At 33.8% G+C, this 72,089-nt stretch overlaps 5 protein-coding genes and 1 long non-coding RNA gene across 10 annotated transcripts in view; 3 read left to right on the forward strand and 3 right to left on the reverse strand.

The window, feature by feature from the left end:
- Window positions 1–2,853: 2,853 nt before the first annotated feature.
- On the reverse strand, window positions 2,854–5,368 carry LOC122308119 (profilin-1-like). Its single transcript, XM_043121288.1, has 3 exons — window positions 5,098–5,368; window positions 4,016–4,153; window positions 2,854–3,290 (listed from the first exon to the last, which is right to left on the reverse strand). Exons 1-3 carry the CDS (start codon window positions 5,218–5,220, stop codon window positions 3,156–3,158), a joined length of 396 nt encoding a protein of 131 aa, XP_042977222.1. The 5' UTR covers window positions 5,221–5,368; the 3' UTR covers window positions 2,854–3,155.
- A 31,114-nt stretch (window positions 5,369–36,482) lies between these two features.
- Window positions 36,483–41,568, forward strand: LOC122306706 (mitogen-activated protein kinase kinase 6-like). Its single transcript, XM_043119183.1, has 8 exons — window positions 36,483–36,687; window positions 37,389–37,473; window positions 38,411–38,545; window positions 39,331–39,555; window positions 39,654–39,836; window positions 39,971–40,194; window positions 41,146–41,191; window positions 41,284–41,568. The coding sequence occupies exons 1-8, from the start codon at window positions 36,614–36,616 to the stop codon at window positions 41,374–41,376; spliced, it is 1,065 nt and encodes a 354-aa protein (XP_042975117.1). The 5' UTR covers window positions 36,483–36,613; the 3' UTR covers window positions 41,377–41,568.
- Window positions 41,569–44,397: 2,829 nt separating this feature from the next.
- Window positions 44,398–45,347, forward strand: LOC122308121. Its single transcript, XM_043121293.1, has 2 exons — window positions 44,398–44,817; window positions 44,953–45,347. The coding sequence occupies exons 1-2, from the start codon at window positions 44,534–44,536 to the stop codon at window positions 45,212–45,214; spliced, it is 546 nt and encodes a 181-aa protein (XP_042977227.1). The 5' UTR covers window positions 44,398–44,533; the 3' UTR covers window positions 45,215–45,347.
- Window positions 45,348–46,040: 693 nt separating this feature from the next.
- On the reverse strand, window positions 46,041–56,741 carry LOC122308120 (arginine--tRNA ligase, chloroplastic/mitochondrial-like). Of its 4 annotated transcripts, none has more exons than XM_043121289.1 (18): window positions 56,505–56,741; window positions 56,099–56,169; window positions 55,665–55,801; window positions 55,438–55,513; window positions 55,221–55,322; window positions 54,803–55,018; window positions 52,289–52,369; window positions 52,040–52,123; window positions 51,695–51,799; window positions 50,666–50,844; window positions 49,826–49,910; window positions 49,423–49,609; window positions 48,898–48,967; window positions 47,941–48,010; window positions 47,426–47,515; window positions 46,813–46,881; window positions 46,591–46,689; window positions 46,041–46,493 (listed from the first exon to the last, which is right to left on the reverse strand). In XM_043121289.1, exons 1-18 carry the CDS (start codon window positions 56,617–56,619, stop codon window positions 46,383–46,385), a joined length of 1,947 nt encoding a protein of 648 aa, XP_042977223.1. In that variant the 5' UTR covers window positions 56,620–56,741; the 3' UTR covers window positions 46,041–46,382. The 4 variants fall into 4 exon arrangements, with proteins under 4 accessions (XP_042977223.1, XP_042977224.1, XP_042977225.1 ...); XM_043121290.1 differs by having other exon boundaries at window positions 56,099–56,173; window positions 56,505–56,662; XM_043121291.1 differs by having other exon boundaries at window positions 56,099–56,276; window positions 56,505–56,656.
- Window positions 56,742–66,755: 10,014 nt separating this feature from the next.
- Window positions 66,756–71,457, forward strand: LOC122308124. The gene is made up of 3 exons (XR_006241923.1): window positions 66,756–67,080; window positions 70,548–70,601; window positions 70,694–71,457. It is a non-coding gene; the product is annotated as an uncharacterized LOC122308124 (long non-coding RNA).
- Window positions 67,497–72,089, reverse strand: part of LOC122308122 (probable glutamate carboxypeptidase LAMP1) — a 5,286-nt gene continuing 693 nt past the window's right edge. Inside the window, exons 1-12 of one of the 2 annotated variants that reach the window (XM_043121294.1) lie at window positions 71,663–72,089; window positions 71,448–71,515; window positions 71,179–71,260; window positions 70,993–71,085; window positions 70,714–70,866; window positions 70,063–70,131; window positions 69,662–69,749; window positions 68,781–68,864; window positions 68,365–68,453; window positions 68,149–68,265; window positions 67,926–68,069; window positions 67,497–67,772 (exon numbers count right to left, since the gene is read on the reverse strand). The exon at window positions 71,663–72,089 is cut by the window's right edge and continues 692 nt beyond it. In XM_043121294.1, the coding sequence (XP_042977228.1) occupies window positions 67,590–67,772; window positions 67,926–68,069; window positions 68,149–68,265; window positions 68,365–68,453; window positions 68,781–68,864; window positions 69,662–69,749; window positions 70,063–70,131; window positions 70,714–70,866; window positions 70,993–71,085; window positions 71,179–71,260; window positions 71,448–71,515; window positions 71,663–72,089 (1,597 nt within the window). In that variant the 3' untranslated portion in view covers window positions 67,497–67,589. The remainder of the gene's footprint in view (window positions 67,773–67,925; window positions 68,070–68,148; window positions 68,266–68,364; window positions 68,454–68,780; window positions 68,865–69,661; window positions 69,750–70,062; window positions 70,132–70,713; window positions 70,867–70,992; window positions 71,086–71,178; window positions 71,261–71,447; window positions 71,516–71,662) is intronic. The other variant, XM_043121295.1, reaches the window with a different exon arrangement.

The following is a 72,089-nucleotide window of genomic DNA, read 5'->3' on the forward strand; positions in this document are numbered from 1 at the left end:
TTCAAGTTAGATTAATTTTTATTGTTAGAAACATTATGTGTAGCTAATTTTAGAAACTTGGGTTGTGGAATGAGATTTAATTTATTTTAGGTTCTAGTTTAATGCAATATTTTGTTGATAACTGTTGATTTCACTATGTTACTAGTTGGATTTATATTGAAAATAGATTGCGACTCTTGCTCTTGATTTGTTGTTGACGTAAGGCACAACAAAATCTTGAAAATTATTAAGGCTTCTCTCGATTGTTTGTTAATGTGTGTTCAGCTAGTAAAGTAGAAAATTCCTTAGGAAAATATTGTAAAAACTTGAGCTTAACCTTTTTATCTTCCGTTTATCAATACCTTGATTGGATTGTTAATCAAGGAAATTTTCTAGGACCCGAAACAAAGAGAGTCTCATACTCAACCCAAGTATTTGTTAATTTGCCTTTTTTATTAGAAACTTTAATTTTAGCTTTGATTAATTTTTTTTGCGGGAATTGAATTCACTATTTTCTTTCTTACCTCATCTTCGATATTTTTCACAAATGTTTTGATAATCCTTTGTCCCTATGGAATACGATCTTGGACTTACCCTTGTATTACTTTGACAACTTCTACGCTTGGAAGACAAAATTATAAGCTGATCAGCATGCTAGGAAAAGATATTCTTGCTTCATTAGAATAAGTCCATAGTTGTCAATAATCTTGACTTGTTCTGTTATAACTCCTCACTTCATTGGGAGAACATCTTAATTCTGAGATGCATTGCTGTCAAGTCAATACGAGAACAGGTTTTTTTTTTTTTTAACCAATTATATAGAACCCTGAAAAAAAAAGAAAAAAAAAAGAAAACTATACAACACCTGCAATCTCCAAAATAATCTGAGCAACATATGAATTCAAACATGAGATATTGGTATGGAGTGAAAATCATTCGAAGTACTCTTCAAAGGAAAAATCGTTCTAAAAGAGTGAACTAAAAAAAAAAAAAACCAATCTATCAAATGAAATTAGTTGTACAAATATTTCCACTTACAACCCCTTGTAAGGAATTCTCCTTGTGCAAGACAAACGACTTCATTACCTTTTGTCGCAATAGCTTTGGAACTTTTGAGCAATTTTGTAATCTTGAATTCTACTCCCTAAACTTCAGTGGATTTTCTTGGATATTGAAGGATAAAACTTGAGTTTATTTAACAAAACAAAATAAGAGCATTCTAAAAAATCTTTAGAAAAAAACGTTTTTCACAGCTTTTGATTTCATCTTACATCCTAAATAAGATACTCTTAAGTTCTTAGAATCAAATTGATCATACCTAAATATAAAATTTAGAGCTTTTTTCTTGATTCTAGGATAAATTTGAAAGTTAGCCCATTAAACTTGAAAGATTTATCTCTCAAATTCACTTCCCATAGTTTGAAAAACTTTGACAAGACGTCTTTTCATTTTCACTAATGAGGTAAGGCCCTCATCCCTAAAACCTTCCTCTTTTGAGAAGTTATTTCTGTCTTATATACTCAAAACAAGAAGAATCATTCTTTTTGTTTGTCAAATAAAGCTCATATATTTTATCTAAAGACAACCAGGAAGCTTTCATGAAATGGTTTTCCAACTAAACCAGATTACTGCAGCACATAAAATCAAGCTAAAAAATCCAAAATATGAGAACTCCTCTGTTTATCCATCTCCAAGGAAGAACCTATGTGTAAGAACCTAAACGTAGTTATGATTCTCTAACAATGGTGGTAATAGTGAAAGCAATATTAAACGTTAGCTATCATACAATCAAACCCTAGATTTTCATATAACATAACCCTAGAATTTCATACGTAGAAAGCATTTTATAAGAATTGATACCTTAGCCCGTGGTCGCAAATCTCTTTAATGGAAATAATTCAGAATGGAGGGGGTGCTGGGTAGATGGAGGGTTGACAGCAACGGAGGTGCTGGGTAAAGGGAGTCCGAAGGTTGGGGAAGAGAATGGGCGACGTGAGGGGGGGTTGGGGAGAGGATGCGCGACACGGGGGTGGAGGAGAGGATAGGCGAGACGAGGGGGAGGGGGTGGGGGAGAGTTTAGTCAAAACAACGAGGACACGGGGTGGGGGAGAGGAGCTCGAGCTCTGTTTCAAAATCAAATAGGTGAAATCTAAGGGAGGAAACATGCAGTTGGGGAGGGGGAGAAATTGGTCATTTTGCCAACGCTATGTATGGTGTGTGTTAGGCTGATGCCAAACAGTGTCTGATGCCAATATTTTCCCATGTGAAAATGATAGATAGAATTTTTCGCAATCTAATGCATCATCGCCTAATATATATAAGCTTTTAAAAGCTATAAGAAAATTAAAATAAATCCTTAAAGATTTCTGCATAATTCAGATGTTTCCATGATACTTTTATTATTTTTAAATTATTTTTTAAATAAAAATTAAAAAATTGATATCAAAATCACATTTTATGACATTACTCAATTTTGAACTAATTCTCGGCGGTTGAAAATAGAAAAATAAAAAAGCAATGTGGAAGGAAGCATGGGGGATTACGTGGGCCCCAAACAGAGCAAATTCTTCAAATATATTAAATAAAGGCGCGGCCACTATACCAATGAAATATACCGGTATGCCCATACCGCCTAGTTAGTTTTCTTTTTCTTTTCACATTTTTTTAATAAAAAAAATACACCAATACATTTAAAATCACTTCTTTAATTACTAAGTTATAAAAAAAAAAAAAACTAATAGTACACTATAACGGTACAACAGGGGCTGTAGAGCAGCATTTTCCAAACCACATTAGCATTGGGGTTCTTGTAAACCACATTGACATTCAAACACGGGCTGTGATAGAAATTCAAAATAAAAATAGTACATGAGATTTATGCCAAAGCGATATACCATATCCATTAAATGGAATACCACAGTAATGTGGAGAAATGTCTCACGAGATAATCATCATTATACTTCCATCAAAATAGTTACAAAGACTAAAGACCAAAGTCATCACTCCCCAAGCATAAATCAAACCTTTGGTTCTAAGCATACTTCCCATAACGCTTAATATTTTGAAATATCATTTCACTGCAACCAGTCGTTATTCAAACAGCAGGTCAGTAAATGCAGCCCTGTTTGCATAGATGCGATGAAGATTTGTTCAAATTACATGGCATATCAAGGCAATTAGAGACCCTGATCAATGAGATAATCACCAAGCCTTTCGACGATCATGTTGCACTGGCCAGGAGCCATTGGTTCATCATAGATACCAATTATTAAGGCCTGATTTGTCTTCTTCACAGTAACACCACCAGGGCCCTGAAAATGCAATGGGGAAGGCTGAGAATACAACAATAATATATATTTCTTTTATATATATATTTGTGAAAAAAAGAGTCAAATGGATGACACTCCTCTTATCTTATGACAAATAAATGGCAGCAGCTAAAGAGTTTGATATTAACTGTATCGACTCCCCTTATCTTTCTTGATAAAATATGATTTTTACCCTTAAACTAATAGGTGTTTTTTACTTTTCATCGTAAACAACAAAAACTGACACATTGTCCCAACTACATTCGTCCAAATCAGACCGTTATAACAAAAAATAAATGACATAACACAATCTTAATAGTTAAATCTAAACGGAAGGCGTTAGTCGACAGTAGTGGGTGGGTGCAATGTTTCAAATTTTGATAGTTAAGGATGCAAAGTGTATACCTTGCAGTTTAGGGTGAAAATGCGTCTAATACCTCAAGAAAAACATTCTAAGCTAAAACCGGGTACACAAATCGGCAGCTAAGGGGTATGCTTCACTGTACAACAACTCGTTTGGGGAAGCTGCTTCAGTACGATAGTGATCTAGCCTTTTGGATTTTTTCCAAAACAAGAGAGAAGGATTTTGATGTTCATACTTCAAGTTGGACATGAAATAAAGAGGATCCACATTTCTCAGCATAAGTACCTTAAACATACTTTCAAAATTACACAATGTGGCAGTGCCGATACAATTGTCAAATTAAGATTGGATGTGAGATCATCACCTTTTTCCCTCGAATGACAGCTCCTGCCTCCCCTTGGATCACCATATACTTTGTGCCACCAAGGTACAACCCAGTCGGAGCAAGTGATCCAGGTTCAGCAAAGTCATTCATAATGCCAGCTATTTCTTCAGGCTTCAACTAATGCAACATCAACATAGAAAAAACTGGCAGTTAATTCAGGAAAAAAGAAGCACTAATATATGTAATGAATTCAAAGGATGTCATCATGATCAAGAATGCATGAGCAATCGGCGTAATATTTTTTTGATAAGTAAATTCAGTGTAATATTGCATACTTTAATATCGAATAAATAGAAAAAATGAAATTATTACTACCCCTGATAATTATTGTGAACCGCAGATACACGATTTTGGCAATTTACACTTTTTCAATCAAGAAAAAATGTCCACCAGGACAAAGGAGAAAATGCTAGAGATAAAGCCCTTCTTTTCTAAAGCATTCAACTCCATTCCCTTCCACTTTGTTATCAGATTCAACCCATATCACAAAACTCTCCAGCTCATTCAGTTTTACCAAAACCACTATATTAAAATAGATTAGGAATAATATAGTAAGCAAAAATCAAGCAAAAGTAAAAAAAAAAAAAAAAAAAAAAAAAAAAAAAAAAAAAAAAAAGATCATAATAAATGGTACAAGTGTGACTTTTACAACAGCGAAGGCTTTTTTTTTTTTCTTTCTTTTTTTCCTGTTAATTTATCCTTAGGAAATTCGAACATCAAGCTCAGAAAACCAAATGCATACAAACATACATGCAAATATACATATGTGAAATCGCAGATTGATCCAAACACAATAAATAAAAGAACTCAAATTGCAAAGACCGTTGGATCAGATAGGAAACCAGCAAAACAAATCTCTCTTTTTATTTTTCAAAATTGCATCAGTCCAAAGATTCGACTTTCACTGAAAAAGAAGAAGAAGAAGAAGAGATCAGATCGGATATCCGGTATCAAGCCCAACAAGTAAATTACGCAGTCGTTCTGCTTCCTACAAACATCAATAGATGATATACAAACCGAAGGAAGCGAAAAAGGAAAGGAAGAAAAGAAGTAAAACGAACCTGAGGGAAAGTGGAGCTCTGGGCCCAAACACTACCGTCATGGCCAATGATAGCGGCGGCAGAGAGGTGATTGCCTTCGATTTCGCACATGAGGTGCTCATCTACGTAAGTTTGCCACGACATGTTCTCCTGCTTGTTTGAGTTATCTCTGATGGTCGGTGTCCGGTTTCTGAGGCTTCCGCAGGGTAAAGAGTCTTGCTTGATCTCTCTCTTTCTCTGTCTATCGGGTCTACCACTGGTGAGCGTTCGGTAGCATTGAGACCACGGAGATAATTGTTCCTAAAAAATAATGGAATGCCATATATTTACCAAACTACCCACCCTTTTCTTTCCTTTCCTGAAACATATTATTTAATGCATAATGCTAGTGTCCCGCCTAGGCGGTACCTTTCAAATCTACCGTCCGTTAAATTTTATTTTTATTTAACGATTAAGAAGAAATTTTAGATGTATTAATATATCTAAAATGTTTATTATGATTAAAAAATGCATATAAAAGAAAATAAAATAAAATGTACCGATCGGTACACTTATTCGAGTGATTTCTTCTGTAAGTGTAGAAGAACTCTTACGTTACATACACAGGGTTGACAACACCATATGTGGGGATTGTTATCATCCGTGATATCAACAGTGAGCATATCAAACAAAGCCAGATATGTAGGCTATTCTGTCATAGACGACCTTTGTTGACTTGCTTTTGATAAAGCTTGGTTTGTGGGATGTGATTGAGGATGACACAGCTGGTTGTTCGAGTGATTGGATTAAAATGATAATCTGAAAGCTGTCGCCACAAGTGTAAACTTCGACATTGTAACCTTCCCCGATGCCATGCCGCCTTCTGATCTGTAAAGGATGGCACCTCGAGGATGGGTAAGGCCCCCTGCGTACCATCTGTCTTCATCTGCCGACAATCAATATAATTTTAATATTTTTAAAAATAAATAAAATATATATCAATACTTTAAAACTTATTTTCTTAATTATTAAATAAAAATATATATTTATTTTATATGTGCGGTCATTTAGAAAGATAATATTGGAGCGATTTATTTTTAATTAATATTACATATTTTACTTTTTTATCTATTATATTTAAAATATATTTTCATATTAGATTAATTATTTATTTTTATATAATAATAATATATTATTAAGTTAATTTTTTTTTTATCTAATTTATTCTAAAGCTTATCAAATTGAAACTTGATTAGTTTTAGAATGAACAATATCACTCAGTGACAACTTCAAAATAAAAAAGATGACCCAGGGCATTCCCTTTCACACAAACGGGGAGCATACCCCTGTGATCCTATCTACGCCGAATGTGCCTGGTGGAGGAGATTAACGTAGTCCAAAGAGAATAACTTTTAATCGGCATAGCCCATCCATTAAACCTAGCATGGATCCTCACTGCATCTAAACTAGATCTCTCTCCCACGTGATAACATTCATCATTCAATCAACAATATTCCTGAAATGGAAACTGTTGATATGAATGGCAACATGACAAATATGGATGCTGAGAGTGTAGCAGACTGATTACAATGCAGATTTTACTCCTTGTATTTTGCAGTTATAATTTGTTAAGTCTTTCCATGTTTAGAATACACAACTGTCTATTACCATGTATAGTTATAGCTTATACAGTCTCTGTACACAATCCTTGAATATAAATACAATACTACTTTCACAGAAAATGTGTGGTGAGATTTCTTTATCATCGACTTGTGTTGATTTTCTTCTTGGTATCAGAGAAATCATATTGTGAGGAGGGCTATTTTTTTTTTCCCGCAAACATGTCTTCAGTATCTTTGAACGTTGGCAATTTTGTCACACTCAGACTCAAGTCTGAAAATTATCCTTTTTGGTGTGAGCAAGTACTTGCTCTAGCAGAAAGTCAGGAACTAGTGGTCTATCTTACGGGAGAAGTCTCTATCCCTGAGAGTGTACTTCCACCTTCAGAGGGCTCAAACTATCAAAATGTTCCTAACCCAGATTTTGTAAGATGGAAGACTGCTGATCGACTACTTAGAGGATGGATCATTAGCACCTTATCTGAAGAGGCTCTTGGGATTGTCATTGGACTAGATACCTCGGCACAGGTATGGAGAGCTCTTAAAGAAGCCTATGCTCAATCTTCTCAAGAGCGACAGTTTCAACTTACACAGCAACTCAATCACATGAAGAAAGATTCTGATATGCCCCTGAATGACTACCTACGTAAATTCAAAGGTGTGTGTGTGTGATAGTCTATCTGCTATTGGCTTCCCTGTTGATGACAAAACTAAAGTATTCTCTCTGTTGAATGGTTTGGGAGCAAGGTATGAACCTTTTACCACTTCTATGCTTAAACCTCCTATGCCCAGTTATGCAGAAGTAGTGCCTTTATTGCAAAGCTATGAAACCAGAATTAGTTTGTACTCCCCTGACTCAGTAGCCTACACTGCCTTTTATGGTCAGAAAAATAACTCAAAGTTCATTAACAAGGGATAGAGACAATCAAGTAGTTTCTCATCAAAAGGAAAAGGTTTTTCTCCTGCTAATTAAGCCACTATGAAGCCAATGAATCAAGGTTCTCCAAATGTATCAACTAATTCTACCTGTGAGTCTCGTCGTGATCTTCTATGTCAAATTTGTGACAAACGAGGTCATACTGCAATTCGTTGTTGGCATAGATTTAACCACTCAATTCAGCCTGACAACTTGCCAAAAGCATTTGCAGCTCTCAACATTGAATCAGAAACTAGCACTGAAGAATGGATTTCTGATACAGGAGCTTCTGCTCACATGACCTCTCATAAAGGTATTTTACACAACTTAAAACCTTATGTTGGTTCAGATAATGTGTTAATTGGCAATGGAGATTTTCTCAAAATTACACACATTGGAGATGCTACCATTGGGACAGGATCTTCAAAGCTCACTTTAAATAATGTTCTGTTGGTTCCTGATTTAGAAAAAAATTTGTTATCTATTGGACAATTGACCACTGATTACCCAGTAAACTATGAGTTTTCTAATCAGATTTTTGTGGTCAAGGATCGAGTGACACAAAGGGTGCTAATGAAGGGCCTCAAGCAGGATAATCTATACACCATTCGGGCTTCACCAGCTGCTTTCTTTTCAACAAGGTTTCGAGCAGTAACAAGGGACTTATGGCATCAAAGGCTCGGGTATCCTCAAGCAGCTGTTGTTTCCAATCTGCAGAGCAATGGTTTTATTAAAGTATTATCCAATAAGCTAGAAAATAAAGTTTGTAAGAGTTGTCAGCTAGGGAAGATGTCTAAGCTTCCTTTTACTGCTTCAATGTCTAGTACATTTGCTCCTTTTGATAAACTTCACATTGACTTGTGGGGACCTGCTCCTATTCCTTCCATGAATAAATTTCATTATTATGCTGTCATTGTGGATGACTTTACCAAGTTCATTTGGCTTATTCCCTTAAAAAAGAAATCAGATTTCTTTACTCAGTTCTTACTATTTGAAAAATATGTTTTGAGGCAATTTGGGTAACACATAAAAGTAGTACAAACAGATGGAGGGGGAGAATTTTTGAACCATGCATTTGTTAGTCATATGCAAAATTCCGGTATTTTACATCACATCTCATGTCCATACACGCCTGAGCAGAATGGCTTTGTTGAGAGGAGACATCGAAATATTAGAGAATTAGGTCTTACAATGATGCTGCATGCAAATGTTCCTAAGTGTTTTTGGGTTGAAGCATTTACTACAGCTGTTTTCCTCATCAACAGACTTCCTACTGTCACTTTAAAATGGGAGTCCCCTTACTCTACGCTTTATCATAAAACACCAGATTATGGATCTCTTCGTGTCTTTGGTTCAATATGTTATCCTTATGTTTGGGACCAAAAGACAAGTAAATTTGATCCAAAGTCTCTTCCTTGTGTGTTCTTGGGCTATAGTGATCGACATAAAGGCTATCGGTGTTATTATGCACCTACAAGAAGGACTTTTATTTCCAGACATGTAGCATTTGATGAGGACTCTCTTCACTTCAAAAATCAAGTCTCCAAGAATATGTCTCCTTCAGATTTTTTAGTGACTACTTTCAATGAATGGGATTCCTCAACAGCTCCTATATGTTCTCATTCTCTTCCATTAGAAAATACAGAAAATCCAACTCCTGATGCACCATAGAATAAACAACTAATTCTCTCTGATTTAGTTTTTGGTGTAGAACAACAGCCCAATATTGTCCCAGCTATCCTGGATCACTTTGAAGAACATGGATTAACTGATCAGTCCGTGACAGTTCATGAAGAGTCTTCAAATTCTATACTGCACATAAAAGGTGTGGTGAGATTTCTTTATCATCGACTTGTGTTGATTTTCTTCTCCACCCTCGTCTCTCTCTCACCACCAAATGTGCCTGCGTGGTGGCTGCATTAAAATGGCTGTAGGTTTTTTGTCATGTTTTGATGTAGTCATGTATACTGTATTATAATGTACCTTATCGACTTGTCAATACCTTATTGGCGGCTGATCTACATGCCAAAATGATCATGACTGCTCCAAAGCAGGACTGTAGTTCAAAACCATAAAATTATTCTTTGGCTTACCTGATTATGTATGTTTGAAATAAATGAGGCAAATATTTGTAATCCAATATTCGTGATATTACACAGCCGCATGTCCTGGACTTTGGACTCCTTAGTTCTAACAATTTTCTTTATTTCTCCGTACCACGTAGTACCTTCCAGCCTATTATTAAAGGAAAATGTTAAGTTGTCTTCAATTGCCCTTTAATGCATTTTGATTTTTTTTAATATTTAAAAAAATTACCATTAATATATTTGTATATTAGTAAAGATCCTATCAACCAATCATAACTTTAATGTTTCATTTCCTTGTTATCACACTTGTCTTTCTACTTCTTTCTAAGTGCAGGATTATACAAGGGGTTGCCGGTTATTTTCTACCAATTGTGACCCTTCCTTCTCACTTTTACAAAACAAACGAGACCTTAGATCCGGTCCGAAAGATCTCATTTTCCATCCACAAACTCGTGCCATTTTCTACAACGCCCTCGCTAAAAACTTGAAATTGATAAAAAGTTAAAACAAATAATAACAAGGGAAACCAGAGTCCTTTTCTTCTTTCTTGTTTTTTATTTATTTTGATTATTAGTATTTATTATTGCTTATAATTAGGTAATTAGGATAGCAATTTTTATTCGTGAGTCTGTTTATATCGTGCCAAGTCATGAATATTCAATTATATAAGTCAATTCAAACACTACTCATTAAACTAAACGAATCAGACATTTAAACTCTAACATGACTCATTTAAATAATAGATCGTATTGTGTCACCCGTTTTGATCTATTTAATAATTAATTAGAAATAAATCAGCACGACACAACTCTTTTTAACTCATTTTATGTAAATAAGTTGAATCCCGCATATCCTCGTTGACTTGATTAACATAATTTATATAAAAATTAAAATTTATATTTATTAGTAGTCTCAATATCTCAAAAAATGAAACAATAAGACTTCCTAATAACAAAAAATCTCAATATTTTTTATATTTTAACTTATAATAAAACCAATATTACAAACTCATCAATAATAAATATAAGCATAGGTCCAAAACTACAATCTCAATAGTAAAAACATAAACATATTAAGAAATAACCAATATTACAACTCAACAATTATAAAATTATAATTTGGAAATAAAATTTAAACGGGTAATTTCCGATTAACCAAGTTGACCTATTATTAACCCATTTATTAATCGTGTTTAAATGGATCAACCGGTTTTGACTTAAACTTTTTTATATCAAACTCAAACCAGATAATTTTGTGTTGTATTTATATTAAGTTTATGAATCATGTCACATATTGCTACTTTCTACTTATACCTTGGGCTCTTCATCTCGCTCTCCCTACCAAAAGTTTGCAAAGATTCATTCCAGTTCCTTGCAAAAAGATTTAGGTAATTAAAAACAACTAATTGTCTAGTTAGGAATTGTTTGACAACTGCTTTGATTAGAGGGTTAGCCTTTGACAATAACATTTCTTTTCAACCTTGCGATTTATTCCAAATCCTTTCTTTCGTATCTTGAAAAGTATGAGTTCTAGATCTACCAATAAAAGAATGAAGTCCCAAATCTCTATCATGATGTCACAAAGATTGCACATTCCAAATTGCCTTGATATCATCAACCCCTCTTGCGCCACATTTTTGCCGGTCAACAATTCTGTTTTTTCCAAAGTTACGCTACTGCATAGAGGCTGATTTGTAAACAATTTGTTTCTAATAAGAATTTTATTGAAGAAAAATTTCACTTATTGCAGTACAAAACAACATATACTTTTGATAAGGACAAGGTGTGAAAGTATGACTATATTCTATCTATGGACTTCCTCTACACAAGTGACCTCATTTGAGCCAAAGGATCGACAAACTCAATTTGTCTATTCTCAACACGCCAATTAAAACTTGTGGTAAATCAAAACTCCTCAAGAACTCACTCTCGCATTTGCCCCTTATTTTGCCAAGAAATTCATCACTTGGTTGATCTCTCTAAAAATATGTTAAAGGAGAATAACTCTTCCTTCCTTAGCCAAATTCTTGATAGCTCCCATTGTTCCCAAATGAGCCAAAATACCTCTCCTCTCTTCTTCCACCATGTTAAGATTAGCATGGACTTAGTAGCTGCTTAAGACATTCATTTTTAGATTGATTTTAGCTTCACATAGACTATCATCAATGAAATTCTCAATATACCTCTATAAAATTATGAAATTGTCTACCAATTTCTTTGAACAAATTCGTTAGATCTCAATATTATGATTATTAAATAAATCAAATACTTAATGTAAATAAATAAACTTGCATAACACAATAATTAGTTACAAAGAGAAACCCTTTAAATAACTCTTTAAAGGTAAAATCCTACGGGACAACCAAATTCAGGAAAGTTAATCTTATTATTTGAAAATTAATTACAAATAATTCTCAATTACAAACCTTTGTAACTTGACTCTCTTATTTTTCCAGACAAATAATCCATTTGTCTTCTATCACAGTAGCAGACAAAACTTCTGGTAATTTTCAAACTATTACATTCTCTTCTGGAACTCTAGTGGCTGAAATCCAATTAACGATCTTTCACACTTGAAGCACGATCACACTCAAAGAAAGATCACAAATATAAAAATTCACTAAGGAATTTTCTCACCAAAATATACACTAGAAAGTGTTCTAGAAAATATATAGATTTGAATCTCTACAAAGCCTAACCATTAAGATCTCTTAAATAAACAATCTAGAAAAAGTTCAAGCTACAGTAAGATTCTGCTGACGGATAGAATTTGACGAGAGAACATCTCTTGACAAATTGCTAACATTTCACGATAACTCTCTTCTGCAGTGACTAATTTCTGTTCAACTTCTGTTCTGGATAAATGCAGATTTTCATAGACTCGATTTTTACCTAAATAACTTATCTAAATAACTTCTAAAATTTCTAAATAAACTCAATGTTGTTTAAAGATAAAGTCAAAAATTATTTTACATTCATACAAAAATTATAAATATAATGATAAGATAAATCTTATCATTTAGTTATCTAATCTTAGTCAATATTTACCTTTACAATCAATGAAAAATAAATGGCTTATCGTTGGAGTTGATCCATTACATATCCTCACACCTTTTATCAACCTCATGCTCTAGCATTTTGAATAAGAGATGATAAGTCCTCAACACACAATACATACAAGCAAATAAGGAGATAAAGAATCAACTTGTCGCAAACCTCTTGATGCATTAAAGGAACAAGTAGGTCACCCGTTTTCTTCTTTCTTGTCATTTTATTTTTATTATTATTAGTATTTATTATTTTCTTATAATTTATTTTTGGTGTTTGTTGTTAGTGTTTCTGGTCTTGGCCCATTAGGCAGTCTCTTGATACTTTAAATTGTCATTTTGGGGTGACTCTCCCCCGGGGGGTGGTTCGTTGCTTTGTTAACGTGTTGAGTCACGTTTTCATCCATTTCTTCTAAACATTTAGTGTGAATATACGAATATAGTAGAAAGAAAACAATCCCTAAACAAACCTTCCAAGTCATGTTAAATTTTGCTTTAGGATGAAGAATTTGTTCTAGACTTGATTGCTATGAACCCTACTTTTAAGATTTAATGACAATATATGGTTGCTTAGGCACGCCTCCATAATTTCAAATTGCAATATATAAAATAAAATAAAATAAAATCCCTAAAGTGTCTAGTGATGTTGGGTGTGAATGTTGTCTTCCTCTTTTTAGATCTCGGTGGATGGCCGTTAGATAGAGGATATCTCTATTTGATTTTTCTTGTCTTTGTTTATATTTTGAGCGTAGACTATAAATATCTAGCACAAAACTATAATGACTTTGTGTAATATCTTCCATAATTTATTGGGTCACTCTCTCGAATTGGAATAATGTAGCCTTTGTGATTCAAGATCATCTACATACAAAAAGGAGATTGTGACTATTGGATTAATGATTGGCGCTTTCATCAACATGATCGTATCCATCGTACCACCACCTTTGCCTCTAATTCTATGGTCAAGGCAAAGGAGGATTATGGTGACATCAAGACGATTCACATATCTAGACATATCAAGACGATTAATTAACCTTCTTAATTACCAGCTTCTACGATGTAAGACTGGCACCTCCTCTAAATTGGAGTGATCATTATATACCAAAAATGGCTGGCGCTGTCTTGCTTGCCTTCTTAACAACTTTCACTATCATACAAACTACAGAGTGGGTCATACTCTTATTAACAAATGCATTTTTGGAATACTCTCCTCAAATTAATACCTGTACTTACTTCTCAAGAATCACGTACATTATTCTCGTTTATGGTGGCATATATATTATTTATTACACTCATGTATATAAAATGGAACTTATCAGGCAAGGCCGGCCAATGTTCAAAAGTATTAACTTGTAAAATTACTTCACGTGTTTTACACGTCCTACTCATTGTATTTTTCCATTTGTTTATTTTTTATTTTTCAGGCTGAGTTGTTTTAAGCCTTAGTATAAACAATGAACCCACTTCAGAACACTTGGGTATTTTTGTGATTTCCCAATACAAGAAACTTCTAGGTTTCTTTCACTTTGATATGCACGGTATCATATGTTTCTTCTACCTCGAATCCAATGGCACCGTCTTCTCAGACTTCTCAAGATGATACAAATCCCTTATTCCTTCATCATAGTGACAATCTTGACGTTATTTTCATGACGCAGCCTCTACCTGGAGACAACTATCATACTTGGTCTCGCTTGATGACGATGGCTCTCTCGGTGAAGAACAAATGAGGGTTTGTGGATGGTTCGATACTCAGGCCTGATTCCACCGATCCTCTTTTCTCTTCTTGGTTCCATTGTAACAATATGGTAATTTCTTGAATCCTTAACTCAGTTTCTTCCGAAATTTCTACTAGTGTATTGTATGTTTCTACTGCCTTTAAGATCTAGATCGATTTGAAGGAGAGATTCTCCCAAAAGAATGGTCCTTGAATCTTTTAGATTCAAAAATCAATTTTGTTCCTCTCTCAAGGTCAACTTTCAATGAGTGCATATTTCACTCGCTTGAAAGCCCTTTGGGATGAAATGGTTAATTACAAACCAGTTCCTATAGGCTTGTGTGGTGCTATGAATACTTTGAACTCATATGTTCAACAGGAACCTATTTTGCAATTTCTTATAGGCCTAAATGAATCTTTTGCTTCAGCTAGAGCTCAGATTTTATTGATGGAGCATTTAGCTCCACTTAACAAGGTTTTTTCGCTCATTCTTCAAGAAGAGCAACATAGAGAAATCTTTGTTAATCCTCTTCCTGCTACTGATCCTCATACTCTTGTTGCTAACTCTAAGGTTCCAAGATTTGTGAAATTCTTTGCTAAGAAGGATAGACTGGTATGCAAGCACTATGAAATTACTGGTCATGTCATTGACAAGTATTAGAAATTGCATGGATTTCCACCGGGGTATAAGCATAAGCCACAACAATAGTCCATGGCCAATCAAGTTATCCTTAGTGATAATTTACCCTTAGCAAGGTCTCCATTTTCTTTGACTAGGGCTCAATATCAACAATTGTTATCTATGCTCAATGTTGGTTCTCAGAATACCACTGACGATTCCAATCATGTTGTTAATGCAACAACTTCATCATCTTATCCCTTATCTAGTTTACTATCTCTTCAACATTCTATTTTTCATTCTGCCAAACATAATCATTTGTTCCATATAAATCAGATTGGATTCTTGATACAGGGGCTACTAACCATATGATTCCCTCTATTGATTTTTTTACATATGTTTCTTTTGTTGCAAATACTTCTGTCAGATTACCTAATGGTCATAATTTCTCTGTTACACATATTGGCACTATTTCTATATTTGAACATCGTGTTTTTTATGATGTTCTTTGTGTACCCTCCTTTACCTTCAAACTAATTTCCATTAGTAAATGTACCAAATCTCTCACTTGTTGCTTTCTTTTTTCTTCTGACCTGTGTTTAATTCAAGACTTGACTACCTCGAAGCTGATCAGAGTGGGTAGACAACAAGAAGGCCTTTATACCCTCCAACAACCAAGCACTTTTCTCTTTTCTCAATTATCATTGTTATCTGACAATAAATATTGTGATTTGAATAATACATTGTTACCATCTGCTTACTTTACTTCTTCTAAATATTCCATATTTCATTTATGGCATAATCGATTAGGACATCCATATGCTTCAAGAATGTTTTTCTTGAATGATTGTATACTTAATTTGGTTATGTCTGATGGTCCATGTACTATTTGCCCATTAGCCAAACCAAAAAAAAAATTGCATTTTCCTATCAATAACAACTTTTCTGATTTACCTTTTGACCTTATACATTGTGATGTTTGTGGACCTTTTTCACCCCTTACTGTTGAAGGTTACAAGTTTTTTTTTTTTTTTAACAATTGTTGATGATTGTACTAGGGCAACTTGGGTTTATCTCTTTAAATATAAATTTGAAGTCCCTCATTTAATTATGAAATTCTTTAAGATGATCAAAACTCAATTCAATGCCAAATAAAAAAAAAAAATTGTACTGATTAAGGTACTAAATTTTTTATATCTCCATTTCTCACCTCTAAATGAGTTATTCATAAACATAGTTGTATTGAAACTTCACAAAAAAATTCTGTTGTGGAGAGAAAACATTAACATATTCTCAATATTGCTCAAGCTTTGTTATTTCAATCTCATTTACCTCTTCATTTTTGGGGTGATGCTGTCTTAACAGCTACTTACTTAATCAACAGAATGCCTACTCCTCTCTTATAAAATAAGTCTCCCTTTGAGTTGTTGTGTCATGTTACTCCTTCCTATGATCACTTAAGAACCTTTGGTTGCTTGTGTTTTGCTTCCACTCTACAAAGGTCTCGGATCAAATTTGATCATTGAGCAAGAATGTGTGTTTTCCTTGGATATCTTTTTGGTATCAAAAGTTACAAATTATATGACCTTAAAACAAATTAGTATTTTATACCAAGACATGTTGTTTTTCATGAACATGTCTTTCCTTTCTTTTCTTCCAAATCTAATTTATTTCATGATTCAACAGTTCCCCATCCATTTCCTTGTCAATAAACACTTGCTTTAATAAATGTGCCTTCAACAGCACCTTCTCATAATAATCTTTCATCTTACATACCTTCATCCACTTCTGAATCAAATGATCTTCCCATATTAAATCCAAAAAGATCCACAAGAACCTGAAGAGCTCCTTATTACTTGCAAAATTATTTTTGTAATTCCTCCGCTACACACTCTAAATCAGTTTCTTCAATAGGTTCTATCTTTTGTTCCCTTCCTTCAAATGCCAAGTATGATATATCCAATTTCATATTTTATGATCATTTGTCTTCTGATCATAAATCATTTGTTTTTGCTATTTCTTCTGATATTGAAACTTGAGTTTTACCATCAAGCAGTCAAGCATTCTCATTGGAGAGATGGTATGACTGATGAGATTACTACTTTGGAACTAAATAATACCTGGATTGTTGTTCCTTTACCTCCCGGTGAACAACTCATTAGATGTAAATGGGTTTATAAGATCAAGTATCGTGCTAATGGTTTTGTGGAACGTTATAAATCAAAGATTGTCAAGGGTTATACCCAAAAGGAATGTTTGGACTACTCTAAAACTATGACTATTGTTTGAACCTTATTAGCTATTGCCACTGTTCAGAATTGGTATCTCATTCAACTTGATGTTAATAATGTTTTTTTGCATTGGGATCTTTTAGAAGAGGTATACATGACGGCTAGCTCACTATGCTGGTACTATGCTAGCACTATGCACTGTGCATATGTCAGCCAACTCACTATGCTGGTACTATGCTAGCACTATGCACTATACATATGTCGGTCAACTCACTATGCTGTTACTATGCTAGCACTATGCACTATGCATATGTCGGCCAACTCACTATGCTGGTACTATGCTAGCACTGTGCACTATAAATATGTCGGCTAGCTCAAGGTGGTCATACAATTTATTTTACAACAATGTTATTTTACAACACTCCCCCTTTGGATGACCACATATAATGAATATGCCTCGTTAAAACCTTGTCAAGGAAAAACCCTGTGGGAAAAAAAACCAATGGCGAAGGAAAAAGAGTACAATATTCATGTGTACCGTAAAATGCTTTAAGATTGCCTCATTAAAACCTTGCAAAGGAAAACCCAGTAGGATAAAACCTTAGCGAAGGAAAAAGAGTACAATCAACATAAGTCTTCAAGACATTACTCCCCTTGAATAGTGCATGATAACAGGTCTTCAAACCTCCGCATTTCAATGTTCTGCATAATCTTCTTAAATGTTGCAGTTGGTAATGCTTTAGTGAATAAATCTGCCAGATTTTACTTGACCGTACCTCTTGATATCAATTTCAACTTTCTTCTTATGAATTGCAATGATCTTCTTGTGGATATCTGAAAGATAATTCGCATCTGTACATCCAACTAACTGTGGACTTGATCCATGTTGATAAAATAATCACAACTGGATCTTTCTGCTCATCATTACTCTTCTGGAGTTGTATTCTTCTAAGAGTTCTTGTAAATAACACAGTTAGTGGAGAATTCATTAACATTAAACCGCTAACCTCATTTTTTAATAAAAACGGTGGCCAGCCTTTTAAGATCAGACAAGCACCGCGGATTTTCAAATCTTCTGTAGGTGTCAGGCGTGCTGTCAGATGCCGCAGAGCTATGAAACTATATTTCGTCTCTTTTCTCTTGCTTCACGAGAGATGCTGTATCATAATTTTCTCTATAAAAGAGATATTCAGCTCATCTTCATTCGCATCTCATCTTCTTCACTTTTCTGTAATCATACTGCATTTTTACTCTGCAATCTCTTTCTGCATTCTTATCCTACAATGGCTCAACGATCTTCTCGTGGCCAATATATGAGGTACTCTGCATCTCGTTCATCAGCTGTTCCTACTTCTACCACAGGTGCTATCATACAATATAATGATCTGACTCATAGGTCAGATAATGAAGCTATCTATGAGCTTATGAGTCTCAGTACCCGATACTCATCATCCATTGTCGCATTTTCTCAGCGACTGCAATCCAGAACTTGTGGAGTTGACAATCTCCACGAGAATATTGCTATACTTCAGCGACTTCTTCTGGAATCCAACATGAAGATAGAATCAATAAAGCAAGAGAATAAGAATTTAAAATCCTTACTTAAATCTTCTTTTCGATTGTCCACCCCTTTAGATAGGGATGACATGCAGATTCTTGAAGAACAAGAGCGTTTGAAGAATGAGGCATAGTGTCTCAAATTTCTGTAATTCTTGCTTCAAGATAATAAAATAATATTTCACAAATATTCATATTTGTATTTTTATCTTTTGGTAGATATTCGTGTGCTACCTTTCATTTCTTCTTTAATAATGCACACTTCATATCAAACTCATAATATGAATCTGAAATACTAATTGTATTAAAAGATGGTATTTCATGACTAATAACATCATCCATCTTCCCTTGAAGCCGCAAGGGTTTCAGATTTATATTTCAAATATGTGCAGTTTTTATGAGCTCTTCTGGAGCCTCAATGACATTTAAATCATATATATATAAACTGCAATAATAGCTTATTTCTATTTGCGTTTGGATTGCTTTAGATCATATAAGGATCTTTGAAACTTGATAGAATACATATTTCCATATGTATTCATATTAGAAGCTTCAGACATTTTCTATCCTTCAGGGATTTTCATATATATATATATATATATATCATGATCCAATGATTCATATAAATATGCAGTTAATCATGCATATCCAAACTCTCGGTAACTTTCAAGCTAATAAAAATCTCAATATCATTTCAACCACTTTAAAATCATATTAATATTGTTTCTTCGAGAAATTAACTTGTGATTTCTATATCACATTTTCATATTAAAAGCTTCAGTCTTTTTATATCATGTATATAAATATCCACTGATATTTAACAAAAATTACTTCTTTAGGTGTTTGGACTTCAAGTCCATATTTATCACATTTTACTTAGTGATATCAAAATCATTCAACTTATCGTAATTGATTTTGGATAATCAAGATAACCATGAAAAGATACAAATATTTTGAATAATATCACCTTTTGATGCATCATAATATTTGATTAAATAATTTGTATAATATCATCTCAAAGAGAAAGCTTACAGTTTTTCCAATACGAACTTCTGGCCCGAAAAGATATTCATTATCACGTCCAATCTCTTAGTTTGTTTGAATGAAACACATCATTCTTTTCACTTCAAGGAATAGAATGATATAAATTCATTATCATTCATTTCAGGGAATGATATAGATCTAGTAAGACGTGACTAATGATTCTTATTAAAAGCTCATTATTTTGCTCAGTCACTGAAAGACCTGATACAAATTTAGAATATATTGTGAACATTTGCATTTCATATTGCTACTTCAGGAGCATACTCGATATTGCTACTTCAGGAGCATATTCGAGACGTTCATTCAAATATATATTCTTTCTACAATTTTAATTATGCAACTTTAGGTGCATAAATCATAATGAGCTTTTGGTACAAGTATCACTCATATGAGATACTCAATAAAATTATTGATTTAGGGCGATCCTTCAGGGATGCTCTATTTCCATTCTCAGATAAAATCATATCATTAATAATTTATAACAAGTATAAAAGAATAAATAAAACTTTCATTACTACAAAACATTGCAGAATAAAAATATTTTACAATAATATAAAGGAAATACATTAATTAAAAAGGAACACTTCCATGATCAACTCTACCACTAGAATCTTCAAAGAAATCAGAAATATCAAGGCTTGTAATATCTTCTCCATCTATAGAATCTAAAGCATATGATGGTTCAGCAAAATTTGCTTCAAATTTCTTTTTTTTTTTTTTTATAGAAGATTGGTATAAGTCAACCAAGTGCTTATCTGTACGACAGACACGAGCCCAATGTCTAGTCATACCACATCTATGGCATCCATCTTTATCTTTCTTTAAAAATTTATTTTGAGGACCTTTGCCTTTCTCTGAGTTGAACCACTTCTGGCGGTACGATGTATATCTATTATTGTCCCTTTTAGTGTGGTCACTTCTAGGACCTCCACTTCTATAGTTTTTCTTACCATGTCCACGCCCTCTTTTTCTTTGAAAAGATGCACCATTCGCTTCTGGGAATGATGTAAATCTAGTATCATTCACTTCAGGGAATGATATAGAACCAGTAGGATGTGACTGGTGATTTCTTAATAAAAGCTCATTATTTTGCTCAGCTAATAGAAGACAAGATATAAGTTCAGAATATTTCTTGAACTTTCGCTCTCGATACTGCTGCTGCAGGAGCACATTCGAGGCATGAAAAGTAGTATATGTCTTCTCTAATAAGTCATCATCAGTGACTTTTTCACCACATAATTTCAATAGCGAGCTAATTTTAAAGAGTGCAGAGTTATACTCACTAACACTCTTGAAGTCTTGCAACCTCAGGTGCATCCAATCATGACGAGCTTTTGGGAGGATTACAGTTTTCTGGTGTTCATATCTCTACCTTAAATCATTCCACAAAATAAGTGGATCTTTCACCGTTAAATACTCAGTTTTTAATTCTTTATGAAGATGGTGCCGAAGGAAAATCATTGACTTAGCACGGTCCTGCAGGGACCCTTGATTTCCTTCTTTAATTGTATCTCCCAGATTCATCGCATCCAGATGGATCTCAGCATCAAGGATTCAAGATAAATAATTTTTTCCAGAAATGTCAAGAGCAACGAATTCCAATTTTGTAAGATTTGACATTTTTTACATATATAAATCAGGAACATAAGTATGTTTAACATTTCATATTTATTTTGAAAACTACAAAAATATATTGAAAAACTTACTTGAAGTAGAGGACTATTAGTTTCAAGATCGTCAGAACTTTCATGCTGATAATGTGTTATGAAACTTTTAAAAGGAGGGAGAGAGAGAGAGAGAGAGAGAGAGAGATAGAACTCAAAGAAGTTATGAAACTTATGAATTTCTTAAAGGATTCAACGATATATATAGGCGTACAAAAGGGACTATGCATTTGACGGCTAGCTCACTATGCTGGTACTATGCTAGCACTATGCGCTGTGCTAGCACTATGCACTGTGCATATGTCGGCTAACTTACTATGCTGGTACTATGCTAGCACTATGCACTATGCATATGTCGGCCTACTCACTATACTGGTACTATGCTAGCACTATGCACTATGCATATGTCGACCAACTCACTATACTGGTACTATGCTAGTACTATGCATTATGCATATGTCGGCTAGTTCAAGGTGGTCATACAATTTATTTTATAACAATATTATTTTACAACACTTTTAACATTATCCGACCGAACAAATTTAAGATTTTGGTCAAATATTTATGTCGAGGAGCTGATTCCGTGTAGGATTCTGTGCATAAATGGAGGTTAATGGACTATTTATTGATACAACAAACACGAGTGATTTCTGTCTCAAAAGGGCAAAAACCGTATATATGAATATGATACATGTAAGAATGTCGACACTGTTTTTGTATTATATTCAACCACACTATTTACGTTACATACGCAGGATTTATGTACAGCATATGTCCCTAACGGTTACAACATCATATGAAGGGATTGTTATCATCCGTGATATCAACAGTGAGCATATCAAGCCAAGCCAGATATGCAGGCTATCCTGTCATGCACGACCTTTGTTGACTTGCTTTTGATAAAGCTTGATTTGTGGGATGTGATTGAGGATGACACAGCTTGTTGTTCGAGTGATTATTAAGTGATAATCTGAAAGCTGTCGCCACAATTAGTAAACTTTCACATTGTAACCTTCCCCGATGCCATGCAGCCTTCTGATCTGTAAAAGATGGCACCTCAAGGATGGGTAAAGCCCCTGCCTACCATCTGTCTTCATCTGCCGACAATCAATATTATTTAAATATTTTTAAAAATAAAATAAATATATATCAATACTTTAAAATTTATTTTCTTAATTATTAAATAAAAATACATATTTAATTTATATGTGCGATCAATTAGAAAGATAATATTGGAGCGGCCTAATAGATTTATTTTTAATTAATATTACATATTTTACTTTTTTATCTATTCTATTTAAAATATATTTTCATATTAGATTAATTATCTATTTTTATATAATAATAAAATATTATTAATTTAATATTTTTTATTTTTTATCTAATTTATTTTCATCATATTTAATATTTCTATTGATTATATATTAATTAATAATTATATAATTAATTAAATTATTATTTAAAAATTTAGATTTTAAATCGTTATTTAACATTAATAATTAAAATTTTTTTACTAAACACATCTAAGATTTTATATAAATATCTTAATAACCGAAACTTTTTAAATGGAAACTTGATTAGTTTTAGAATGAACAATATCACTCAGGGCCAACTTCAAAATAAAAAAAAATGACCGAGGGCCTTACCTTACACGCAAACGGGGGAGCATACCCGTGTGATCCTATCTACGACAAATGTGTCCGTTGGAGGAGATTACCAATGTCCAAAACCATAAAATTATTCTATGGCTTACCCAATTGTTGATGGCGTAAAAAACGCTCAATAGGTCGGATGTAAAGAAAAAGTCATGCTCGACCTACAAAAGCAATATGGGTCTCTGTCGGTGTTGTTTGGGGCCCTCGACAGTGTTTCGGTGGAGCCATAAGGTGTGAGTGCATACATCCGTAACGATGAATAGAAAGTGTAGAGAAAATAAAAAAAGATTGACACATGTATTTACTGTGATTCGACATAGAGAAATATTTTTTGCAGTCGGGAGATGCAGTCGGCGTACAGCCGGCTGTAAAAAAAAAATTAATACGGGACCTACATGAAAAAAAAAATTATTTTTATAACTTTTTATAATTCATGTAGATCCCCTTAAATATAAAAAAAAAAAATTATAATTTTTTCTTATTCATTCCGTATAATCGACTGCATGCCGACTGCATGTAACGACTGTACGTAGCAAAGCTGTTCGACATAATACCTACATTTATGGATATTTGAAGAGGAGAATTCACTAAAGTATTCTTGTTTATAACCTTTCATGACCTCTTATATCTTACTATACAAGAAAAATTATCTATGTGCAGAAAAGCTTTTGAAATTCCTTTTCCAGAAGTTGAAGAAGAAGAGATGAAGTAGAACTAGAAGTCAAGCCCCTCATTTTTCCCCCTGGTTGGATGCTTTTTATATTTTCTCTTATTACGTGCGCCGATTTACAGTGATGAAACACTATCCCTTTGCATGCGCTAGTCTTTTTTCTTTTTCCACTTTCCTCTATCTTGTTCTGAAGCCTCCTACTATTTGCTTGCCCTATGTCCTTCCTTGTCTTCCATTGTCGTCGAGCACCCAATCAGATGGGCTGGCCTGAACTCTGGGCCCCGAAATTTTATACCCTCACAATATATGTATGTTTGAAATAAGTGAGGCAAGTGTTTGTAAGCAGGCTACTCTAATTTCCGTGATATTACACAGCCACAGATGATGTCCTGGACGGGCATTTTGGACTTATTATTTCTCCTTACCGCATAATACTTTTCAGCCTATTATTAAAGGAAAAAGTTGTCTTCAATTGCCCCTTAGTGCATTTTAATCTTTTTTAATATTTAAAAAAATTACTACTAATATATTTGTATATTAGTGAGAGCTAAGTAACACCTAATATTAGGCTACATTTAGATATTGAAATGAGTTGAGTTGAGTTGTAAATAATAATATTTTTTAAGTCCCATTAAAATGTGTTTAACTAACTTCTTAAGTTGAGATGAGTTTAACTTTTTTATAAAAAAATTAAAAAAATAGTAAATCCCATCAATAATTGATTTAAGATGGATTGTGTTTGGTTCATCAACCAACACAACTTTAATGTTGCATTTCCTTGTTATCATCACCCTTGTCTTTCTACTTCTTCTTTCTAAGTGTAGGATTATACTAGGAGTTGCGGGTTATTTTCTACCAATTGGGACCCTTCCTTCTCAAATTGGTACTTAAGATGAGTTTTCTAGAAAGAAGGTTGAGTCACACATTGAACTTACCCAGTGCTCATATACAAGCCATTATCATAGCCTGCATGGAAATTATGACAGTTGTTTAGTAAGTTTTATAGAAAAATATTACATATAAAGTAGTAATTCATGAGCTAAATAACCACACAAATGAATCATATCAGTTTGTCAAATCCATTATCCTAAAGTTCATAAACTTAATGTAAAGGGTAACTGGCAACTTCATAACAAGAAAGCCAGCATCAAAACAGGTAAAAATCTCGAGTAAAGGTCCTTCTGTGTCTGCATCGACTTTCCCTTGTTAAGCGAGCCAGAAATTATAAGCAAATCAAATAAATCTTGCCTCTTGGTTTAACAATTAAATTTCCATTAGAACTATATTCGGTTGATCTCTTAGAAAGCCTTGATAGATTAAAAAATAGTCACTTGATTATGCTTACCTCGATCTCCCAAGCATCTGACTTTCATTTAAGTGCTAGCTAGGGACTGGTAAATTTCTTGACCCTCCACCAAAAAGGGGAAAAATGATTGTGATCACATCCTTATGAAAACATATATATCTACCAAACTTAAGATAATTAAAGATGTTTCCTAATAAAAGAGGTTTCGATCCTGATATATACTTACTTGGGTCTTTATCAACTTTAATGCCCGTCCTCGCAAGCAATAGAATTAAGTAGCCCCATTTTGCTGGTAGAAACTATTGAAAGCATAAGATGCATGTGGGACTAGAGTACTATCGGGCTCAGGCTGGCTAGGCTGAATAGCAGTGCATGCAGTCCACATTCCCAGGACCACAAGCCCAGTCCAAGGCATTCTGTAACTCCATTTCAGAAGACTCATTATTTGAAGCTATGCACCATGTTTTTCCACCTGAACTAGCCATGTATGCATTACTGCAGCACCTTTGCCAGTGAAATCTAGTTTATAATAACATTTAAAGAGGGGGTTAACATGAACTATATTATTGTTTTGGCTATTGCATATGTGATATAAGGAAAAACAAACAACAATATTATGTGCAATCCTTAGTCATGTAAGGATCGTAGACCAACAGTACTCTTGCGGCAAAAGCTTACCGTTAGAACCACTACAGCTCATGGTGGGGATGCTTAAGAACTAACGCCAGAACTGTGAGCTATGTCGATCTCAAAAGTTTTGCTCGAGTCATTGTCGATCAAATTGTGCCTGAGTATCGCTCGGCCACCGAGATGTCTCGTGTGTTTAGCGAAAGGGTTTTGCTACACAACCACCCAACACTCCACATTTTTTTTAATTTTTATTATTTTATTTTTTATTAAATATTTAATATATAAATAATGAATAAAATAATTAAATTAATTTAAAAAGAATAAATTCAAAAAAAAATATTAAAAAAATATTAAAAAATTAAAAAAAGGTGGGATATTGGGGTGTTGGGAGATTGTGTAGATTTTTTCTTAACAAAATTCATTTAATCCAGAGGTCTTGCGTTCAGTCTAGCTAGAAAAATTTATTATTGAGTTGTTTTAACCTAATAAACATTAGTGTTAGCAGCATGAACGACTACACCAACAAAATAGCTAAAATTGATCAGCAATGTTACATACAGTCGTGGAATTACAAACGCCGCGCAATCGTTTTGAAAAATAGTGAGGTCTATGATTAAAAAGTTAGTTTTTTTTTATATAGGTCCCATATTAATTTATTTTTTTCAAAATGACTATATGTCGCTTACACAATCACGATTACAAATATCATTTCTAAAAAATGATGTGCGTGAAGTGAAGGCACTCATGAGTCATGACATTTTCGTTGGTTGGTTTCATGATCGGAACTCAGTTTTCAAGGAGACATAATTGAAACCAATTCTATGCTAATATTTTAATAAAATAGGATAATAATGATATAATGGTTTAACTTATCGTTCCCACTCTACACCACACACTAGACATAACTTTTTTTATAGTGTATGGATAATGAGTAGAAGAATTTAGTTAATTTAGAAAGAATAAAATCTAAAAATATTTTTAAAAAATAAAAATAAATATAATATATGGCATGTGGGGATGATGAGTAGCAAAGCTTGTTGAACCTAAAGTTTCAAGTTTTATGTGATTATAAATCTACACATAGATTTTGATGATAACAAATGAATTCAAAGAATAAAAGAGTTTCAAGCTCAAGTTGTTCACACAATGGAATCAAGCACATCAAAGAACCAAGCATGAGCAAGAAGGAAACAAGTTCACATTAAAGTTATAGAGTAATGTTGTAAATCTCTTAAAATTCGAAATTAGGATTAATGCTCAAAATTAATATTTTATCATAAAACATTAAAATACATTTTCTACATATGCATGAATATTTTTGAAAATTAAATTTGAAAATTTTGAAAGATGATTGATTGTCATCTTTTGCATGTGCATGCCTTGATTAAAGGGTTGAACTTTGAAAATATTAAAGATGATTGATTGTCATCTTTCACATGTGCATATTTTATTTGAATATTTTCAAAAGTGATTGATGCTTTTTTTAGACTTATACAAAAGGTAGATGATTTTGTTTGAAAAATTTGAAAAGTAAAGTGTGCTCATTTTGTCATATACAAAAAGTAAAAGATTAGGTTTGAATTTTTTGAAAAGGAAAATGTGCTCCTTTTGTCATATGCAAAAAGTAAAAGATTAGGTTTGAATTTTTTGAAAAGGAAAGTGTGCTCCTTTTGTCATATACCAAAAGTAAAAGATCAGGTTTGAAGTTTTTGAAAAATGAATGATGTTGTCTTTGACAATTGAAAAAGAAGAACCTTTTATTTGAATTTTTTGAAAAACTGAATGATGTTGTCTTTGACATGTGAATCTTTTTAAATTTAAATATGAAGTCTCATATGCCTATAAATAGATCATTTGAGAGCTTCACATTTACAACACCAAGAGCATACAACATTCATTCAAAACTTTCATTCTCTCTTCTTTAAGCATTGAGCCTTAATCCTTGTTCATTTTGAGAGATATAGTTTGCACTGTATTGTTCTTATTTCACTCATTGAGGAGTGTTTTCTGATAACTTACCCACTATCAGCTTTTGTATCAGAAAAATGGTGTGTATAACCCTTGTGCGTGTAGAAAGTATTCTACACGGGGAATAGTTGAATCATCACGTGTAAGGTGATTGCAAGTGTAGAGGGTGTTCTACACGGATCCTTTGTAGCGGTGTTGTTCAAAGGTGTAATAGGTTTCTATCTCCACCTGAAGGAGGTTGAATAGTGAATTTAGGAATCCTCAAGGGGTAGCTTAAGGCGAGGACGTAAGCAGTGGGGCCGAACCTCTTTAACATACTGAGTTTGCTTCTCTCTTACCCTTACTCTTTATATTTATTGTTATTTCATATTTTGTTTATATTTTATATTATATATTTGATTTATAATTGTTATTTTTTTAATACAACTCAATTCACCCCCCCTCTTGTGTTAGTCATCTGGGCAACAATTAGTATCAGAGCTAAGAGCTCTATTATAAGATTAACTATCTTTTGAGTTAAGATCTTATGGCTAACATTGCAGCTTCATTTGGTGAAGGTCAATCTAGCAGTCGGCCTCCACTCTTTTGTGGAGATAATTACTCATTCTGGAAAGTTAGAATGAGAATATTTCTTCAGACTCAAGGTAGAGAAATCTGAAAATGTATTGTAAATAGACTTTATATTCCAACAAAAGTGGTTGATGGAGTAAAGGTTAAAAAGGAAGAAGAAGAGTTTGATCGTGAAGACGATAGACTTTATACTTTAAATTTAACTGCTATGAATTTATTATATAATGCTCTTAATGGAAATGAGTTTAATAGAATAATAAATTGCGCTACGGCAAAGGAAATTTGGCATAACTTGGAAGTAACTTATGAAGGAACTTCGCAAGTCAAGGAATAAAAAATTTATATTCTTACTCATGAATATGAAATGTTTAAGATGAATGATGATGAATCTATTTTTAATATGCACACTCGTTTTACTAACATCATAAACAGCTTGACAGCTCTTGGCAAAAATTATTCTAAGGTGGAGATAGTAAGAAAAATTCTCAACACTTTACCAAAACGCTGTGAATCAAAAGTTACAGTGATTCTTGAAGTTAGAGACCTCAAGAAGCTCGAAGTCAATGAACTCATCGGGTCACTTATCACCCATGAGTACACATTGAAAAGAGGAGAAGAAGAAGGAAAGCCAAAGAAAAGCTTAGCACTTAAAGCTGTTACTCATGAAAGTGAAAGTGATGAAGATGAGGAAAATGACGATAAAGATGAAGAAGTTGCGATGATAACAAAAAGAATTCAGAAGTTCTTGAAGAAAAATAGAACTCCTCCGAGGAAATCCTTCAAAAAGTTTTCCAAGAAAGATTCGGGTAAAAATGACACTTTAATTTGTTATAAATGCAATAAACCTGGTCATATCAAGCCAGATTGTCCTCTGCTAAAGAAAGATCGAAACAAGGGCAAGAAAACAATGAAAGCTACATGGGATGATGATTCAAGTAGCTCAGATAGTAAAGCAAGCAATGAAGAATCAACAAATTTTTATCTTATGGCTAAAGATGACATTGAGGTAACAAATCTTGATAATATTGAAAATCCTTCATATGAAGAATTGTAAAATGTTTTAGAAGAGGTTTATAAGGAATTTAAAAAATTGAGTATCAAATATACTACTTTGAAAAAGAAAAATTTTTCTTTAACAAATGAAATTGATATTTTAAGAAAAGAAAATATCATTGTGAAAGATGAAAATCTTGAATTGAATAAGAAGAAAACCGATTTAGAAAATATTGTTGAAAACTTTACGAATGGAAAAAAAATTTTGAAAAATTTCTTGGTAGTCAAAGATGTGTTTTTGACAAGGCAGACTTGTGATATATGCCAAAACAAAAATACAAACCTTATAAAAAAAAATTTGATAATCCTTCTATATCAAAAACCAATAATCAAAATTCTTTTCATAAAAATAATTTTGTCAAAAAAAGATATTATTATAATCATTCAAATTCTTCATATATGTCACATGCTATTTGCAATTTCTGTAATAGAAATGGTCATAATTATCATACTTGTCCTATTAGAAGAAATCATACAATGACTGTCAGGGCCATATGGGTACCTAAAAATCTTGTTTCTTCTAATACTAATAAATAAAGGACCCAAAGAACTTGGGTACCAAGAAAAATCATTTTAATTATTTTTATAAGTATGCATGAAGTCATCCACAAGTAAAAACAAGTAGTTTTTAGATAGTGAATGTTCAAGACACATGACGGGAGATAAGACTAAGTTCTTTGATCTTAGATCTAAAGAAGAAGGACACGTGACATTTAGAGACAACTCGAAAGGGAAGATCGTGGGAATAAGTAAAATTGGTAATGAATCTTCTCTCATAATTGAAGATGTTCTATTTGTTGAAGGTTTAAAACATAATCTTTTGAGCATAAGTCAATTATGTGATAAAAGATTTACAATTACTTTCAAAATGGATAAATGCATTATTTTGAATGATCATAATTGTAATATTTGTTTTATTGCTTTTAGAAACAATAATGTTTATACAATCGATTTTGAAGAAATTACCTCACAAGATGCTATTTGTTTTTCAGCTCAAAATGAAACTAGTTGGCTATGGCATAGAAGATTAGGTCATGCCAATATGGAACTTATTTCCGAACTTTCAAAAAATGATCTTGTGAGAGGTTTACCAAAAACAAATTTTCTTAAAGACAAAATTTGTGATGCATGTCAATTTGGTAAACAAACAAAAACTTCTTTTAAAACTAAGAAATATATTTTCACTACTAGACCATTGCAACTGATACACATGGATCTTTTTGGACCAAATAGAGTTGCAAGTTTAGGAGGAAAATATTATACATTTGTTATTGTTGATGATTTCTCTAGATATACTTGGGTTATCTTTCTTACTCATAAAGATGAGGCACATAATGCCTTTACCAAGTTATGCAAGAGAATTCAAAATGAAAAGGGCTATACCATTTCAAGTATCCGAAGTGATAGGGGAAAAGAGTTTGTTAATAAAAATATTGAAACATTTTGTGATGAAAACGGTTTTGTGTATAATTTTTCGGCTCCTCGAACTCCTTAACAAAATGGGGTAGTAGAGAGGAAAAATAGATCTCTTCAAGAGATGGCAAGAACAATGCTCAATGAGAACAACTTGCCTAGTTATTTTTGGGCCAAAGCGGTAAGTACTGCATGTTATGTTATAAATAGAGTTGTGCTAAGGTCTAAGTTAGATAAAACCCCCTATGAGCTTTGGAATGAGAAAAAGCCCAACATTGGTTACTTTCATGTATTTGGATGCAAATGTTTTATTTTGAATGACAGAGATAATTTAGGCAAGTTTGATGCAAAATCTGATGAAGGTATCTTTCTCGAGTATTCTACTAATAGTAAAACTTATAGAGTATTCAATAAAAAGACTTTGACTGTACAAGAATCTATGCATGTAGTATTTGATGAATCTAATTCTCCACTCTCCAAGAAATCTATTGATGAAGAAACAGAAGGTATAAATAACATGGAAAGTCTCAATCTCAACAAAGAGAAAACAATAGAGGAAGTTCAACATGGAGCCATCAGGAAAGATCATCAAAATTTAATACAAGATGTAACCAAACAGTGGAAATTTGTGAAAGATCATCCAGTGGAACAAATTTTGGGAGAATCTTCACAAGGTGTAAGTACTCGATCATCTCTTAGAAATATTTACAATCATACTGCTTTTCTATCTCAAATTGAACCCAAAAATATTGATGATGCACTTCTTGATGAATCTTGGATTCTATCTATGCAAGAAGAGTTGAATCAATTTGAAAGAAATGATGTTTGGACACTTGTTCATAGACCAAAAAATCATACTATTATTGGAACAAAATGGGTTTTTAGAAACAAAAAAGATGAGTCCGAAGTCATTACTAGAAATAAGGCTCGACTTGTAACCCAAGGTTTTAATCAAGAAAAAGGAATCGATTATGATGAGACATATGCACCTGTCGCAAGATTAGAAACTATTCGAATGCTACTTGCATATGCTTGTTATAAAGATTTCGAACTTTTTCAAATGGATGTTAAAAGTGCTTTCTTAAATGGTTTTATAAATGAAGAGGTATATGTTGAGCAACCTCCAGGTTTTGAAAATCATATTTCCCCAAATCATGTTTTCAAACTCACAAAAGTACTATATGGACTTAAACAAGCTCCTAGAGTTTGGTACGAGAGACTCAGTGGTTTCTTGATTGAAAAAGGTTTTTCAATAGGAAAAATCGACACAACTCTTTTCATTAAATATGAAAATGATGATATTCTTTTGATTCAGATTTATGTTGATGATATAATATTCGGTGCTACTAATGAAAATATGTGTCAAGTTTTTGCTAAGACTATGCAGGAAGAATTTGAGATGAGCATGATGGGAGAACTTACATTCTTTCTCAGATTGCAAATTAAGCAAGCAAAAAGTGAGACATTCATCAATCAATCAAAATATATTAAGGAATTACTGAAGAAGTTTGGGATGGAAAATGCTAAGGAAATTGGAACACCAATGAATCCATCAACTAAACTTGATAAAGATGAATCCGGTAAGCCAGTTGACTCGAAAATATATCGAGGTATGATTGGTAGCTTATTATATTTAACAGCCAGTAGACCAAATATTATGTTTAGTGTGTGTTTATGTGCACGCTTTCAAACATCTCCAAAAGAATCACATTTAATTGCAGTTAAGCGCATTCTTAGACATCTTAGTGGAACAATTAACCTAGGGTTATGGTACCCTAAGCACACATCTTTCGATCTAATCAGTTACACAGATGCAGATTATGCTAGCTGTAAAATAGATCGAAAAAGTACTAGTGGAGCATATCATTTCTTAGGTCATGCACTAGTTTCCTGGTTTAGTAAAAAACAAAATTCTGTTGCACTATCTACTGCTGAGGCAGAATATGTTGCTGCGGGTAGTTGTTGTGCTCAAGTTCTCTACATAAAGCAACAACTTGAAGATTTTAAACTCATGTATAATCACATTCCAATCAAATGTGACAATACAAGTGCTATAAATCTTTCAAAGAACCCAATACAACATTCTAGAACTAAGCATATTGAAATAAGGTATCATTTTCTTCGAGATCATGTGCAGAAAGACGATATAATATTAGAGTTCACAAACACACACGATCAGTTAGCAGATATTTTCACAAAACCTTTACCAGAAGATAAATTATGTATGATTAGAAGAGAAATAGGTATGATACATGCTATGAATATTTCTTAAAAGATAGACCAGAATTAATAAAAATAAAGATAGATTTTTTTAAATACTTTTACATAAACTTGAGATTCTTAGCCTCATGTTTGAAACGCTCATTCTCTTCATACAATATCATGTCATTCTTATCCATGGGAACCGGCAAGCGAAATGAAGAATCTAATAAAGATTTCAACTGTTTATTTTTCTGCCGAATGATTCCTTCCCTTGTGTGAGATTCTTGAACAATTCGTTGAAGTACAATAATTTATTCTTTGAGCTTTTCAACTTCATGATTTTTGGCTTGTAGCTGCTGAGAAAAAGCAACAATAGAGGAAGAGTAGCGAGTCTCAAGACTCACCAAGTCATAAATAGCATCAGAATCTGACTTATTAGTCAGATTATTATTTTCTTGCTGCAACATGACACCAATGACAGTTGCAGAAAGGACAGGAGGTAGAGATGCAGAATGTCTCATGGATGGATCTAAAGAAATGTTAGAAGAATGAGCCATTGAGAAAAGAATAGAAGGCTTAAAACGAAAATGCTGAAAGAATGCAGATGAGTTATAGAGATGAGATGAAAACTTGATGCGGATTAGATGAACTTCAGAATTGATTTTATAGAGATAGCATGAAGAATAAGACAAACTATTGTCTCTTCAAATCTTATTTAGTCAAAAGAAATACAAGATATGCTGGACACACATTGTCAAAAGTTTTCTTACTAAGCCAGCGAGATTAACAATAGATTGTCTCTATTTTTTAAGTAAACGATGAACCTCTGCTGTTACCTGCCGATGTTGACCTTGTATCTGAACCCTTTCTCGTTCCAGCTCCTCTATTCGTGGTTGCAGATCATGAGCATACCAATCTGTAAATTTTTTCAACTCTTGGTTTTCTTGCTTTAGCCTTTTATTCTTACTATTCTTATTAGCAAGCTTCTGTCGTAACTCAAATATTTGTATGTTAAGATGATCAATCTCACTCACCCTCGCCATTAACCTCCGAGACATGATCGTAACAGAGGCAGCATATTGACTATTGAGCATTCTTGATTCTGCAATAATCTCAGAATCAGCCTTACTAGAAAAACGGTTCACTGCTCCTATCATGGTATTGACGGCCTCAGGAGAGAAGATTGATGATTGATGCGTCAAGGGTTCCTGATTCAAGTCTGGAACATTAGTGGAAGAGAATTGCTCAGCCATTCTATCGTTGTGGAAAAACAGAACTCAGGTCAAGAAGTGATTATTTTTTTTGGCATCCGATAGATGAAAATGATCATTTTTTTGTAGCAACTCAAAGCCTTCAATCACGTTTGTCAACAACATCAGGCGATTGTTTAAATCTCCAGCCTTACTAAATTCATAGAGTTAGGCCTCGAGACTTTGCAGCATTTGTCGGGTCATGGATGGCTCATTTTTCAACTATCTACAGTGACTATTAAACGCATCATTTTCTTCAGTCTATTTACTTGCTGCCGATCCTTTTTAATGATGCCAAAAGGTGGAGAAGTTTTAGACTAGAACATTAACATTGTTTAAATTGTTAAACTTGTTATATATGCTTAGAATTATATTTATACTTTTGCTTGAAAAACTAACGCATATTTTCAGGGGGAGCTTAAGTATTAATACAGGTTTCAAGTTCTATCAAGTATTTGTCATCATCAAAAAGGAGGAGATTATTGAACCCAATGTTTCAAGTTTCATGTGATTATAAATCTACACATGGATTTTGATGATAACAAATGAATTCAAAGAATAAAGGAGATTCAAGCTCAAGTCGTTCACACAATGGAATCAAGCACATCAAAAAACCAAGCATGAGCAAGAAGGAAATAAGTTCACATTAAAGTCATAGAGTAATGTTGTAAATCTCTTAAAATTCGAAATTAGGATTAATGCTCAAAATTAATATTTTATCATAAAGCATTAAAATACATTTTCCACATGTGCATGAATATTTTTAAAAATTAAATTTGAAAATTTTGAAAGATGATTGATTGTCATCTTTTGCATGTGCATGCCTTGATTAAAGGGTTGAACTTTGAAAATATTAAAGATGATTGATTGTCATCTTTCACATGTGCATGTTTTATTTGAATATTTTCAAAAGTGATTGATGCTTTTTTAGACTTATACAAAAGGTAGATGATTTTGTTTGAAAATTTTGAAAAGTAAAGTGTGCTCATTTTGTCATATACAAAAAGTAAAAGATTAGGTTTGAATTTTTTGAAAAGGAAAATGTGCTCCTTTTGTCATATGCAAAAAGTAAAAGATTAGGTTTGAATTTTTTGAAAAGGAAAGTGTGCTCCTTTTGTCATATGCCAAAAGTAAAAGATTAGGTTTGAAATTTTTGAAAAATGAATGATGTTGTCTTTGACAATTGAAAAAGAAGAACCTTTTATTTGAATTTTTTGAAAAACTGAATGATGTTGTCTTTGACATGTGAATCTTTTTAAATTTGAATATGAAGTCTCATATGCCTATAAATAGATCATTTGAAAGCTTCACATTTACAACACCAAGAGCATACAACATTCATTCAAAGCTTTCATTCTCTCTTTTCTAAGCATTGAGCCTTAATCCTTATTCATTTTGAGAGATATAGTTTGTGTTGTATTGTTCTTATTTCACTCATTGAGGAGTATTTTCTGATAACCTATTTACTATCAGCTTTTGTATCAGAAAAATGGTGTGTATAACTCTTGTGCGTGTAGAAAGGATTCTACACGGGGAATAGTTGAATCACCACGTGTAAGGTGATTGCAAGTGTAAAGGGTGTTCTACACGGATCCTTTGTAGCGGTGTTGTTCAAAGGTGTAATAGGTTTCTATCTCCACCTGAATGAGGTTGAATAGTGAATTTGAGAATTTTCAAGGAGTAGCTTGAGGCGAGGATGTAGGCAGTGGGGCCGAACCTCATTAACATACTGAGTTTGCTTCTCTCTTACCCTTACACTTTATATTTATTGTTATTTCATATTTTGTTTATATTTTATATTATATATTCGATTTATAATTGTTATTTTTTTAATACAACTCAATTCACCCCCCTCTTGTGTTAGTCATCTGGGCAACAGAACTCAACTAACATTATTGTGAGAGTTCTTGTTTATTTTTGAAATTGAAAGTTGAATAAAATTTTATTAGAATATATTTTTTTAATATTATTTTTGTTTTAGAATTTAAAAATTTTAAATTTTTTAATTTTATTTTATGTAAAAATTTAAAAAAATTATAATGATTAAATAAAATAAGATAAAGTAAGATAAAAATTTTGGTGAAAGACTGAGAAAGCGTGCGATCAGAGAATATCACAATATATTTTTAATGGGAGACAAGGACAATAAGGGTAAAGTAAAGGGGTAAAAGTGCAAATGACGATTTTAATTGCATTGCGCGGTCTTCTCGATTTGAAATACTGAGGAGCAAACGTCTCTCAATCGTCCGTCGCCTTCTGAATACCAATACGTTACAGTAACACACACACTCTCTCTCTCTCGAACTGGTAGAAGTGATCGAAAATCCTAAACAGATCAAACATGAAAATCAAGACGCCATTGAAGCAACTCAAGCTCTCCGTGCCAGCTCAAGAAACCCCAATCACTTCCTTCCTGTACTTTTTTCTCTAATTCATTTCCTGCTTCTCTTTTTCTTTCTACTTTCAGATCGGACTTCTTTTTCTCGCTTTACTGAATTTATCTTTGGATTGTATTTATTGCTTCGAAATGATCAATCTTTCCATGCCTATCGCTGCTGTTCTTTGATCCTCTTCATTTATCCTCCATGCGTATCCCCTGTTTGGTTACCGAGAAAATATAGGAAAAAGAAAATCAAATAATCTGAAGTCTTGTATCTTTTAGCTTTTCAATCTTTCTAATCAGCTGCGGACACATTGTGGGGAAACTGCAAATAACTTAAATTGAGAGTCTAATACATCTACATATGTTGTCTAATATATATTCATAAGCATGGACTAGTACCATTACCCCAGCTAAATAAAGATTGGGAAAATTGAAACCATTACTCCACTTGACTAGGACTAGTAAAATTTATTCTCTGTCTAGATGATCCCTTTTTACAGGTTCTCTGATAAAATAACCGAACCATGCGATTGAGATATATATATATATATATATATATATATATATTTTGGCCCTTTAACAGCAACTGCAAAGCTAGTTCTTTTAGAATATATAACTCTTTTTTATAAGTAATGTAATCTGATCAAAAAGCACAGAGGGGCGCAATCCAAGTACACTAGAAGTTTGAAAATTAATGTTTTATTTGTTGTTTTTAATTCCTGTAAATTTTCAGGACTGCAAGTGGTACATTTCATGATGGTGATTTACTCTTAAACCTGAAAGGTTTGCGGCTCAACACTGAAGAAAAGGAGTCCCGCGTAAGTTAATCTTGATTTAGATATGTTTTGTGGGTTTATATTGCTACACTCAATTTCACATTGCGTTAGTTAATTTTGATGTTAGTTATCAGTCTTCGGCTAATTCATTTGATTTTACCTTAAAGCATGTACTAAATCATATGTGCTTGTTTAAATTTTTATTAACATACGGCGTATTTCACTTCCAATCTTCTAGAATAAAATCGTGAGAATTTTGGGAGTCCTGCAGTGCAAAAGAATCTCTTAAAAAGGTTACAATGATAGGGCAGTGCTACAAACTAAGACAGTACTGGTTCACTATTTCCGCTTAACCTTCTTGCTTTGGCTGCTAATCTGTCTCTTCTACCTTGATGAATTTTTTTATCTACGTTGCTTGAAAGTTGGGATTGCTCACCTTAAGTTTACCATTACACAAGTAACCTCATTTTCAACAATGAGGGAGACCTTGAGAAAGAGATGCTTTCAGTCCAACTTTGAAATTTTACCATGCCAAAACATCAATTTGGTATTTTTCTTGCTCCCATTAACCAGATCCAGTTTTTACCCCTTGAGGAGGGCCTGCTAGCTTTTTCAACTTCGAAAGCACTGGACTCTTTTGGTATTCTTCTTGGAAACTTCCGAAAGCTCCAAATTTGATATATCACACATCTTGTCATAAGTTCACTTATCCAAGTCCCAAGCCTCTTATGAAAGATCTCATCATTCTTGCGTTAGTAACTTCGCTGCATGGGCTATTCACTTCAGGTTTTGTGCGTGCGCTCGCTAATTTTGCTGCATATTTTCTTTTCTTTTCTTTTTTATTGATATTTTTCTGTTGTTATATATACATTAATTTTATTATTCATGTTTTCATAGTCCTTATTCTTTGTTTTTTGTTTTATTTTTAACATATAGTGTTGAGCCTCATAACATTGGCCTTCTTGTCGTGTTTGGACAGCCTGCTGACAGTAAGGAGCTAGATTTTGAATTCTCGTTGGAAGATTTTGAGACTATCAAAGTCATTGGAAAGGGAAGTGGTGGCGTAGTACAACTTGTTCGCCATAAATGGATTGGAAAGTTATTTGCCTTGAAGGTCATTGTAACAGTAAAACCAATTTTCTCCAGTTAGTCATATTTTTTGGACTTGCCTATATGATTATATACTGTTATCACCTTCACTTTTGAATTTATATGGTCTCATGTTACATGATGTAATGAAAATGATGTCTAAACTCATAACCTCATCGAATGTACAAAGCGTCATAGGGTTTGTATCCCAAATTAGAATGGACTATATCACCATTTGGTTATACAAGAAGATGGGACGTGCTATGGATTAAAAAAAATGGAATGTGCTATGGATGCAAATGCAGTGACCAAAGCATGGAGATGTTTATTAGAGGATGACCTGTGTAATTTTCTGCTTGCTACCTTAAATAGCAAGCCTGTTTTGAAAAGCAAACTTTATAAAGGTATGGGACATTATCAAAATTTTATTAGTGGACCATGGTTAAGACCAGAACAGTCACTTATATATACAAAACTCCAGAATTGCAGGTTTGTCCACTTCTCCTGGCCTGCTTTTCTTGTTGTTTATGGTGCAGGGTTGTCCACTTCTGGCTAACCTTTGAAATTATAATCACTGATTGTGGTATTTTTCTTCTTAGGTTCATCTAACTTTCTGATAATTGAGGTTAACATCTTATCCTACTGCTTGTTTTGACAACGGCTCTCCAAGTATTTGCAGTTGGGGCTTCTTTTATGTTGAGTTTGGTATTGCACGTATTAAGATCTCAAATGATTTAGACAATAATTAGGAAGTTCCAATTAGGAAGGTGTACTTGTGTTAAATAGGAATTGCCTACCTTTTTGTTATAGGTTATCCAGATGAACATACAAGAAGATATCCGTAAGCAGATTGTGCAGGAGCTGAAAATAAACAAAGCAGCTCAATGTTCAAATGTCGTAGTTTGCTACCATTCTTTCTATCACAATGAAGCCTTTTCTCTTGTGTTAGAATACATGGATCGTGGATCTCTTGCAGATGTGATCAGACAAGTGAAAACAATTCTTGAACCATATCTTGCAGTTGTCTGTAAGCAGGTCTGTGAGCTAATTATTGTGGCTTTTAAGATTAATCTAAGATTGGTAAGTTTGGAGAAAGTCTTGTCATACGGTTAAAATCTATATTAATAATGCAGGTTTTACAAGGCCTTGTATACTTGCACTGTGAAAGACATGTAATACATAGGGATATCAAACCATCCAATTTGCTGGTGAACCACAAAGGGGAGGTGAAGATTACTGATTTTGGTGTGAGTGCGATGCTAGCTAGCACTATGGGCCAAAGGGATACGTTTGTTGGAACTTATAACTACATGTCGGTAGGTGGAATTTCTTGCTTTATTGCTTAAAAAATGATTTGTTTTTTCAAGTCATTATGAAGTTCATTCTGATGGTAATTTATATGAAAAAAAAAAATGAACATTCTAATTGGTTTTTTTTAATTCATTTTTAGCCGGAGAGAATTAGTGGGAGTACTTATGATTATAGCTGTGATATCTGGAGTTTGGGCATGGTTGTCCTCGAGTGTGCAATAGGACGGTTTCCTTATATGCAATCTGAAGATCACCAAACCTGGCCAAGCTTTTATGAGCTTTTGGAAGCAATTGTGGAAAGCCCACCACCTTCTGCCCCAGCAGATCAGTTCTCCCCAGAATTCTGTTCATTTGTCTCAGCATGGTAATGATATGTGCTCATGTTGCATTCTATGTTATTTCAGCATGGTGCAGTTTTGACTTTGTTTTAGCCTGTAAATGCAGATGTTTTTTCTTTTCCTCAATTATCTATACTTTTAAATTTTGGAATACCGCCTTTAGGCATTTTTATACCATTGGCGCCTCAGTGCAAAACCTAGTGTGAGTCCTACTTGCAAGCTAGTGTGCAAGACACTCTCCGCACTGTTAAAATGGCAAAAGCTGATTTGCAAGAGAAGTTTAAAAATTTTATATTTAATTTAATTTTTTTCGTTCTAACATGTCAGCAGTTAGGATAGTGTGTCCTCTATCGGTTTACAAATAGAATTTTTGTTTGTTTTTAGAGCCCAAGTTGTGTACCCTGTAATTCAAGTTGATGTTTGGTTTTCGAGTATAATCCACCAGGCCATCCTACTGACGATGTAAACGTGATAAGAATAGGGGATGCCTCCAGTAATTGATTTGAGTTGCCTCATTGAGACCTTATAATGAAACTGAGCAAAGAAATGTAAAGACTTCACTGCCAGGCTTCTATAGGGTATCATTTTGAAAGAACAGCTTGAAACTACAACCAAATAATTGTGAACTAGGTTACTACAGTATTGGTGTAACAGCTTCTCATAGAAATTTCATTAGCTATCGTTGTGCTGTTTCCAACATATGCTATCCACTTGGATATCAATTGCTGGGAGTAAAGTCCCTCGAAACGCTTGGGAAAGCGGTTTTTTTTTTTTTTTTTTTACCGAATGGCTATGTTATTTCCTGCATATCTAGTGAATATATCTATGTCCTGATGCTGAGGAATTTAGACTTGAATTGTTGCCACCATTTTCTCCAACTGAATTGAGAGATATTTAGAATTGTTCCACTCTTCCCCGGGATGGTTGTCAGTTCACAAATTCCCCTTGTTGATTTCACTTTTGATTGCCTTTTGCAGCATACAAAAGAATCCCCGAGACAGATCATCATCTTTGGATCTTTTGGTAAGTTATTTGGTATTATGTGTCTGTCTATTTCAAGAATTCGAGTTGTATACGCCAGAATCTTGATTGCTACCTCTCTTTCTTGCTTCCAGAGTCATCCTTTCATTAAAAAGTTTGAAGACAAAGACATTGATCTGGGAATTCTTGTAGGCAGCTTGGAACCTCCTGTAAATTTCCCTCGATAGTTTACCCTGTCATGTTATATTTGCAGTGTAAAATGTATTAGTCATCAGTTTTTGTCAAACATATTATGGATTTTCATGGAGCAGTTTGAAGTTTGAACATATGATCCATTAAGCTCATTTTTACAGTTATTATTGTTCACCTAAAACTTTCGAGCTCAATCATTTATGAAAAAATATGTTGGCTTTTAGGCATCTTTAATTTGGCATAGATTTTGAATCAAATAAGTATTATTCTGTGATAAATTATAAGTACCATCTGCATACATGAGCAATATGCAAAAATAATTATTTGTTGAGAAAAAATATATACAAATCCCAAATACATAAGTCTCGCGTTGTCTTTTTATAAAAGGTAGTGTTACAATGCTGCTCAGGTTTGACAACTAGCGTGGCCCTTAGTGCAAATTGTACTTCTTTTTTTTCTTTTTAAATATTGTTTAATAGTCTTTAAACATTTAGGAAAAAAAATATATTAATACACTAATAATCACTTTCTTAACCATCAAAGTTTTATTTAAATATTGAGCTGAGTTAAAATAAGTTGAGACTTTTAAAAATAATAGTAAGTTGAGATGGTAGAATGAGTTTTGTGGGACTCACTTAAGGTTGGTTTAGATATATTTATAAGAAGTTGAAAAAGGTTATAGGTCCTCTATATAAAAAGATGTTGAGTTGAAAAAAATTATGGGTCTTATCTGTAACGAGATTTTGAGTTGAGATAAATTTAATTATTTGAAAGTTGGGTATTCGGATATTAAACTTAACTTAAAATTAGATTGAATTAAGTAGATTTCAATTCAGACCAAATTTTAAACAGGGCCTAAGTAAAAAAATAAAAATATATGAGTAGTCAAATTGATGCGACATAATATCATTTTCCTTTTATAAAAAGGTGAACTTAATTAAGAAAAAGCTCAAAAAACTCACCTGGGTTTACATTACTCAAAACTTAGAAATGACGCACCTAAAATACATATCAACTTTGAAGTCACATATGTTGAAAACTAATTTATTGAGATTGGAGGGACGGCAATTTTTATATCTCGTAGCATTGGCATTGACTTGGTCAAATTTTAAAATATGTTTGTTTTTTTCACTTTTATGCTGTATTGAATTTGCCAAATGTAGATATGAAACTTTTGAACTACAGTAATTACTGTCTCCCTGACCATATTTTGACAAGACACTATTCATTGACCAAATTCATTTTTTATTCCATTATATCTCATCAATACCATTACTCTTAGACATGGTTAAGCCTCGTTGGGTGGAGCTGGATCTTCTTTTTTTCTCAATCTCTCTCTGCCTTTGCATCTCCCTCATAATGATGACATAAACTCCAAGGACACAGATTTCTCCCCCATATGAGTGTTCCATAACTTGCTGAAGGAGCAAGAAGATGTTTGTAGAATGATGGACAAAAAGAATTATACAATGATGTCACGGTTTTATTCATTTTTCTACAAAAGAATCATCTTGTTTGCCAAATCATGTAAATGCTTGCGGAGAAACAAGCTGCCTGAAAGTGGAGAAAAACAAGCAGCTGAGAACACAGAATATAAGGCAATGGATAAGATCAGATTACAAAGGAAAAAGAAAAGAAAAGGCAAAACACATGGTTTGATAGAATGATGAGGCCCACCTCTGTAAAAGCATGTGGTGGCAGCTTGAGTGCCCATCAAATTTTTGCCACCCTCTAACCTTTGAATGACGTGTATCCCAGTCATTAGTCAACCTCCTTATCCTCATTTCCTTTCAAGCCGACTCAACGTACCCTCTGCCTCTCAAAATCTTTTATTTAAACAACTAACTTATTTATATATATTGTGTGCTATTAGATAATATATATGAAAATATCAAACAAATCTCAACAGGGATTAATGTTAGATCTTGTTCTTTGGAGAATTGCATTTTCATTATTTTTACACTTGAAAATGCTTATTGGATCTTTTTGGTTATGGTTAATCTGAAATTTAATCCAAAAATAATCTATCTAATTAAACAATTTAAACCTATATGCACTAATTTTTTTTATTAAAATCATGTTGAATTCATGTATCTGGCGAAAAATATTGTATATATATAATGGAAAATATTAGGTTGCCTTTCTATATACATGGTTCGAAGTTACTGTTAATGTATTTGCATTTTTTTAAAAAAAATATAATTATAAATATAACTGCGCATTAATATATGTATCAATATAATGTGATTGGTTAAGAAATAAATTTTATTAAAAATAGTTTTAATTTAAATTTTAAATATAAAAAAATTTATATTGACATATAGATTAATACGTGATTTTATTTATATATTGTAAATTTTTTTTTATATATTAAAAAATATATAAATGCATTAATGATAATTTTTAGCGATAGGTTTGAGATGGCAGAGTAGCAGGCAACGCAGTGTCCGAACCATATGACATTTTGGCATAGAAGTCGCGTGAAAGACAACCACAGTTCAAAGTGAACCGTACCTTGCTAATTAGGTTCAAGTAAAACAAGGTTTGGGGGCAAAGAAAACACAGCCATGTGTATATACCCATCAAACTAATGGAAAGGTTTCTATTGGATCAAACAGAGATTCCACGTAGATAAAACCTATGGATTACATAAAACTAAAACTATTTTTATGTTGCCTTTTCATATCAATGACGCTTTAAAAACATTGAAATATTCAAAAGAAAATGTCATGTCTTTATGAGGCAAAGTAGCCCAGATGTTGACCTCAGTTTTACCAACAACACACAAAAAAAAAAAAAGAAAAAAGGGTGACTCGGATATGGATGTCTTCAATAGAACTTATCCCTTTTCCTTGTAGCATGGGAAAGCCCAATCAATTTAGACCATAAGGTGACGATAATGACAAATATTAGGATAAAGGCGTTACAGGAAAGAACCTTTTTTCAAATCATTAAACTATTCAATATTATCCGATTCTTCATTAATATTCTTACGTGTTTCCAAGTATTAATATTTTCTATATATAGATATATATATATATATATATATATATAATATTATAATGGTATCAAAAGCGTGTATAACACATATAATACTCACATGCTTCCTCCAAGAAAACTTCTTGGGTATCATTCAGCATCAGAAAGTTTACAAAAACTGAGATCTTCTTCTTCTTCTTCGACGAAATCGAAATGGGTACTGAACAAGCAAATTCAGTATTTGGTGATCCAAATCTAAAGGAAGTTGGTGCTAATGAAGCTAGGCATGAGAATTGGATGATGGTGGTGGAAGTTGGTGTTGAGATTCGTGACACAACATCCATCGAATCCTCCATAAACTCTGAGGAATCATCATCTTCGACAGAATTGATAGAGGATGCCTCTTCATCAACATCATATTCATCGTCTTCGTCTTCCTCGCTTATGAATGGACCTTTATACGAGTTATCTGAGCTCATGTTCCATCTCCCCATAAAGTAAGCTTCAATACAACTGATCACTACCAATGACCCCGTGTTCTTCACATTTTTTTTTCTTTTCATTGATATTGTTGGCTACATTATTATTACAAGGTTTCTCAGTTAGATTGAACTGTGTTTTTGTGGATACAGGAGAGGGCTTTCCAAGCATTTTCAAGGGAAATCGCAGTCTTTCACATCTTTAGCAAGTGTGAAGAGCTTAGAAGATCTTGCAAAGAGGGCACCACAAAGGAGGAAAATGAAGCCATGCAAGAGCTATGGTGGTGGTCTAGATGGTCATAAATCTAGCACTCCTCCTAAGGCTACCATATCCAAGAAGGCTTCAAGATCAGGATCTTTGTTGTCTTCATTGAGTAGGAGAGGTAGTTCGTTGGGTGGTCGTTCTGGGCCTTAAATTTCATGTACAAAAGAACTTCTGATATGCAAACCTCTTTGTTCTTGCACGGTTTGCAATACAACTTTAGTTTCTCTGAGAATGTAAATTTCATTTCAAAGTTGATTTGTGTTTCACATGTTGAGGTTGGACATTTCGCCTGGGTTTTTGCTTGCAATTATTAGCAGAAATTATGGAAACTCATTTGCATTTGAGGAGATTTCACTCAGTTCATGTGGAGCTGGAATTTGAACGTCGCAAATGCAAAATTTTCTCAACCCGTTTTTGTATTCCCTGATATTTCAAAACTCCATGCTCACTTTAGAGTTTCAACTAATTTGAGCAAGCCTACACCTCAATGAAATTCAATCAACTTAACTCTTGATAACATGATGTATGTTGCTAATAGCTCAATAAAAAGGTAGGGCTTTAGCAAGAAGAAACACGATATCTAACTATGCTGAGACGACGGCGGAAAACCCCATAGATTCTCAACTCGTATGTTTAGACGAAGGAACGTGAACAACTCCGAGCTAAACAATTTAAAAAAAAAAAAAAAAAAAAAAAAAAAAAAGAGAGAGAGAGAAGGGAAAAAGATCAATCCCACACTTAATTGAGGGTTTGGGGTGAGAGTTGTTTCTCGTATAATGGATGAAAGGAGTTGGGGGACTGTTGTCGGATGGTGACATATGAGACTCGTGCCGTGGTGCGCTGGTGGAACGGGGTTTTGATATCAGGGTTGGGCTAAGCTGAGGGCAGTTTTATAAAATTGGCAGTACATCCTCTCCCTCTTCGATAGGTTTCCCATCGTTTCGATTTTCTTGAAAAGATAAAAACAAATAGTTGATTGGTCTATGAAAAATCATATACAATGACAATAGCCTTTTACAAACTGAATCAGTCAATAATCCAGAATAGCAGTTTTTAAGAATGGATTGTTTATTCGTAACCCATTCCAGCCAATATCAAGCCAAAATGCCAGTTTGCGGTCGAGACCACGACTTACAGGCATACCGTAGCATGAACAAACTCATGTCTGCACGTTGGCTCATGTGCATTGAAGGCTTGTTGGGTTCAGTTTGTAACTTTAAAAGCCTTACATTTGCGGCTCTATCCACATAAATATCTTTAGCCAAACTTGGAAACCAAATGCCGTACAAAATGAATTGAGGTATACGAGCGTATAACATTATATCTTGTAGACAGGTATTATTCCAAGGAGATGAAAGCATTTCCGCATCACAGTTGCCGTCGCTTCGCACAACAAGAGCCTGCTCGTTTCCTCCGCTGAACCGACGACCTGACCATGTTTCAATATAAAACAGGTTAATTGATGGTGTGATTTAAACAGCACAGCATAAATATAAAGCATGAGATTGAACGTATGTGGACCATACCTGACAGTTGGAATAGAATCTTGTAAAGTTTTCTGACAGATTGTAGAGATATTCACACAACACATTCGGCAATAAATTGGTGCAGGCCTCCTCAACAATCTGAAAGGTAGAATGGCAGTTACAGCGGTCAGATCCGCACATCATGTCAGCTCGTAAAGATATATATTTGCCCCAAGTTCAAGAAATATGAGATCGATAAATTATTTTTTATGCATATCCTACCTCAGAAAATTGTAGCAGATGAAGCCCCAATGCACGCTCGTCCGCATGATCCAACACTATTGCCCCGGTCTGTCTCAATCAAAAGCAAATACAAGAACCACAACATCATTCGAGTTCAATCAACAAGTAACTTAACTAATTATTAACATTAAGTCGCTTTACAACAATGTCATGTGCAAAACGAGCTAATAATTTCAATCAGGCAAAAAAGAGAAAAATTCAAATTGAATTTTGTATGTATATGGCATCTGAGTTCTCTTGATTGAATTGAATTGGGTAAAACTTTTTAATTTATATTGAGTTTATTTTCTTATCAAGAAAAATATACCCATGAAATTTGGAAAGAGTTGGAAGCGTATGGGGAGGGGCAATGATCACAAGCTGGAAGCAGCACTGCTGTAGAAAACATCTTATCTCAATCATAAGTGAACTTATAGCTAAATCATTTAGGCGTCCAAAGTTTCCAGAATATATGTAGTTTCACAGGTCTATTACTCCAAGTGACATTAGTTCAGTTCAAGTTAGAGGCAATGGAAACCTAATTGCACACAAATGCAACTGCAATATAGCATCTACAGGAATAACTACTGCTTGAAGTCGGAAGAGAACTTACATTCTTCAACTCCTCTACGTCTTTACCAGATTTTCTGATGATTGAACAGATTCGGGCATGAGCATACAGCAAGTATACAGCAGTATTACCCTGTGCATATCAATTTTTGGGAAGTTCGTTACAAATATTAGTTATATTGAGGTAATAAAGCAGTATTTGCAAATAGTATCAACTAAAACATGCATGGCAGAGAGAGAGGAGAGGAGGAGGAAGAAGAAGAAGAAGAAGAAAAGCTTATAATAACTAGTTGGAATCTCTACGAAACAAAAAAAAAAAAAAGACCTAGTAATCCGCTTGATAGCCAGGCTATGAAGGTGATTCGCAAAATCAGTTGAAAAACAGGAACACAAAAAATACAAGAGTAGCATGGGCAAACGGATTCTTAACACAACTGATTTAATAAATTAATAGCTTCATAGCTTAGCTTCAGATAATCTGCACACCAATAACAAGTGAATATTAAATGGACCTTATCATTTAGCATTTTTTTTTTTTTTCCTTCCTTTAGTAAGTACCTTATCATTTAGCATCTGATCGAAATTAAACGTGTAATTGGTTAATCTGTTGTTCTTCAGGTCAGCATACCTGCCAAAACCATTTTAAAAAAAAGGAGTCAAATTATTTTTGATAAGTAAAAAGGAGTCAAATTATTTATCAAAAAACAAAAAAAGAGGAGTCAAATTACTAACACTCAAAAAGGAAAAGGTGTGTTCATTCCAGTTACGTAGAATGGCCATGCATGAAGCCACCGACTTCTTAATCATTCACAATCATGTAACAAAATTTGTTGTATACATTTGAAATTTTTTCAGCAAGAACGAATAATAGTATTATGTGGACCTTTTTTTTAATAAAAATGTATTTCATGATCTGTTTCACTATCTGACCTTTAATATCTCCCAGCTACAAAACACATAAAACTGCCTAGGCCAGGAAGCTACCCCACCGAGGTCCTAAATGAATAAGCATCATGTTTATTACCTCCATATAGACCAGGACTATTTATACGAATTCCAAACTTCATGGTATTATCTGTAGGATAGAAAGCAATATTACAGATAAACTAAAATTGACATTTTTTAAAAATCTTTTTGCTATGAAATTTTGAAAAGAGCAGTATAGCCCTAGGAGGGGTAAACCCCCAGGCATTGTACCAAGGGTCCATAAAGACCAAGGGTTGTGCCATTCAGCCCATGGGCTGTTTTTCTTAAATGGATATAATTATTACTTTGGAAAAGATGTTTTAGTTTCCCTCTTCCATGGGGATCATCTAGAATGCGGACTGTTTGAATGGACCGAAATGAACAACACAAATCAAACCATGAGCTGGCAGGAGGCCCCAACCTTGTAATACAGTCAGAGATTTGAGGTCTTACAAAGTTGATACTTACAAACCAGACTAATCTGCAGGTACTTAAAAGAGACTTATTATGCATATTATTGATGTAGATACAAAATTGTAAGTAGCTTACTTGACAGCACCATAACCTACTGCCTCGGCAGTTTGCTCAAGCTCCTCTTCAGACCACTCTATATCCTTGCCTGGCCAAGATAGAAGAATTATATAGACTTCAAAAGTTCTTAAGCTTGGTACTTACAAATGTTATTGAGAGGAAATAGGCATGTTAAGAGGATCATAAATCTTTTTTTCATTGGCACCAGGTGCCCAGGAACAAAGTCCAAACTAATCTCGGTGGTGCACAAGCTCAGCAAGGAGTTTCTTGCAAGTGCAATTCGGGTAATTTAGTGGAAAATTCCCCCAGTCCGATGGCCCATTGAAATTTTTTGCACCCAAGACTTTGTACCTTAGACCTAAGAGGAGCATGCCACCAAAACCAAAACTCTTACCACTTGAGCCAACTCCTAGGGGTTAAAGGATCATAGATCTTACAACTGTAAAATACAAGCTGTCTTAGATGTTATTACAAAAAAAGATACACTGAGCGAAACAATGATTGTAACAAGTAAATGAAAAAATAGACCGTTCAGTATCATACCACGATCGATAAGAGCTGTTTTGCTGCGACTCTTGGCTTCATCAAGTAAATCAACTAACCGAACCACTTCAGTGTTGCGAGTTCGAAAGCGCTTCCCATCTTCTCCAAGAACAAGTCCGAAACCCACGTGGCTAGCTTTAGGATATGTGTTACCCTCAGCTTGGAGCCAACCTGCGCGTTTGGCAGCCTGAAATATAGAAGCAAATGTGTCTTCTGATCAATAAGCAATGGTACCAACCCCTGACTTATAAAGCAGTTACTTCAGATGGCTGTCCAACAGTTACAAACATTAATGTAGAACAACAGCACTTAGATTAATTTTTTTATCGGTAAGAGCACTTAGATTAATAACAATGTGCATGAATGAAAAAATCATACATGAGTTAAGGCTTTGGATACATACCCGAAACACCATATCAAAGTGCTGCTGCTGGCCAACATCAGTAACATATATAATCCACTCAGCTTTCTCTTCATTAAGGCGATACCTATAAATTGTAATTGGCACTGTTAATACGAGTGACTTATTATACTGCCCATTCTGCAGCCACTCAGCAGTCAAATGAGTTACACAAACTCTAGAGATAACTACATGGGTAATGGCCTTATCCCAAATGAACATGTTAATGAGCAGAAACCCTTGATTCACATGATAATGGTCAACCACAATTGACCAGTATCACTGCAAAGATATTGGCATAATATGGGTTAGAAGGGGCGGCAAGAAATATAAAATAATCACTGCAAATGGAATCGGAAAGATAGTAGTTTGAAGACCTCCATTACAGGAACACATATATAACTCTTGCAAAAATGATTATTTTAAAGAAAACAACTTTAATGAATAAAAAAAGGGGGTGACGAGGGAGAAAATTTAGGAAAAAATGTATATAGCCAAGCAATCAGATATGACAGTATTCCAAACTATCAAATATCCAAAATTTCAGTTTAAAAGGCTTAGAAAGTTAGCAAAACTCCCCATGGTCAGCCATCAGTACATGTTAGATATCAACTAGTATAGCATATCTCATCCAACGAATATTGGTTATGCAATTAACAAAAGAGTTCCAAAGGTCCCCAGAACCAGTGGCTTAAACTTACAAATACAAGAACATACAAATAGAGAAGGAACAGGAGTAGAAGGAATGCATATACAAGAACAGCTAAAGCATCATAAAACTAAGGAACCATTACCTTCAAATTTCAAATTAACTAGGATGATGGTAGTAAGAAAAATACTAACCAAAGAGCTGCTAGATCAGTTGAAGCATAATTGAAACCGCCATCACTCTTCACAACAATAAGAGGTATATTGAACCCCTCAATAAAGATCACACGAGCACCCTGACTGTCCTCAACTAAATTTTTACTGGTCAATTCCTTCAAAACCTCAGGAATATATGGATTGTAGAAACTTTCCCCCTGTTAGCAAGAAATTATATATTTAAATATGTGCATCATTTTTTTTAAAAGTATCAATATGCACCTCATTTCTTACCTACTTTTCAGGAACTCAGTATAAATATAATAACTAAGATCTTTGTAGTCTACATGAAGTAAGGGTCCTGCATTTCATGCGACTTTAATGAAAAAAAACTACAATCTTATAATTGTCAATTTTTTTCATCACAACAATACCATAAATTGGGAATTTTCTATTCAGCATCATATGTTTGTCATTGCATATGCAAATATTCAATATCACAAAGGCACTTTAGGTACAGCAGGTCTATTACTAAAGCTCACATTGCACTTTCAATGTAACAGCAACTTCCACCTACCCTTTGTCATCCTCGCCGACTACCATAACGAAACCAAAAAAAAAAAATTGCTCAAAGAAATACTTTGTGGCTTAAGCTTTTATCCCTCGTAGTCAATTCAATTTTATTATGGCTAGAATTCCTCTGTTTTAAAGTTGCATTTAAGGTATGCTATTTTCAATATATAATCATACACATGAAGACCTACAAACCTGATCTAGAACTAAACCTTTTTTTATTGAAAATCTAGAACTAAAGCTTATAAGGAACATTGACCAAAACTCAGGGCAAACATTTCTGTAAGGGAATAGTCAAGAACAACATGAGTTCTATGGTTGTTTGTGCTTTTGAAAAGTTTTTCAATCCAAACATAATATCTGTACCAACCCACCCCACCCTTCTATCACCTAAGTCAAATGAAAACATACAATTTTTCCATTTTATGAACATAACTTAGGAGAAAACAGAAGTCAATAACTGTCTCAGGGCACCATGACACAAAGTTTGCATACCTTTTCCTCTAAATGAACTCCAAGGCATTGATAAACCCTATTAAACTCATTCCGACTGATTTCACAAATCTGTGCCCATGCCCTACGATACTTCTCTTCACCACCCTGTCAAAAGTTAAGCCATTACAAGCCAAGAATTATAAGTTGGATTTTACGAAAAGCACATAATGGGTGCAACCTGAGTAGACAGGAAGTATAAAAGCAAAAGCACCACAATTAAGGGAGAATAGAAAACCAGGAAACAACAGACATTGCGTGAACCCTAAATATTCAACGTTTAAACAGTTTCCAATATTGCATTATCTTTCAACTTCAGTCCTTAAGCCATAAGAGTAAATAAATCACCTGGAGTTGAACTACTGCTTTTTGTGCCTTTTCCTTAAATTCAGGATCACTGTCAAATCTCTGTTTCGAAGCCTTATAGAATGCCTACAAAAGTACCATTCAAATTAGAATCACAATTCATTTAAAAAATTTATTTCTTATAAATGGGCAACAAGATAATTTATTATAAATGTCCTAAAGCATAAAAATTGAAAGTATGAGAATCACACAGTGGAAATGAATCTACATAATCTTAATGTTTACACTCACCTGAAGATCTCCAACAGCTGTTTCAGTAACATCTTCCCAGTTTGGAAATTTTTCATAGAGGAATTCAATCAACATACCAAACTGCAAAACACAGACGAGTTTAAGCTATATGGTAATGGTACTCACGCAACATGTGTAAATGGAACAGATGGAAAAGGGTTGGGGGGGGGGGGGGGGGGGGGGGAATAAGGATGTTTCCTGGCATTATAGAATAACTTAGCTCAAGATATTAAAATGTCATGTTCAGTGAGCCTAAAGTGTAAAAAGAGCACTTCTGTAGTTTTTTTAAATATATGTGTGTGTGTGAAATATCTGTTCTAACTATCATTGTTTGTCTGGGCCATTAATTTAGATGAAGTAGGTGAGGAAGATGACATGAATTACACATATTTGGTGGCAATAATCATGGTCCTACTTAGTGATGATCATGATGATCTACATATTCAGATTGCATTGTATTTCTGGCTAGTATTTTGGTTTAACCATGAAATTTATTTTGATAATGATTATTAAATATCATTGTTCTATATATTTTGAAAAGCACAACAGAACTATATTTTTTATTGCAAGAAATCTCGGAGAACATGTCTTTTACACAATTAGACCCCAAATCCGGTTCTTTGTCACAATCATTGTTTCTCTCGGCGTATCTTGTTTTTGTAATAACATCTATGACAGCTTGTATTTTACAGTTGTACAATTTATGACCTTTAACCTCTAGGGGTTGGCTCAAGTGGTAGGAGCCTTGGTCTTGCGGTATGCTCCCTCCAGGTCTAAGGTTTGAACCCTCAGATGCAAACAATTTTTAGGAGCCATCAAACTAGAGAATTTCCCTTTGAATACCCGAGGTGCATTTGCAAGAATCTCTTTACCGAGAGTCTGTGCACCTTTGGGATTAGTAGAGACTTTTTCCCGAAAATCTAATGCCAATAAAAAAATAAAAATTAAAAAAAAAAAGTTCATAAGCTGCTCATAATTTTTTTAAAATTACTATATTTTATGAGTATTTTGTTAATATACATTATTTTTTTGAAAAAATCTATTCTCAGGCCGGTGTGTAGAGCACACCTAGTAAAGTGCTTATATGACATAATTTGATTTGAAAGATAAATTTTAAATTTTGAATCTTATAAATCAAATATTACCATTTAATTGATGTGAATGGTGTTCTCTACACACCAGCTTGAAAATAAAAATAACTATTTAAAAAAAAAAAAAAAAAACATTTAAGCTTTGCTTTCAATTAGGTGCACTTGCGCTTTGTACGTAGGCTCTAAGCAACATTTGCATTTAAGTGTGATTGATTCTTACACCAACAATGACCTAGTTTCTAAAATACACGGCATCAGTCCTATATCTCATGTTTATTAGTAATCTACAAGGGATATGCCATTACAAGATTACCCAGGCAGTAATATGAAAGTTGCAAACAAGAGCATGCATGTGATGCCCTAATCCAATTAGGAAGACATATTCGAGCAAATAGTATGTTAGATGAGCAAAAAATATAAAAAATAAACTTTGTTCACCATGTATATCGAGAAATCATTTTGCTTTTGAAGATGTTAATTTTCAATAATATTCAGTGGAATGTTAACTTTATTAGGGATGCTAATGACTGGGAAGTGGATGATGTTAAGGCTTTTCTGGAAAGACTTTACAGTTCAAAGTTGATGTTTGGTAGGGAGGACAGCATGCTGTGGGTTCCTGCAAAAAATTCTAAGTTCTCAATTTCCTCTTTTTTCAGCATATTAACCAGTCACAGGAGCTGTCAATTCCCCGGGAAAAACATATGGAAAGTGAAAGTTACTCCAAGGTTGCTTTTTTCTGTTGGGTGGTATCCCTAGGTAAAGTGTCTGATAACTGAAAATCTTAGAAGGAGAGGTATGTACATTGCTGATTGGTGTGTCACGGGCAAGAAAGATGGGGAATCTGTTAATCATCTCTTTCATTGTGAAGTGGCCAGGTTCTTTTGGAATGAGGTTTTGAATCGGACTGGTCTACTTTGGGTAATGCCCAAGGAAGTGGTGGATTTAATGGTAGGTTGGAAGGGATTGAAGGGTGGTAAGAATGCTGTTGATATTTGGAAGACGATTCCTTCTTGTCTCGTGTGGTGTCTATGGCTTGGAAAACAAAGAACATTCATTCGGAGATCTTAGGAATTTTTTTTTAGTACTTTGAGTTTGTGGGCTAAAACTTTTGCAGTGGATGATAATTTCCAGTATTTGTTTTAGATTTCCTTTTTGTTTTTAGAAAGCAGTAGGTATTTCCTTTGTATACGTCTTGTGTACTTGGCCTTATGCCTATTCTTGGAAATAAAATCTCTTATTACTTATCAAAAAAAAAAAATCATTTTGCTTTTGATGTTCATAACTCCAACCTTATGGATTAGATTCAAAGGAGACAAGAATCAATGGTATTATATACAAAGAGCAAGAATGAAAAAACTTGAACCCTTAACAAACACATACAGCTACAGTGTAATAAATATGCATTTTCATAAACTGGAAATACCTGTGTCCCCCAGTCACCAACATGATTTCGCCGAAGAACTTCAACATGTGAAAACTCAAGCATGCGGGCGAGCGTATCCCCAATGATGGTAGATCTTAAATGTCCTACGTGCATTTCTTTAGCTATATTAGGCGAAGAAAAGTCAACAACAGCCCTTTTGATTGCAAGCCGTGGTGCCCATGTATCAATACCATCAATTAACATTTTTTGAAGACTCTGCAGCAGCAATATTTAGAGTTGAGCCACCACAAAAATCAGTTATATCAGCTACAATAAAGTAATTCATTCTCTTCCTTTCTGTCTTCCCTTTCTTCAGATAAGACGTTATGAAAAGTAAAGGAGATGTTCCTTCACATATTGCAAATAAAGGGCACAGATAAGTTCTAAACAACAAAAGCAGTTAATGACATGCGCACACCTTGGCTATCCAATTCTTGGATAATACGACATTAACAAATCCAGGCCCAGCAACAGAGCACGATTCTACCATTTCAGATTGAGGGAGATTTCGCATTATGGCCTATGAATTAGGAAAAAAAAAATGTACCGATAACATCCCATACCATCAAATCAAGTCTAATAGACAACTTTTTAATTATACTACACAATTATAACACAGACGTCAATGTCAATACCTGTCCAACAGCTGGAGGACCCTTAAATTCATTTTGCTTTCCTTTTATTTTAGACCATAGGCCCATCGCGTTATTACTGCAACAAAGAAAACCCCAGTTTAGCGGCCAAAAAGAACTCCATATGAAACCCGAGGCCAAGAATTAAATATATTTCAAAAAACAGTTTCCGGGGTAGCTCCCTTGCCTAAATTTCACATATATTATTCGTGACAAAAGCTGAACAATACCATTGGTAATCTCCAAATTTTGCAGTGCATGCAGCAACCAAAGGCTCTATATCTGGCTCATTAGGCACTGTTGCATTAAGTGCGGACTCAAACAGTTTGGCCAACTGTTGCTTCACATTTCCCACATTTTGTTCCTCCTGTGGCACAATGCAAAATTACTTCAGCGAAAACTCGATCACACTGCATGCTAAAATTAGAAAAGAAACTGGCACCAAAATAATCAATTGCTTCGCCCACTATATTCCACATCCAGACTTGAAATGAAAAGATTATCTTTGATGAAAAAATAAAAAAAAGAAGAAGAACAGCACTAACAGGCTCAAGTGGTTGAGTTGTATTAATTTACCTTTGCCATCGTTGAAACTGAAAGAAATTATCTTTGATGGAAAAAAATAACACTAACAGGAGCAAGTGGCTGGGTTGTATTATCTTACCTTCGCCATTGTTGAAACTGATTGTACCTTGGATGCCAAAATGAGCCTCCTAGATGTCACCCTCAACAAGTCTGTCTAGTTTCGCATCGAAAACATTAACTTATAACGAATTCATGAGAAAACAACTTCGAATCAAAGTATAGGACTCAAAAGAGCACGATAAATGGCACGACACATTCTGAACACATTAGAGAACAAAAAATAGGGAGTGCATTAAAATTTAGTTAAGTTGCCGCAAAAGCACAGAGGAAAGAAAAAGACAAACAGAGAATAACTAAGCATTGAAACGTTAGAATGTGTAATACTTGGAACCCTAGGAAGCTGAAAAGGGTGATAAAGTCCACAAACAAGTTGATATTAGAGAGAGAGAGAGAGAGAGAGAGAGAGAGAGAGAGAGAGAGAGTACCGGCGGCGGGGAGAGAAGGAGAGGGGTGAAGGTGAGAGAGGCGATGGAAGGAGAAAAATTGAGAGGGAGAAACCGGACCAAGGAAAAAGGCGGCCAAGGACGACGCTACTATCATCACTTTCCTTGCGTCTTTCTTACTTATATAATATGTAAGTCGTTCGAGCTTAGGAAAGAAAAACCGCTGCCCGCTCAACGCTTCTGTTACCCGATTCCTCTTTGCTTAGGGTTTTGCGGGAATCCTCTTTTTTCCTTTTCTATTTTATTTTATTTTTTTCTGTTTATTCTCTCTTTTTCCTTCGTTGACCAATGAAATCACGGCATGTCAGCAGAAAGATGGGGCTGCGAAATATTGGCTTGTTTTAACTTTTATCTTTCTTTACATCCACATTTAATTGGGAAAAGTTGATTAGGGAGAAAAAAAAAATCAACTTAATTTATTTTATATATAATTATTTTTACATATTTTTATATATTTTATTAATAAAATTGATTAAAATAATTATTTTATATTTAAAAAGTAACGCAACTAATCATATTAATAAAATGTATAAAGAAATATAAAAGTAACTGAATATAAAATTTTTAAATTTTTAAAATTTTTTTGTTATAGAAATAAGAATTAATCTGAAAATTATGAAAATTAGTACATTAATATTATATAACAAGAGTGTGATAAGAGTACACTGTATATGTGTCAAAGATTTTTAAATAGAATTATTTTTTTAGAAAACATATGCAATAATGTATGAATGCGAATTAGAATCTATAACCCAATCCCCATTTTTACTATTACAAAATACAGGATATATATGATATATCGGTTGAACTACAATTTAACCTATCATCTACTTTATTTTTATTGAATTCACGTGTCCACTCAAAGTCTAGATCATTCGTCAACTTAGCAAAGAAAAATGGATAACAAACTTATTAGGATGAGTTTTGAGTCTAAAATTCAAAGCTAAGATTGTTTTAAAAATTCAATACCATATGGTTATTAATTAAAAATATGAAAATTATACTTCACATCTTCAAATTATCAGCGATATTGTATTTTGCATTAGTAGTTTGAGATATAAACTACAAGTTCTTGATGGTTTGAAAATACAAAATGGATTTATTCTTGAAAGATAAGTGTTGCAGTCATAAATAAATCTCACAAAAGTAAACACATAAATCGACATAATTTCACACCATATGTTAGACCTAATTTATAAAAAAAGAATATTTATATCTAACTTGCTATATCAAACCATGTCAGTTTATGAGTTTACTTTTATGATATCTCTTTATGGTTAAAGTATTTCTTTTCTTGAAAATACTATAATATTTATAGACAATCTCACATAAAGGGTTTCATAAGAGTTTTAAGTCAAAATATATAGTGCTTTCAATAAGGTCATTAAGAAATAGTGAAATCAAGTAGCTTGTTTGAAAAAATGAGTAATCATAAGTTAAACCTAACTAACTACAAACTGATTTTGACGAGTGTGGCTGCTAAGGGTTGGAGGGTCTACAATTCCCTCTCCTCCACTTTTGCTTGAATTGCCTACAATCCAAGCAAAAGATTGCGGGAGATATATATATATATATTTTAAAGAAGTCCAACTTTTATTGAGAATAATTCTTAACTGAGGGAATGAATACATTCATGATAATCTTCAATGTTTACAATATCACATTTTAAATATAAAGCATTCTTACCAAGCTCATCAGCAACATTATTAGCTTCTCTAAGAATATGTTGAATCAATCACTTCTTCATTTGAGAAAGACATTTCTAGATGTCACTAGTGATTAGTGTAGCACTGCTCCAGTTCTCCTCCTCTACCTTTACTACGTTTACAACTCTATAAGTATCGTCTTTCAAGATTATTTGGTTTAAACCCAGGTTAGAGCCGAAGATTGCCTCTAGGAGAGCAGTTGTTGTTTCAACTTGGTAAGCATCATGACAGAGATCTCTTATAACTCTTAAGAGTTGCGAACACTTTACCTTTCCAATCATAAATCACCACTCCAATGCCTACTTTACTTATATTTTTGTTGATGACAGTATCGTAATTCACCTTGAAAAGTATCCTTAGGAGGAGTTAGCTATTGTAAAATGGGATTTGAGTTGATCACTACTGAGTGGGGATTCTTGTTATGCGCCTCTTTGAACTCCTTTAGACTTCTATTGGATTTGATTACTAGGGCATTGGGATGCACCAAATTTACTCCAAATACAAAACATTCAACCTCTTCCATAAGTTCCAAGCCACCATTGCAAACTCTTCAACTTCATCTATTTGCAAACTTGATAATACAGTTTCAAGCATCTCATTGAACTCTTCTTGATACTGGTTTTTCGAATTCCTTTAAAACACTGACACTAGCATCCTAAGCAGAAATGCAACTCAATAGAACATGCTCAGTAGTTTCTAGCCACATTATACATATTGGACAGATTTGATTGTCGACCACTTTCCTTTTAAATAGATTCACCTTAGTTGGAAGAGATTCGAGACTAGCCCTCCATAGAAAGGTTTTGCATGCATTAACAATCTTGAGTTTCCATATCCGAGACCAAATGGATCTTGTATAATTGGTGCTGGATAAATGTCCTTTCCTTATGTCTTGTATCTCTCCTTGAAGGTGGTATGCACTCCAAATAGAAAATTTTCCATTTGAGGAGCATCTCCATACTAGTTTATCAATTCTTTCATAGGCACCGATTGAAATCTTAAGAATTTCCTCCCCTTCTGATGCAATAAATAGGGAATGGATTAGCTAGGCATCCTACTGCTTTGTGTCACTGTCTATCAAGTCATTTACCTTGGCTTCCTCATCAAGGATCTTGAGTGGAGACTGGACTTTGAAAATAGAAGGACGTGGTATCCATTTGTCTTTCTTCCAATTCTCCATAATAGTCCATCTTCAAGAAGGGGCCTTCCTGCAAGATTGCGCCATAGAAAAGATGGATTCCTACCTAGTTTGGCTTCAAGAAAGTCTCATCCGAGGAAGTATTTTGCCTTTAGCACCATGGTTGCCAGTGATAGGGGTTTTTGCAATATATTCCAATTTTGTTTCACCAGCATAGTAAGGTTGAGATTCTCTAAATCTCTAAACCCAAGACCACCTGAATCTTTTGCCTTTCCTATTTGCCTCTAGTTAACCCAGTGAAGTTTGTCAATTTCCTTACTTTGACCCCATCAAAACTTCTACATTACTTTATTGATCTCTCCAAGCAAATTCTTTGAGAATTTGAAAACTCTCATACTGTAAGTAGGGATAGCTTAGACGATTAACTTTAGTAGCACTTCCTTTCCAGCTTAAGAAAGATATTAACCTTCCAATTACTGATCTTGCTTCTTACGTTGTTGTTCGGGACGCTCTTGAAAGCTTTTAATCTTGACTTTCCAATATGGGTTGGTAGGCCAGGATACTTCTCATATGGCTGAGTGGATCTGATGCTGTAGTGATAATTGCTCTTACATGCTACTTGATGTTGCTATTGAAAAATAGGAGTGTAACCGGTCCGGTTTGGTTCGGTTTTGAACAAAATTTAGGACCGAACCGGTATGTACCGGTTTTGCATTTTTCAAAACCGATTACGCACTGGTTACCCTCCTAAACCGGTACTCCAGTTTTACAGGTTTCCAGTCCGGTTTTACCGGTTTTAATGTACTATATTATATATTATATAATATATATAATATAGTATATAATACTATAGTGATAATATATTGTAGTATATTATAATATATATTATAATTGTATTATAGACTATAATGATATATTATATTATATTATATTATAATATATAGTGATATAGTATAAGTATAACTATTAATATGCACTATATAATATTAGTATAACTATTAATACAATAAGCAAAATGATATAAGATTTTAAAATTTAATATTATATTAATTAGTAATTTATCATATAGTACAAAACTATTTTATATATAGTTATATATTATATATAAATATTATATACAATAACAAAAATTAAAAAATATATATAAACTAGTCCGATCCGGTCCGGTCCGGTTTTAGAAAAAGAAAAATTGGAACCGGATCGATTTTGACCAGTTTAAAAAAAATTAAAACCGGTACCGGACCAAACCAACCTCGGAACTAGACCGATGCCACCGGTTTGGTCCGGTCTGGTCCGGTCCGGTTTATCGATTTTTTTTTTACACCCCTATTGAAAAATATTGATGTTTTGTTTTTATTAAGCTTCTGGCAAAAGGCTTTCTCATAAAAATCCACTCCATAGGGTTTGCCTTGCAAAATAAAAAGCTATAATTTGCAAAAAGGAGGTGTTTAATGTGAACTAACCTCAAGCAATTGAGATTCCTATGATATGACCTTTGTTTTCTACATGGTTGAGTAAGGAACTATGGGCTTTAAAACATAAAATAAAGAGATAGGATGAAAGAGGGTCACCCTGTTTGATTCCCCTGGAAGGTTTGAATGCTTGATGAGACATGCCATTGATGAGTATGGAATAGGACACTATCCTTATACACCTCATTACTAAGGCAATCCATTGGTCAACAAAATCTGTTTCTTCATTATTGCAATCAAGAAATCTCATTCCACTCTATCATATGCCTTTCTCACATCTAATTTCATAGCTATAAAACCAGATTTGTTTCCCTTCATCCTGCTATGCATAGAATGCAAGGTTTCATTGGCAATAATGATGTTGTCCATGATCAATTTGTCTGGAATGATGGCACTTTGAGTTTGAGAGATAATAGTAGTTAAAATAGTCTTCAATATGTTAGCCAGAACTTTTGCAAGAATTTTATACAAAACATTGCACAAGTTTATATGTATGAAGTGTAATACAAGCACTGGGTTTTTCTTCTTAGGGATAAGGGTTATTTGAGTTGTATTTAACCCCTTGGACCAAAGCTCTTTGTTAAGAAAGTCAAGAGTTGATTTACAAACATCATCTCCAATTACATCCTAGTGGTAGTGAAAGAAACTAGCTGGAAAACCATATGGACCTAGTGAGCTCAAAGCATTCATGCTAAAAATTGTCTTTTTAACTTCACAGGCAATAAATTCCCTAGTGAGACTCTCATTAATATCATCAGTTACATATGCATCCAAAGGTTCAAGACATACATCTAAGTCAGAAGGTTGTGAGGAAGAAAATAAATTGTAGAAGAAAGAGTAGAATAACCTGCTTATGTCTTTAGGAATGGTTGTCATTTTCTCTCCCCCCTTGAGATGCTTCTAATGGTGTTGATCTTCCTTCTCTATGTTACACAAGATTGGAAATATTTTGTGTTCCCTTCACTCTCTTGCAACCACCTTTGTTTGGCTCTTTGTTTCCACTTGATATCTTCCTTTTTTAACATGACCTCTACTTCTTTTTTCAATTGTTTAACTTGTTGTATAGAAACTTCTCTGTTAGAGCTTTACAGTGAATTAATCATTTGCAACTTTTGATTGATTGATCCCCTTTGGCTGTGCAATTCATTTTTACTCCATAGTGAAAGCTTGTGGCAGCATCTATTCAATCCCTCCCTAGTAGAAACAATCTTGCTACTGTAGTTGAAAGGCCCTTTCCAAGCCTATTTTTACCACCTCATGGCAATTTCTCTTCTAGCCTAATTAGTTTCATAATGATAAGGCTTTCCAAGTATTCAATTTGATTGATAGCAGAAATTAGAATGGGGCAATGATCAAAATTACATACTGTAAGAACCTTGACTTGGAACTAGGATGAGGAGTTCAGCCATGCACTATTAACTAAAGCTTTGTTCAGCCTTTCTTTGGTAAAACCATCTCCCTCTCTATTGTTGCACCATGTATACTTAGGTCCTTCAAAATTGAAGTCACAAATCTCACACTCTTCTAATGCTTCTCTAAAACTCTACATCTGCTTATAAGGTTGAGCAGCCCTGCCATGCTTTTCATTGTGAGTGAGGATTTCATTAAAATCTCCCTTACAAAGTCATGAGAGATTAGCACTTGGTTTGAGATGAGTAAGAAGTCTCTAGCTCTCTTCTCTTTTTGTCATAACAAGGCTGTAATAAAACCCAGTTAAACTTGAGATATGACTTTGGGAATATATATCTAAGTGAACTTGAAACTGATCATTCCACAAGAAGGCTAGACCCCCACTCCATCCCTTACTATCAACCACAAAGCTTAGATCAAAACCCAGCGTACTCCTAATGCACACTACTTTATCACTTTTGCATTTTGTTTCTATTAAAAAAACAAAACTTGGGGTGCTTCTCCTTCACCAAGTGGTGAAGTTTACGAACTTTTTAAGGGTTTCCAAATTTCGGCATTTCCAACTGAAAAGAATCATTGGTCCTAGCAGGATTGTTCAGTAGCCTCTGCCAATATAAATTACTCTTGAGAAACAAATGAAAGATCTCCTCTAAGCTTTTTAATAGGGATATCAAGACTGTCATCCTCATTCATTAGGACCAAATCCCTTTTTTGCTGATATAATGTAGTTCAGTACTCATACGGTTGTCCTTAATAGATAAATTTGTTTTGGAGTTTCCTTTAGCTCAATGTTTCTAACTTGCCACTTTTTTTGAATTTCCCATCCGGGTTTTAGAATTGAGTGGCTTTCTCATTATTGGCAAGTTGCTTCTTGGGCACAGAGCCAAAAGTCATACACGTAGGGCTTTATGAAGCAACCCTCCATGATTTGTATACCCTTTTTTTCCAAATTGAGTAGATTGCTTTTACCTTTGATATTAATTAAGATCCTTATCAGATTTGATCTAGATTGGTATGGTAGTTGAATCTTCCATGTGGGGTTGGACATTTCTTTGATTCTTCATATTCTTAGGCCTAAACAAGGTGTTAGCCATCAACTTTCCATGATTTTCTCATTCTAGTTCTTTGTTCCCTTGATCCTCGACACACTATCTTGATTCTGATTCTCGAGCTAATTTATTAGCACTTTCCTTTTCTTAGTCTTCCTTTGAATATAGATTTCATCGGGAAAATTTCTAAGTTGTGACTTAGAGGTATGTTCTCGAACCTTTTCACCACTTTTTTTTTCAACTGCCAAAACCTACTGATATGGCTGCACCAGCTCTAAGCCATGGACCATATTGACTATTCACATTGTCTAATAACCTTCCACCATTGTTATCCTTTGAGCATGCATTACCTTCATGCTCAATGGCTCCACATTGGAAGCAAAAGAGGAGCACAAACTCATATTTAAAAGGAATCCACCATTCTCTCTCCCCCATAGATAGAAACCTTCCTCTAACTAGGAGTTTTGTGATATTAACTTCCACTCTAATTCTCATATATTTACCCTATCCAATGCCTTTCTCGTCCAAATTAATTGCTACAGCTAGTTTTTCTCCATGCTCTTTCATCATATATGCTAATGTCATGTTGTGGAGTTGAACCCAAAATGGTTCATGTGTGCATGTGATGTCCTTTGTCGTTATGCCTCCATCAAACTCATTCAACCATACTAAAAAGGGATCAAAAGACCAAGGTCGTCATTTAAGAACATAATCTATGACTTTCTAACATAATTCAATCAGGAATAAGTTCTTCCCAACTTTTCTAAAAAATGCTTTCAGTTGACATCCTTCTCAGCAACTATCTTTGCAATAAGATAGAGTTTACCACATTTAGAAATTGAATGAAGATCCTCAGTCGTGATCTTAACTTCTTGTTTCTCTTCTTCAGCGAGTAAAAAATATGCTCAAAGAATTGACAAATCCTCAGCTTAGCCTAATTGAAACTCTACACATAAGAGCCCTAGAGACTGCAAAGAAACTTCATCCCTTATCCTTCAACGAAGGAAAAAGAATATTATTCCTTCTTGTAGGTGATATATATTAATTATTCTCGTATTTGCTCTAGCTTAATCGTTGAAACAACGAGGGACTCAATTTTACATGCCACCTATCTTCCAAACAAAAAGTTCGCACGATAAGATTTCAAAACTTCATCTATTAACGTAATATAAAAATTAAAAATAATTATTAAATATCAATTTTACATGCCACCCATCTCCCAAACATATAGATGATATGATGTTTTTATCTTAATTGAAATATATTATATAAATATACATCTTTTTAAAAAAAAAAATATAACAACTTTCATTCATGAGAGTTAATACAATGTTTTTCAACTAGTAGCTTACTAGTAATCATCTCAAGCCCATCTTCAATCCAACATTGCATTTCCTCTAATGACAACGCCAATTTTGCTAAGATATGTGCTATCTCATTTCTAGTTCTTCTTACAAAACTAATCTTCCAGCTATGAAGATCTTTCAAACTTTCTTTGACATCTTGAATAATTTGCCCATATAATGTCCAACACGTCTTGAATTCACCACAGCATCTAAGATAACTTTTGCATCTCCTTCTATAATCACCCTTCTTAATCCCATCTCTAAACACAGCTTAGTTGCTTTCCTCATAGCTTCTACTTCTGCTAGTAATGATTGAGTCAACAAGCATTGTGGTTCACTATAAGTTGCATTTGTTCTCCGTTATGGTCCCTAATCATAATCTTAACACCTACTTTCTGGTTTTTTTGAATCTACATAAGCATCAAAATTAACTTTAAACCAACCTTCCTTGGGCTTTTCCATATTACCCTCTCTGTTATTGGATGTTCTACAGTGTTCCCCATCACCTTCTTCTGTTGAGCATCTTTTAATACCTGTTATTCTCCTTACTTAGCTAATATCTATATTAATAAAAGTTTGTTTGGCAACCCAACTATTTTTAAATGTTTTCATATATTTTCTTTTCAAACATCTTTTAAACAGAAAATTCTTTCAATTTCAAATTTCAACTTTTTTATCTAATCATTACTAAATCTTTACAATATTTCTAAACAAAACACAAAAAATAATACTATATTTTCAAATTTAAAAAAAAATTATATTAAAAAATTACATTCAAATAATATTTTAATTTTACAATTTCTTTATTCAGATTTTTTCTCATTTATCAAAATATAATAAAATATTTTAACTTAAATTATTTTATTACTTTCACAGATATAGTGATATATTCTAAGGGCTCGTTTGGTTATACAGATAAAATGAGATGAGAAATTTGTAAATAGTAGTAATACAATTTGTGAATAGTAACGAAATAATTTGAGTTAAGATGTTTTATAAGATTTTGGGATGAGAGAGAAAAAGTTGAATAAAAATATTAAAAAGTTAAAAAATTGTTATAATATAACTTTTTAACAATTTTTATTTTGAGATTTAAGAAAGTTAAATTATTTTTTATATTTGTTTGAAAATTTGAGAAAGTTGTAATAATTAGATGAAAAAATTAAATATTTGAAATTAAAAAATAGTTATGTTTAAATGGTGTTTAAATATTGAGATCAGATGATATGAGATGTGATAAATTGAGACATTTTGTAAAACTAAACGGTGCCTAAATATCTGAATGGATGCTAAAATGTCAATACAAAATAAAACATTCGTGGAGGGATGAACATTAATGCAAATACTTTCTACAATTAAGACATGGTTTAGATAGTAAAATTTTTTCAACCTATTCAATCTCATATCATCTCATCTCAATATTTAAATATCATAAAAATAAAATTTTTAAATTTCAAATATTCAATTTTTTCATCTAATCATTACAATTTTTTCAAACAAAATATTAAAAATAAATCAACTTTTTCAAATTTTAAAATAAAAATAATATTTGAAAAATATTTTAATTTTATATTATTTTTATTCAATCTTTTTCTTCTCATTTTTCAAAATTCCATAAATTATATTAACTCACATTATTTAATTACAATTAAGTTATTAACAAATTATTTCATTAATCTTTACCCAAACTCTCATTCAGTCTCGGTACTTTGTAAGTGTGTGAGTTTACTATTTAAGAACGTCTCAACTCAATTTATATTATTTAATTATTATAAATATTTTAAATTTTTATATAAAATATGATAAATAATTTAAATTTTTAAAATTTTAATACAAAATAAATATTAAAAATTTATATTATAATAATATTTTATTTATTATTATTTAAAACATTTAATTACTATTCCACCTAAATTAACAGGAAAATGATAAGCTTACATCTAGTTAACAACTTGTATATTATGTAATAAAATAATATTATTTTAAATTTTATTTGGACTGTTTTTGTGACTTGATGTCTTTAAATATAATAAAAAAATATTATTATATTTGAAATTATTTATAAATTATGAATGAATTGTCCGCCAATCATTACCCAATTTGTTAACCGGGGCTAATACGGCGAGCTATCGAATAAAAAACAAATTGCAGGAAATCACTGCCTTCCGAAATCCGAGGAGACGATGGTTTGATCAGAAACTAAAAACAGGAGCGAGTACTACCTCCTCGACATGCCATCCTCCTACAACCTTGTCCTCAAGAAGGTTATCGACCAGGGCCACCTCTTCAAGTTGACTCTGCGCAGACACGACAGGGGCCTTGTCAAGGTTTATTTCAAGCACGGTGACTCCATTGATCTTAAAAACTATGAGAGCTGTTTCTTCCAGATGAAAGACATTTTTTGTGCCCTTCACACCCTCATGTTTATTCCTTCCAGGTGATGTACCCCTTCTCTTTGACTTTGTTCTCTTGTCTTCTTCTTCTTCTTTTTATTTTTTTTGGGGGGGGGGGGGGGGGGCGGGAATTTGACCCCTGGTTTCTGTAAGCATGTAGGATTAGATAGCAGATTGTAGGTGTTGGATGATATATGATGATCTTTTTAACTTATACGCATCCCATGAAATGAGTGTGAATCTAAGAATTGGCTAGATTTTTAAGGTGATTACTTTGTACTTCTGCTTCTGCATGCTTCCTGGTATATTGACATGAGTATTGCATATCTCACCAATTAGTCAATTAGTCTCAAGAATTTTTTGAATCATTTAACTTACAGTGATTGCTTTCTTTTATGTTTTTGTTCCTTCGAGCATTTGGATGGTGAGGACCTGAAGCGAGCATAGTCTGAAGAAAAACTTGGAAAAAGATGGTTCTATTATCAGATTAAGTTACGAAAACATGTTTGAGTTGCATGGCCTTTATTACGTTGTGGAACATGTATGTGCATAGTCATGTCAGTTCGCCCTTGAGAACTAGTGAAGCATGTCTGATAGCTCGAGAGACTTTCCAAACTTCACGTTGTACTAAATGCCATGTCTCTGTAGTATTCTCAGTCTTTGCCTTCTCAATGGCATAATCTATCCCGGGAAAGAAGCTGGATCCATAGTCATCGTGCTCCGAGGGCCCATAAATCTGCAAAAGAGAAAATAATAGATTTGGCAAGATATTCAAATGGTCTAATCAATTCAGTTCTCATTTCTGGAAAGTTTTCTCTTTTTATGTTGAGCTTTTGAAAACTATACCAAATTCAATTACGGATTCATAAGTTGGTTGAGACAAACATACCAAATGCTTATACCATGACCTTCCGTAGAGTCCATCTCGGTCTGTAAATGCACGCTCTGTCATCATTTGTCTGTCATTGAGCTCTCTCACCTTCAACGGATCTTTATTCCATATTGACGCCCAACCTTTTCGTTCTTTCATTTCCTAGAAATTCGTACTTCATGATTTTGAGATATCAAGTATTATTTGTTTCAACAAAGAATATAGAAACTCAATCTTATACCTTGATCTGGTTGTTTACTGTGGTGGCTGCTTTTGTGAGCTCCTCTATGGACTTGAACAAAGGGGTTAGGCTCACATTCTTATCTGAGATCCTATCTTCTAACTCCTTCGTGTACATCTGTTATTCATTTCATGGATTCAATTCATTGTATTAATGTTTGCCTCTGTTTTCCAAGACTACATGTGCTTATTTTGATAAAATTTAACATTAGCATACCTGGAGCTCCTGTGAGTAGGAGAGATAGTTGTAAGGCAAAAATTCCTCATCTGCTAACCAAAGAGCTACTAAACCCCAAACACTTGCCACTGTTTTCCAAGAAACAAATTTGATAGAATTTAATTTTTTGGGTAGTTGAGACCAAATAAAGGGAAAAATGTTAGTTTCTAGCTAGAAACTAATCCTGTACATGAAAAAAAATAAAAAACTGGGTTATTGAAAAAAAATATATTTTTTATTGAAAAAAAAAAAAGAATCTTGGACATGAACTGCTAGTTTTTAGTCCTTTTTCTTTTCACTTGTCTTGGAGTATATGCTGAACAAGCAATAATCAAGGAATACTTCAGAAGCTATTTTTTGCGTTATGAAGGAATCCAAATTGTTTTTTATGCTGAAAGGTAAAACTTTTATCTCACCTGCAACATGTCTACGAAACATTGGATCACCATATTTTTCCATCCAGATAAAGTCATCGTACATTGAGTGGTATACAGGGTAACCTGCACTTGATGACAACTATTTAATGGCAAGTCATGAAACTTCTAAATAGCACGCTTCCATGTTACACCCACTTATAATTTACTAATGGACCAAATGTTTTGATGTTTTGAAACTTATTAAGGTAATGGTGTGTAGTTGCTTACTACAATATTGAACATCACTTTTTTCATCCTTGGTAAGTTTTGTGATTAAACTTTGGATGTATCAGTTTGAGGTTAATTTTGGCTGGGTATTTATAAGTTGTTTCCTTTCAGGAAGATCAAAAGTTCATTTAGGTGATCAACCATGCATATATTTCAAAATCTTTTTGTTTAGCTACTACTGCAGAGTAATTCATTTCTTGAATGTGAGAAACTTGAAGATTTTCTCTGAAGCTGTGCCATGTTCTTAATTAGGTGAGGACCTTGTTCAAAGAGTAGTAGGTTGGAGGATTTGGTTATATTGTGATGTTATCTAGAAAACCCCTTTAGTAATGACCTATGAATTTACAATGTGATGAGCTTGCTTATAGCAGGTGGTTGTCATGTATTCGTTAAATATGATACCATTGCTTGAGTTTCAACACTTTGAAATTAATTCTTTCCTTTTGTTTGTTTTGCTTCACTTGGGGAAAGAAATTTTATAGTGGAGCCTTTTTAATTATCAAATTATTTATACCTATCCTCAGAATTATACAAGCTGTTGCTTTCTTTAGCAGAAAAGTGGTTCATGCAGTGTGCAAGCATGCATGATATATGCATATATCATCTTATGAGCTAAAGAATTATGTGAAAAGAACAGAATTTGTACTTGTTACCTCCTCCGAAAAACATTGCAACTGCTGGAATTCCTACATGTTGCACAAAAGCTGCAAAATCTGATCCTCCATCTCCTAGCCTCTCGATCTTTGTATAGAAAGTACAGGTTAATGAGTCTAAATAATTAACCAAATAAGTTTCAAGATTCACCATATAAAAGTCATCGCCTTTGTGTTATCTGTTTTTGGTAATAAGTTAGACGTGCAATTAAATACGACTGAGTGGTTTGCTAGAAACAAACTCAATTGCACCTTTTATGTTAAGAATTAATACAATGCATCTTTATTTCTATCTTAAAAGTATGGATTTGTTTCTAGCAATTCTTAAAAGGAAGAATTACTACAATGCAGCTTTACTATAATGTCAAGTTGATGCTACTAGGCATTTGAACTTTTCTTACCAGGAGAGAATTGTTGGAACTAACCCACGAATCGTAAATAGATTGTGATGAGTTATCTGGGTCTTGAACCTTCAAATATCAATTAGTTCAGTTGAGATAAGTGAGATAACAGCAGCAACAGATAAATATATTTCTTTTGGCATGAACCAGGAAGGGATTGAACTCCAGATAGATTATAATTTTGCCAAAAAACTTTATTGGCTTAAGAACACTTCTTACTCTTATCTACAAAAACCCCCACATTGCACTTTCTAATTACCTTAACAGGCAAATAACAAACTCCGTTAAGGTTTGATGCATCACATGTTTTCCTCCATTTTGACCATCAGATCTTAACCCAGGGTATTATTTGCCTGTTGGCATTAGTTAAAGAGTCCAACTATAGATTTTGATAGTTTGGAGAACAAAATGTAAAATAGCAAATAATTCAGGTTGAGAAGTAATTTAACCCTTTTTGGTTTTACATTGTTTCTGGGTGTATACAGCTGCTAATACTATTTGTAAGGACTGAAGTGGTGATATCAGAACAAAAACTCTTGGTAGGGGTTATTAATTGTTGCTTTTGCTACCGGGTTATTGTAGCTGCTAGCCTGCTACCATGCCTTATGCTTATTCTTGCTAGTTTACACAGCATTCGTGCGTTTGAGATACCTGTTGAGTTGCTCGTTTGAGTAGTTCATCAAGCTGGGGGGTTGCAGAGGCATGGAATCCTGGTCCAGATACAGCACAGTCAACATTCAAGTAAGCAACAGCCCTCGAAGCTAGTGTTTCTCTGTTCTCTTCTACCCATTCTGTGGATCCTATCTGAATACAGTAGTTTGGTTAATATATATATATATATATATATATATATAGAGAGAGAGAGAGAGAGAGAGAGAGAGAGAGAGAGAGAGAGAGAGAGAGAGAGAGAGAGAGAGAGAGAGAGAAGACCAGTCCATATTCCTCAGCGTCCCAATTGCACAACACAATTGTTCTTCGAGGTTTCCATCCTTTTTTTTGCATTTTCCCCAGTCTTTCTGCAATCTACGGTAAGTATCAAAATCAGGTGGTGCTGTTTTGGTATTTTTTTGCATCGGGTGGATACTTGACAAGGCCATCTAATGGAATCAAGTTTACCTCTAACAACGCTGCGGTGCCACTGTTGGGATCAACGGCTCCAAATGTCCACGCATCTCGATGATTACCCAGAATGACAAATCTACAAATAATTGTAAAATTTGTGAGTTAAACATTACGAGTTTGGTAGTTGTGTGACTTTTTTGTTATGCTATGATGAGTTACTAAAGCATGGCATGAACTTTATGCGCGCTTTCCTTTGTTGGATGCATATTGAACTGGAAATTTAGCCATTCCTTCCTTTTGTTTGTGAAAGAAATTGTACATACCTATCTGGCTCTTCTGCTCCTTCAATCACACCAATGACATTCTGAATTGTCCCTATGATTTGCTTTCCCTGAAAATAACATCCAGGGTGGCAATTAAGCAAGCCAAAAGCAGCTGTTGGTTCTAGTTTTCCTCTGATTTTATCACTAGGGCTAGATTCAACGTTTCTACAATGTGCATAAAAATTTATAGATGCTGTGTCCTAGTTTGAGCTTACAGTGTAATTGAGATGGACAATTCCTGGCCCTGGTCCAAGCCTATAAGTAGGTGCATCTTTACTTCCCTGCCAGTCCTCATCGGCAACTTGTCCACCAATGGATCTCAAGATTGTTTCACCATCTGCTGCTGACACCGGCAATGATGGAATGAGGGGAACATCCCCTCCTTTCTCTACCTCCTCTTCTGATAACCTTTCACATTCTCTAGTGCTCGCCCATCCCGGTGTAGTAGGGTCTCCGAGTCCTTTGTAAACTGATCCCACCTGTACTCCGCTTGGTGGCATCCATTTATCATCTGGGAACCACCGCACATCCCCTCCCCCACCGCCATAGTCCTTTCGATCTGTATACACCAATACCCCTATAGCGCCTGCTGCATATGCAGTCTTTACTATGTCTCCTCGGTATATTTTTCCATATTTTGCC

Source organism: Carya illinoinensis, chromosome 4 (assembly GCF_018687715.1).
Source record: "Carya illinoinensis cultivar Pawnee chromosome 4, C.illinoinensisPawnee_v1, whole genome shotgun sequence".
In the NCBI taxonomy this organism is placed as follows: Eukaryota; Viridiplantae; Streptophyta; class Magnoliopsida; order Fagales; family Juglandaceae; genus Carya; species Carya illinoinensis.

Excerpts from the sequence above, each read along its gene's own strand:
- LOC122308119 (XM_043121288.1), bottom strand. The coding sequence starts at position 5,220 with ATGTCGTGGCAAACTTACGTAGATGAGCACCTCATGTGCGAAATCGAA. Across the intron at positions 4,154-5,097 it reads AGAGCTCCACTTTCCCTCAG|TTGAAGCCTGAAGAAATAGC; the intron begins GTTCGTTTTACT and ends ATGTTGCATTAG. Across the intron at positions 3,291-4,015 it reads CTGTCATTCGAGGGAAAAAG|GGCCCTGGTGGTGTTACTGT; the intron begins GTGATGATCTCA and ends TTGCATTTTCAG.
- LOC122306706 (XM_043119183.1), top strand. The coding sequence starts at position 36,614 with ATGAAAATCAAGACGCCATTGAAGCAACTCAAGCTCTCCGTGCCAGCT. Across the intron at positions 36,688-37,388 it reads ACCCCAATCACTTCCTTCCT|GACTGCAAGTGGTACATTTC; the intron begins GTACTTTTTTCT and ends GTAAATTTTCAG. Across the intron at positions 38,546-39,330 it reads GAAAGTTATTTGCCTTGAAG|GTTATCCAGATGAACATACA; the intron begins GTCATTGTAACA and ends TTTTTGTTATAG.
- LOC122308121 (XM_043121293.1), top strand. The coding sequence starts at position 44,534 with ATGGGTACTGAACAAGCAAATTCAGTATTTGGTGATCCAAATCTAAAG. Across the intron at positions 44,818-44,952 it reads ATGTTCCATCTCCCCATAAA|GAGAGGGCTTTCCAAGCATT; the intron begins GTAAGCTTCAAT and ends TTGTGGATACAG.
- LOC122308120 (XM_043121289.1), bottom strand. The coding sequence starts at position 56,619 with ATGATAGTAGCGTCGTCCTTGGCCGCCTTTTTCCTTGGTCCGGTTTCT. Across the intron at positions 55,323-55,437 it reads GTCCTCCAGCTGTTGGACAG|GCCATAATGCGAAATCTCCC; the intron begins GTATTGACATTG and ends CCTAATTCATAG. Across the intron at positions 49,911-50,665 it reads ACTGATCTAGCAGCTCTTTG|GTATCGCCTTAATGAAGAGA; the intron begins GTTAGTATTTTT and ends TACAATTTATAG.